Genomic DNA, 72,089 nt, shown 5'->3' with positions numbered 1-72,089 from the left:
GTATACATATACTACATTTTATTAATCCACTTATGTATTGATGGGCACTTCAGTTGTTTCCACATCTTTGCAATTGTGAATTGTGCTGCTATAAACATTCAAGTGTGGATGTCTTTTTTATAGAATGTCTTTTGTTCCTTTGGGTAGATGCCTAGTAGTGCAATTGCTGGATCAAATGGTATTTCTATTTTTAGCCCTTTGAGGTATCTCCAAATTATTTTCCATGGGGGTTGTACTAATTTGCAGTCCCACCAGCAGTGTAAGAGTGTTCCTATCTCTCCACATCCTCACCAGCATTTGTTGTTTTGGGACTTTTTGATAAAGGCCATTCTCGTTGGAGTTAGGTGATATTTCCTTGTGGTTTTGATTTGCATTTCGCTAATGATTAGAGAAGGTTCTATGTATTATTATAAATAATATGTATTTTAATATTATGTAGCATATCTATATATCTTTATATATCTATAGATATACCTCTATGTAGAGACATAGCTCTATGAATCCATATATCTACAACTCCAAGTTTGTTAACCATGTTGTTTAAATCTTCTCTATACTTGCTGATTTTTTGTTTGCTTATTTCATTAGTTTCTGAGAGAACTTTGCTAAGTAGACCTCTATGATTGTAACTTTGTCTACTTCTCCTCTTAGTTCTGCAAGTTTTTGCTTCATATATTTTAAACTCATATTAGAGGTGTATATAATTTTAGAATTATTATATCTTCCTGGTGGGTTGACCATTTGCCATTTCAAAATATCCCTTTTAAACTCTAGTGTTCTGGAGTTTAAAATAACTGCTAATCTAGAATACTGTGCCTAGTAATCACCACCACCCCCTGCCCCCAAGAATGAATATTAAATAAAGACATTTGGATTTTTCCAAACTCCCACTTCTAAGTCTTATATTGTTTATGGCCAGGACATATGCATAAAAATAAGTACGAAAATAAATTCTTTGGGATTTATCAAATATCAATACAGCTTCAGGTGCTTTCTTGGTTAGTGTTTACAAGGCATATCATTTTTCATCCTTTTACTTTCAACCTGTGTTTTTATTTAAGATATGCCTCTTGTAAAGGACATATGATCACTTTTTAAATTGTGATAATTTTCATTTTTAATTGAAGTATTAATCTGTGTAGATTTAGTAAATCTGTGGTAAAAATCTTTCATCTTAATATGCATTTTTTATTCTAAGTACTTGTTCCATGCTTTTTTTATTGTCCTTCCCCACTTTTTTGTTAAATAAGAATTTTTTATTTCCAATTTTCCCTTCTTAATGTTGCTAGTTAAACATCTTTTAATATTTTTTTTGATGTTTACCATAGAGATTACAATATATACCTGTGACTAATACAAATTAGTAGCTTTACTACTTCCCTAAAAATTCAAAGATCTTAGAATACTTTGTCACTTTAGGATGCTTTATCTTTAACCTTTCCCTCTTTTGTGCTATCAAGGCTGATTTCAGTTATACATATATTTTAAATTCTACATGGCATAATATGTATTGTTTGATATTGTCAGTAATCACCAACATATTTTCCTTTTGTATTCCTCTTCATTCCTTTCAGCATTTTCATACTTGTATCTGGGAGCATATCTCAATCCAAAGAACTGATTTTAGTACTTATTTCTATGTATATGTCCTTGCCATAAATAATATAAATAATATGATAATATGAATGGGGGTAGGAGAAGAATGCAAATGTCTTATTTCATCTTCATTTGGGGGGGTATATTTACTGGGCAAAGTATTGTAGATTAACAGTTATTTTCTTTCAGTGTTCCAAATATGGCATCTATTGTTTCTGTTGAAAAGTCAGCTGTCACTTTTATTGTTACTTCTTAAGAAGTAATATGCTTCTATTCTCTGGTTGCTTTAAGATTTTCTCTTAGTTTCTGGTTTTCAGTAGTTTTAATATGATATAGCCACCTCTGTGTGTGTGTGTGTGTGTGTCTATGCTGCAGCAGTTCTTGAAAGTGTGCTTTCAGCCCTGCCACCTTGTCATTTTCAGTCAACCCTCCACTCTGTGAGCAGATAATCTATCTAACATGCAAATCTAACCATGTTATTATCTTTCAAATCTCTCAAATGTATATAAGAAGAAGCCCAAGCTCCTTATCCCAGTCTGTAAGGCTCCCATGACCTAACTCCACCTAACATTTTCATCCCCATTTCCTGTCCTTTCCTGAATCTAGTCTTCTTCTTGACCAACAATGAGGTGCATATATTAATCGCCACCCCCAATTTTTCATACTTCTATGTTTTTGCTTTTGCTACGCTTTATGTTTGGACTATTCCTTCCTTATCTCTACCCACACACATGTCTTCATCCAGATAACCCCTGAGCTCCTTCAAAATTTATCTTAGACATCACTTCTTCCAGGAAACTTCTCTGTGAACCCAGACTGGATTGTACCTACAGCACTTGCACAGAACTCCTTTGTAATTCTTCCTGCTCTGTACTGCAGTTGCTTTAATGGTCTCCTCACTGTCTGCACTAAACACCAAGCTACTCAGAAGCAGGAATCAGAGATTACTCATATTTTAATGCCTGGTGCTTAATCCATTGCCTGTCACATTACAAACAAATATTTGTAAACAAGTTTGATAAAATCAAAATAAATAGGCCCAAATGAATATCTATTTCTTTCCCTCAACATTTACTGAGTCCTTCCTGGGCACCAGGCACTAAGCTAACTAGCTTGACAGTTGTTATGTCCTTTTACCTTCCACAACAACCCTGTGAGATAGGTACTATAAAATCACCATTTTACAGATAAGGAAATAGATTCAGAGAGGTTATGCAATTTACTTAAAACTACACAACTAGAAAATGGCAAATCTAAGTTTCAAACCCAAGCCTGTGTAACTCTAGGACACAAAGCTTACCCACAAAAATGTGGACTGACTGACACCCTTAATTGCTGTTTTCTTTTTTCACTTGCAAATTGAATCCGAGGACATCAGTTGCTGTCTTCTGACAGTAGCACCCTCCTTCCAGCCCTCACTAGCCCCACCAACCATTTCCTAGATTTGAACACTGAATACTGTGTTGTTACCAATACAAGGCTGTTTCTGGAATGTGGTAGCCCTCAGTAAAGGCTGATCAAATAATTAAAAGGATAAATGAGAAAATGAAATTCTTACTATGCCAGGACTTAGCAGGCTTATTTCTGAATCATTTAATACCCCTGGGGCATTCTGAGATTGGAATGGGTTAGAACACTTAAAGAAATGTAATTCAAATTCTCCTCAAGATCTAGGTGTGAATTAGACTCTTGGAGACAGAACCTGGACTATTTTAGGCCATTTGTGTAGGATGTTTTCTGTGAATTCTTTCAGACTGCTGATTGAACAAAATTACCCATATACTATAGGTACAAGAAAGAGCCTAGTGTGCTAAGCATGGTGGTCTCACTTTTCGGAAAGTATAATACGGATAAAAGCCTCTATGTACAAGTCCACTTTGGCCCGCAGAAGTTAAAGAATATTCCAGAGGATCCTAGTTTGCAACGGAGTGCCAAGTAGCCCCAAGAGGCTGCTGAATCCCAGGGCAGCATTTCCTTCCTCCCACCGTGGTATTTTGTATTCCAGGCCATCGTCTCTCAGGCCTTCTCTGTGCTGAGAGGGAGCTCTCATCACTGGAGAATATACATGGTATGCGTGATGCACATCTGTGGTACAGCAGAGACATTAACACTCTGTTCTTGGGCATCTCTTAGGAGGCAGCTTCATCCTGCAGCCTGGGAACACGTTGCTTGGCTTCAGCTACAAAGAGGGGGAAGGGGAAGAAAGTGGGAGGGGCTGCTGGGTGACAGCCTTGTCTTCATAGGGTGATTTTTCCATATTCAGTTTCTTTCATTTCCAGCTCCAGCCTCCCTGGAGTATTATACTCCTCAACCAAAAAGGCAGGAGCTGGGTGGCACAGGTGGGAGTTGTGTGAAGGTGAAAGTGCTTTATACACAGGAGCTGTTATGCAAATATAAAGCATCATATTATCTATTAGACTCTGCCTTTAGGGGCAAATGTTGAGTTACAGAGAAATCACCCATGGCTGCAAACTACTTATAATAATGCCTGTGACAAAGTTAACTATGCAAATTAGCACTGGTAATTTAACAGGAGTTAAGAGAATTTAGGAATTTAGACTAGACCTAAAAGACATACAAAGTTTGGTTGATTAGGAATAATTCATTCTGGTTTTTATTTGTTGGAGAGAGTTAACTCACAGTGATACCTGCACTTTGCACAATAGGCTATATTTTTCAAAGCACTTTAATATATCTCTCATTTGATTGAATCCTCAGAGTAATTATATGAAGAGGATAGCAATAGAGCTCTTTTGTCCAAATGAGGAAACAGAGATCTAGCATTTGTCCATTGTCTATTACCTATTGTGCATTGGAAGACAGGTTGGAGATAGGACCAAAGACTTGCTCTTCTGGTTCCCAGTCCTTAATTTTCATACTATAGTGCAGAATCATGATTTAAAATCCCCCAGTGTAATTAGAATATACTTCTATTATTAAATCAGCTTTCTTTCTACTATTCTACACCTTAGACAAAAGCACAGGGATGGCAGGAAAGTTTTTGTGTAGGTTTGAGGGGCTTTTTGCAATTGGCTTGGAGGTCTCAGGCAGAGAGAGACATGTGGAGTTATCCCTGGAACTGTATTTAATCAAGAAATAGCGACTGTGGGTACCTTGCAATGCTCTGAAATGCAGACTTTCCACAGTGGCAAATGCTATACCATAATTCAGCTGTTACCCTTCTTCTCCTACAGTGGTGGCATAGGTTTTGTCAACAAGTGCGCTTTGGGCATTGTGCTGGGCACCAAAGGGAATAGAGTCATAGTTTATTGCAAGATCCTTGCTCCCAGGAGCCTGAAATCTAGACTAAATAAATGCACACACACAAAGATCTGTGGTGCCAGCTCTCTTTGAAATAGCATTTAAGAGAAAGGAGAAACCAGTGAGAGCAAGAGTAGCTGCAGGAAGCTGCAGGAAGGAGGTGTCCTTTACAGCAAGCCAGACACAGAAAAGGAACTGAATGCACTGAAGGGGGAAGTATGTGTTTCCAAGTGGAGGGACAGCATGAGGCAAAGCTTAGCAGAGGAACAGCCAGACTGTGTGTGAGGCAGTGAGGAAGCCACCTTGACCGGGGCAAGAGGGAAAATCTCAAGCTCCCATTGGGAGGAGGGACACTGAAGGCCAGGCCAAACCAGAGGCAGGAGCAATGAGAAGAGGGTTAGCTTTGAAGATGGTGGCAGGGACTCCACCCTGTCCCGGCTGTACCTGTTCTGTTGACCAGAATGATGCTCAGAGGTTTAGGCTTCCCACACTCGGTGCAAATGTGATTTCTTTTTTCAGAGGGAGGAAATGTAGGGAGGTAGGAGAAAGGAGAAGAAGTGCTTTGGGGTGGGGGAGGTTGTAGGCTTCTACCTGAGCACATTGCCCCACAGGAAATGGCTTCCCACAAGCTACATCTCCATCCTTGTCTCTGCCGGCTGATTGCTGCCAATGATCTTCCTTTGGAAGATTTCCCATTTTATCTTCCCATTCCTGCTTGGTACATACTTTTTCTTCTTATGGCAAATTTTGTATTTTTAGCCCAGGCAGTTGCTGTGGCAACCACTAGAGCTGAACATTTTGTTTCCCAAGAACAAATGCATGCTTAAATATTCAAGCAATTTTCTGTTGTTCAAAGGAACTGAGATTTCTAGCATATTACTCAGACTACATGAGAGAAATTGAATTTTCTCCACATTACTTTTAAGGGTTCCCACAGTACTCACACTTTTCCAGGGTTGGGGGAAGGTCAGGATTAATGTTTACATCAAACATGGTAATCCTTTGCAGAAAGGAGAATAAGGAATACTTTTATGATGTTTTCCTTCCCTCTCCAACTTTTTTTTAAAGATCTTAACAATGAGTACTTCATACAAAGAGGATGGGTGCTCATTTCTTCCCTCCTTAGAAAGGGAAGATGCATTAAGAGGTACTCTTCTCCACTTTTCAATAAAGACATGCCATCTCTTTCATTCCTTACTGATCTCAGACAATGCTGGTATTGAAAAGTGGATTTTCATTCAATATTTCAACCTTTCCACACCTTAGAGAAATTGTAGAAATCACATTTACTGTGTCTGAGTATTCTTTTTTCCCCAAGAATATTGCATGCACACATTACAGACTGTGGATTGCAAACATGTCCCTATTTTGGTGACTGAGGTTCTGAATCCTGGCTCAGCCCACAGTTTCCTTTCAAGCACATTAGAGGGTGAGAATGGATCTCCCACACATCCGGAGAAGCAGTTCTTAACCTTGGGTCCATGAACGTGGATGGAAAAAAATTATACTATTTTCACTAACTTCTAATTGAGATTTATCATATCCTTTACTTAGGAATGTAGGCAACAAATCAAAAGTCTAATAGTGATTGTCACCACCAGAAACAAATTTATCATATTACAATTATGGAAGAGTTATATCAAAATTTTGTGCTTGCTGATTACAACTTTTAAATTATGGTAGTCATTAGATATGTAGTGCAGTCCAATCTGGTTGCTTTTTTTGAGTTAATAAAGAGGAAAATATATATACATCTATACTAATAAAAATTGATTTATGGTATTTTGAGAAATCTATTTAAATATAATTGCCTTCCTTTGTAATAAATTATATTTTATTTTATGCATTTGAAAACATTATTCTGAGAAAGGGGTCTATAGGTTTTCCAGACAGCCAAAGGGGACGATGGCACACAAACACGTAACAACTCCCGATCTACATGTTTGCACTCTAGTGTCACCATCTCCGCGTCTATGACAAGCTGTGTCTTAAGGAAACAATTTGACATATCTCCTTAGCTTTACTTTTAAAGATCACTGAAACATTGAGCTATGTCTCTCAGTAGCATGATTTGTACCTTGTCAAAGAAACCCTGGATCTTTTTAAGAGCAGGTAGTCTTTTTCAAAAGAGCTATTGGAGATGATTCTCCATCACTTGGGACATGTTCATTGCCTTTGAAAGCCACACGTGTAGAAACAATCTTGTGGAAAGAAGCAGTATCAGTGTATCAGATAGGGCTGTGGTCCCCAACCCTGGGCCATGGACCGGTACTGGTCCGAGGCCTGTAAGTACAGCAGGAGGTGAGTGGTGGGCCAGTGAAGCTCCATCTGCATTTACAGCCGCATTCCATTGCTCACGTCACTGCCTGAGCTCCACCTACACCCCTCCACACCCCCATCCTGTGGAAAAATTGTATTCCGTGAAACTGGTCCCTGGTGCCAAAAAGGTTGGAGACCACTGAGTTACGGTAGAGTCAGGACTCAGAAACCATTATGCGTATTTTAAGCAGGAAGCAGTCTGATACAGGGAATTATAGGTTGGGGCTGAGGGAGCAAAGGTCAGGAGAAGTTACCACTACTGTTCAAGAAATAGGAAAGTTTAAAAACTGCAGGAAAAATCACTGATATTCACTGCAAAGGGTGTGATTCAGGTGCAGCAGGACACCTAGAAGCTGCTAAACGGTGTCACATCTACTATCTTCTGAATTCCACACAACTCACCCAACTGCCAGCTGCTGCTGCAGGGACCTTAATAGGGTCTATTTTTCCTCTGCTTTCCAGATCTTGCAGTTGCCTTTCACTGTTGAAACCCAACTCAGAACCTCACTGGTTGGGATTCTGAGAAATGAAGATTTCAGGCTTCCAGCCTCTGCAAAACAGAGGCAGCTCAGAGGTGTGAGTAGGGAGCCAACAACAGACTGTGGGCACGCACCCTGGGGGGATGGTGGTATAGAGGGGAAAACGCAGGGATGGATACTGGGCTAGCTGGGCTCTACTAACCTCGGCTGTGCGCTTTTGGGTAACTCACGCTTGCATCCTCTGAGACTCAACTTTTACATTTACAAAGGTTTAATTTTTAAACTAGACTCCATGATGATAAGATCCCTTTCAGTTCTGAATCCCAGTGATTCTGGGAATTTTATTCCTTGGAATCCAATCCCTTGAAATAAAGATTGACTTCCCTGTTCATGAGCACTGATGAACAAGTAGGTCTGAAAAGTGAAGCTTGTAAGTCAATGGGCTGAGGAACTGGAAAGGAATCCTTTAGGTTTGCTTGTGCTCTGCAGAGGGGAGGCCTGTCCTTCCCAGTATCACACACCTATGGGCTGACATCTTTCCCTACACTGCTGTCTAGGTAACCTACCAGGTGGAAAGCAGTGAGACTAATTCCACAAGCACAACTGGGAGCTTCATTGCTTTATCTGGGAGTCTCATCACTTACATGCATCCACATGGAAGTGTCCTGGAGATAATTTCTTACTAACCTACATGCATCTCTGCGTGATATGATCAATCATTTTGAAGAATCTCCTGCTAATCTTGCTCACACTCACCTTCAACACTTCCCTCGCTCACACCACTTCCTCATCATCTTGCCAAGTGAGGTAAAAACCAGACCAAGAATACAAATATTTCAAACACCCCAACTAGGTCAAAGAAAGTATAAGTTGGACAAGAGGCATTTTGTTACTGCTCCATCACGTCCTATCGGCTTTCCAGGGGGCTCTGGCTCAAGCCTTCCGGGAAAGTCCTCCTCTCCTACAGACAAGTGCACCCTGGAGGCCGGGGCTACCGTGCCCAGAAGGCAGAGCTCATCAACAAGAGAGACCTGGGGTGCCATGCTGTCACCCGTCAGGTGAAAGCTTGAGGGAGGAGGTTTTGAATGGTCAACATTAACTCTCTGAGCTTATTCTCTCCAGTGTGAAAGGCTTATTACGTGCAGCTGAGAGATCTAGTTTAGCAGGAATTTCCAATAAGGAAGAGACTTAATATTTGATTTCATGCTTTACAATGGGCAGGTCTTGGTTTCCACAACCTGTCAGCAATTCTATTCCTGTCCTGAGAGCAGGGAGGCCTCCGGGCAAAGGTGGGGAAAAGTCAGAAGGCCAGGCTTCCTGGCATTCTTGGCTCTGTTGAGAGGAGATAAGCTGGTTGGATAGCTGAGTGGGAAGGCAATTTTGAGGATTTCTGCTTTACCTGGCCTACTTTCAGCCCTAGAGTGACTAAGAGAAAATCAATTGAATTCACTTTTAAAAAGCAACTATCGATCACCCATATGTACAGATCAATGCTGGAGCTATTGGAAATTCAGAGGTGAAAAATACATGGTTTCTGATTCCAAGATTTCATAGGCTGATTGGAATGAATGACACATCTAAATAACTTTGATACAACTCTATAACGACTGCTAGAATATGGTTACAAGCCATATTTTAAGAGAGAAGAATTTTCTCTCTGTGTGAATCTGAGAAGGCATCTGAGAGGACATGAGATTTGAGTGGAACTTGAAGGAAGTGGAGGAGTTTAATAAGTGGTGGGGATGATTAGTACGGGAGGAGGAAACATTTTATGCAAAAGCCAAAACTTGAATTGAGGCCCAAAGTAGAAGGGTGAACGACATTATTGAAGAAATACAGAGTGGCAGTGGGTTCAATGTTAACGAATCAACAATATATATTAAATAAAGTGTCTTTAAAGAGAAATACACATAAAACAAGGTTATCTTTTGATTGGTTGACAAAAATGTTAAGACCAGAGGCTCACAAGGACCTAACCCTATATTTCATCTAGGAGCAATGGGTCTGTATTTGCTAAATCATTGCTTGCAGTGACTTTATAGAATGCAACTACCATGAATGATGAGAACCAATTGTATTTGTCATCCTGGGTTGGGTTAGACAATAATACAAATAATGGCTGCATTTAATTGCTATGTGCTATATAGTAGGCATCGTAGTGGGTATAAGACATACAGTGATGAAAGAGACAGAGTCCCTTCTGTCAAGTTTATAGACTGTGGGAAATATAGATCTAATCTACTCACTACTAAAGTGATGGGTGAGATGAAAGGGAATTGTGGCGTGCTGTGGGAGGATGTAGCAGAGGACCTGATCTGCAGTCAGGTATTGATACTAGTACTCTTCCATGCACGGGGGATGTGGAGGTGCAGAATGGCTAATTTGCCCCAGGTTCCCTCGACCCACTTTGCACAACTACCTCTGGGGGTGGAAAATGTAGGGAGGTTGGAAGGCAGAAGTGATGAGTAATCTCACTATAAAAGGAATCTTGACTTTATTGGGATTCACTTTAAATACTACAGTAGAGAAATGCAGTGTCAGGAAGTTCTGCAAATGAAGACTGAAACGGTGAACTGCAGTGCCTCAATTTCGACAGCAGTCAGTGAGATACGAGTCAGTTTTCTAAGCATTTCATTCTTCACAACTTTTCAAGGATAAATCTGCTACATAAAGCAACGTAATTGTAGGCAAATCCACTGTAGTCTCTAAAATAGGAAATTTCATGGAGAGATGTCTTCCTTCTTTCTTCCTCTCCCCAGCCCTTCTCAATGCTCTGTTGCTTTTCTCTCGGTACCACAGTTTCTCAACTGAGCTGTATTCAATGTTATGATTAAGTTTATTGATATTTTTTCGTTACTGAGAGTAAGACAATAAAAGGAAGAAAAGCAAATAGTAAATTGTTTTTTCCTATTTCACTCTCACTTTCTAGAGATTTAATTTGTTCCTGGTAATGGGTAACAAATCCTCTGGGACCTTGACAACACAGACACTGGAAATGGAAAAATCTTTAGAGAAACACCTGTTTTCTTTGTTTATGTGAATCCAACAGCACCCCTCTGGCCTTGGGCTTAAAGGACAAGCCCTTCCCAGGGACAAGGTACAGGCACAAGGTACAAGAGAAGGGAGGAATGAAGAGTTCCCCTTAGGGGAAAAGGCCTGGGGACTAATGGGAGGCACTTGCTGTGTGGGGACCTTAATGAGCAGCCTAACAAAGCAGCCCCATTTCCAGACCAATAAGGGCCACTTCAGGGTCCTTTAAGAGGGTACAGATTCTATTCACCTCTTCTAGTGGCACATGTCCCAGTTCTGCTTTTTGTGTTTTGGAAACCTTTGTTGTTTCAGTTGTGGTCCTGGAGAACCATCTATTGTATGTACAATGGAATTCTACTTCCCTGTGTTCCTTCATGGTGCAGCTGCTCCTGGAGTGGGTGGGGATGATTACCCAGAGGTTTTCTGATGGAAACAGACCCTTGAGAGAGAAAATGATTTGTCCAGGGCTCTCCAGCCAGTGAGTAACATAGCTGTAATTTAAAGTGACCATTAGAGGCAGCAGAGCAGACAGAAAACACAAACAAGGGCAAGAAAAAAATGTTCTTCTCTGGAAGACTAACTTCCTAGCTTAACATGTGCTGAAAGCTCAAACACCTTCCTTTTAAAATCAGTCGACTTAAACAATGTCTGAAAATCTTATATTTCACCAATGTAACTGCAAACATGGCTGGTTAGGTCCAAAGGAAGGACAGATCAAACAAAAATAATATTTGGACTTCAATTGCCTGATCAAGCCATTTGGTTATAAAAAGTCCTTTATGCCTTGAAGAGAGATTCCATACAAAAACATAGCTGAGCTTAGTTTTCTTGTTTAAAATAGAGCACTGGCAAAATCAGAACACGGGTGGGGAAGATCTTCCACAAATTGCCATTATTGTTCACACTGGAAGCGGTGGTTATAGTATAGGGTTAGCAGACAAAATGCAGGATGCCCAGTTACATTTGAATTTCAGATAAACAATGAATATTTTTTTAGTGTAAAGATGTACAAAATATTGCATGGGCTATGGTTATTCATTGTTTATCTGAAATTTAAATTTAACTCAGTGTCTTGTATTTTTATTTGCTAAATCTGACCACTCTAATCATGTGTCTTAAAATCAACATCTGGTTCTGGATATCAGAAGTATAAATAGTACCATAAATACAATGCCTTTCCAAAGCACATGTTCCATAAATAATTATACAAGCTGAATAAATTAGAATATCTTCCCATGTAGTAAATATATCCACTTTACAACAGCTCTACAAAGTAGGTATTTTTTTTCCTTATTTACCATCTGAGAAAATTGAGGCTCAAGGACTTACCTGAATTTTTCAGGGTCACACAGTAGGTGACATTGGATGATGTAATTACCAAGGTCTTTCTGAAATAAAAACTCATGTTCTTGCTACATAATAATCCAGAAATTTTGAGATATCGCATAATCTTAATGGAAAGAGGTTTTAAGATATAACAATTTTGCAACAGGAACTAGCAAAGAAAACCTCACTGGACCAACTGGAAGTTCACACTGGAAACTTAGGATAAACAATTTGAGTAGCTGAGGCATGCCTTCCAGATTATCTCAGATTTTTTTTTTTTTTTTGGCATGTCCTTGAAACCTATAGGCAATGCACTAAGGTAGAGTGTTGCCCAAACTCTAGTCTGAAGACTATAGAAATCCCATTGAAGGAAATTTCTTATGCTCCAAACAGAAAATTTGGAAAACCTATACTAACAAAAGTTACATATATTACTAAACCCCAAAAAAGGAAAAATTCAGAGTAGCAGAAATAGAATCTCAAAGTCAAAACAGGAGTGATATAGCCTAAAGCCAAAGTGGCTCATGGGACAGTTGGTTCTGGATATAAGTTGTAAGGGATGGATATTGGGTTTTTCATGCCCACGGAGGACACGCTATGAGATCTAATGCCATTGGAGATGAGCAGCTATAATGATGTCTTCCAATTATTGCTAAGATTCTTGAAAGCAGGTTCTATCCATGGCAAAGGGATTAGAAAAACTCCACCCACTAATAATCTAAGGAACTAGCTACCCACTGGGGCCCTAGATAGAAGAAGTGTCAACAATAAGAATTCAGAATCTCGAAATGACATAAAGAATGTGTGTAGAGTCTAAATTTACCCCACCCATGAGGTGTAGCAACCCCGAACTTAGAAAGTAGCACAAAACTAGTCCAGCTGTGCCGAAACCCTGAGGCCCTGGTAGAGGCAAATATGCAAATGCTTTGTAGGTGCAGGTCCACGGGTCAGCACGACAGAAGTCCCACTGAGACCCACCTCCAGTAAGGATGAACTTATTAAAATTAAAAATAAGCAAATCTCCTGAGGAAGACTAACAACAGCATGAAAAACAAAATCATTCTTGAGTAAAAGAGAATGAGAAAATAAACGTATTTAAAATGTTCATTTTAGAACATTAAAAGAAGGGGTAGAAATCAGAAGACAAGAACAAAATAGTATAAGAAAAGGAAAAGCATAAAGAAAGGAATTTCTAGAAATGAAAAATATGGTCAGATTAAAATGGCAAAATATGGGTTAAACAGTAAAGTATATGCAGCTAAAGACAAAATTTATTAATGGAAGATAGACCAAAATAAAGCATCCATAATGCAAGAAAGAGTGATAGAGATGCAGTGCACCATAAAGAGGTGAAAAGATGTGAAAGTTAGAATGAGAAAATTTAATGTAATCTTTTAGAAGAAATAAAGATGAGAAAATATGCAAAAAGATACTGGATTGGAATTTTTCAGAACTAAAGGAAAACATAAGTCCTCATATTAAAATTGCACAAGCAATCCCAGGGAGGATGAATTTCATGGTGAAACTGCAGAATAACAAAACAAGGAAAAATAAATTTTAAAGGCACCAGGGGGAAAAGATTACACACAAAAATATCCTACTAAGACTCATAGCATACTTCAGCAACAACAGAAGCCAGAATAAAATGGAGTATCTGAAAAATGTTCAGCTAAGCTGTTACTGAAAGGTATGGTAAAATAAAATTATTTTTATACCAAGGAAGACCAAGGTTATTAATCACAGACATTCACTGCAAATACTACTAAAAGCTGAACTTCAGAAAAATAAAAATTAGTCCAGAAAGAAAGTTAGAGGTGCAAAAATAAAGGACAGTAGATAAATTTGTAAGCATGCTGATAAATCCAATAGCTGTTTATACTGATTGTACAGACAACAAAAAAGAGGTTATTTTGAGAAGTTTAAAAACAAGATGGAAATAATGTAGAATAACATGAAAATGGAAGGAGATTGGATTTAAAACATTCTAAGTTTCTTCTACTGGTCAATAAGAGATTTGATTAAAATTGGACTTTATTAGGTATACATGTTAAAGAATAGAAATAAAACTATATATGTTCAAAAGAGTAGATGAAGAGAGGGAAAGAAAGAAAATAAATCCTTTATTCATATACCAAAAAAGTAAGAGCAGAGAAAATTTTGGAGTAAAAATATTTTAAAAAGATATACTAGGAAAAAACAAAGCTGATATTGCAATACTAATATATCAGACAAATCTAGATTTTAAGGCACAGCTATTAATAGTTGTAAAAAGGTTTTTTTAATTATTAAAATAACAATTCATCAGGAAAATATAATAATCATTACACATTACAAACACAAACTCACAAATGCAAAATCATGATAGCTTTTTTTCTATCTCTTATCAGAAACTGACAGATCAAGCAAATAGAACTGGTGAAGATATAAGTATTTGAATATTAGTATTAATAAGCCTGATTTGATAGGCATGTTTAGAACACTTTACCCATCAAATACAGAATTTAACACATACCCTTCATCTTATAAGAACTTTTCCATAGAAAAGGAAGCAAGGGAAAAACTCCCCAAGTCAATTCCTAAAGCTATCCTAACTTCAATAGCAAAACAAGACAAGAACAGTCCAAGAAAAGGTATTTGAAGACAACCTCTCATTTATAAACAGAAATGCAAATTCATAAAATATAAAGAAGCTGAACCTGTCCCATTTATTATTGTTTTTGAAAGTCCATCATGATCAAGGAGGGTTTATTCTAGGAATGCAGGGATATATTAACATTAGGAAATCTATAAAGTAACTCACCACATGAACAGATTGAAGAAGAAAAACCAGATAACTCAATAGATATGGAGAAGGCATTTGATAAAAAATCAACGCTCTTAGTGGTTCAAAACGATGCTTAGAAAACTAAGGGATGAGCAAACATGTGCATAGAGAGAAGTAAAACTCAATGGAAATCAGTCGGGAGGAGGGGATGGGCAAAAACCAACCTAAAAGGTACAATGTACACTGTCTGGGTGATGGGCACACGTATAACCCTGACTCAAGCATTACAAAAGCAATTCATGAAACCGAAAACATTTGTACCCCAGTTTCAAATAAAAAAAAAAGAAAGAAGTTTCTTTCTCTTTGATGAAGAGACTCTAACAAACTTATACAGCGAACACCACACTTACTTTAGAGTCAGAAATATCGCAGAGATGCCCATTATTGTTTCTAACCATCATGTACTGAAGGTTCTCTGGCAATCAATGATGCAAGAAAATGAAATAGGAAGAATAAGGATCCGATGAGGAGAAACAGAATCTTCTATCCATAAGAGGCAAGCTATTAGAACAAATATTGAAAAATTTTGCAAGTTATAAGATCAGTAATAGGAAATCTACTTGAGGGTGGGGAGAAGGGAGCAGTGTTCAGGGCGGGGGTTTCGCTGTGCAGGAATGTGATGGTCCCCATTCTCCACCTGCAACTCCAGCCATTCCTGCTTCAGCCCTGGGCTCAGTTTGGTTCCTCTCTGCCGCCTGTCATTTTTCTGGATAGGTTCTTTGGTCAGATTCTCTACATTGGCCATTAGACTGTATCTTTCCATAAAACATTTATTCTTCTACTTACAGATCTATAGTGTAATTGGGGCAGCACCATCAAATACGGGGCAGGATTCCATATTTCAGCTAATCTGCACTTTCAATCAACACACTGATGAAGAATTTTAGGTCCCTATATTCTTTGGTATAAAGAAATTTTACCAACTTAATAGGAAGCTGAATATTTACGTGCTTCCCTTTCATTGACTAAGGACAGAGGCATTTACAACACTTTTCATCCTACTGTGGGAACTTCAGGCAAAGCACCCAGAAAGTGAAATTTATTTGCTCTGATAACTGCACTGATTGAATGGCTGTCACAGCTGGGGGGGTATGCCGGGAGGAAGACAACACAGTCCCAGGAGGGGAAAGTAAATAGATACTAAAGAACACTGGGGCTCAATTGCTGCAGATTGAGGGGGCTTGTTTATGTAGTGGGAATATTTCTTTCCTCCTCTTGAGAGTGATTTTATTCTTTTCCACCTTATCTTCCTGGTGTCTGTGGGGACATGGGCCTCTGCAAAGTAGCCTGCAAAAGCTTGTAAGCAAATAAGATACCTGACATTTACAAAAGATCTTACAGTTTACAACGCAAATGCACATACATCATCTCATTAGATTCTCACACACCCCTTGCCAGCATTCCCACTTGGTAAGGCGGAGTGCTGGCTTCCACAAAGGTTAAGGGACTGTTCAAAGTCCTGCAGCTCATTTAGTGGCAGAGACCAGTTTCAAGCCAGTAGGTTGTCTATGTTCTTTCAGCCACGTATGGGAACTCAGTAATGAGTGGCAGTAAATAAGATATCAGAAGCCATCTGTCTGTAGGTAACAGCTTTTCTGGGAGCCCAGGTCTTTGCCAAGGACAGAGGGTACAAAAACTGTCTTTGGGGACTGTTCCGTATATCCTTAAAGCTCCAAAGATTTCACTCACTGCAAAGGGCTATAGTCAGGTCTCTTGAATTCTAGTCTTGACTTGTCCACTGAGTTTGGAATCAAAACCAGAAAGGTATTCTCCTTGTCAGTAATAATGCAATAAATAGCACAGCAAGTCTTTAGTTTCAGTTAATATTTGATGTATGTTCACACTCCCACCCCCAGATGAATACTGAAGTAGCTGCCTGGAATTGTGTGCACTCATTTTTCTAATTTGAAAAAAAATAGCCATATAAAAATTACTCATATTTTTAATATTGAAAATGGAGATAAAGAATTTGAAATCTCTTGCCCTATCTCCCCTTTACCTTCCTTGTTACCTCTCAGTCCCGACCCCAGAGTTAATCAGTTCTGACAGCTGCTTGTTTCCCTTGCTTTAGTTCCTTGACTTTTATAAAATGTGCCGCCCTCAGAAATAATATTGCTATGCAAATAAGACCACACCCTACAATCACTCAGAGCTTCCTAGTTCAGGAAACACTTGCTTGAATACTGTCTCCTTTGAGCCTCCTAAGAGCCCTGGGGAAGTGCTTATTGTGGCCTTTGTTTTGTAGTTGGCTTGGGCTAATACCATGATCACTACAGAGAATCAAGGCCATGAGTCCTGCAGGAATCACAGTTTAGAGAGGGAGAATAAATACATATATAGATACATACATACATATACACTCATATATATTTTAAATTTTCATTTAAAATACATTTTAAATTATACATGCAATATAAAATACATTTTATATTATAATGTATATATGTACTTATATATTTTTGAAGTATATAAATACATATTTGTAAATATATATGTTAAAAAACTGATACAATATATGTATGTGTGTATTGCTAATTCTGCCTGGGCCTGGTAGAAAAGAGAACTGGGGAATATTTTATATAGGAGATTACAGGAAAGCACGACTTTGAATGATATAAAAATCTAGGAAAGCAGTGATTACTCAAGGTCAGACCACTAGAAAGGACTCAGACTCATCTACTGTAGTTCCAAGTTTCTTTCTCCCATACTCGCTGTACAGTTTATGATTTGCCCATTCAAAGCAGGCAAGTTTTATGTAATATTTAACCAGAGTCAAAGGAATTTCCCCGCTTCAGAGACATTTAGTACAGCTGACAGCCATGTGATTGCCTGGATAGATTCTAAAGATCATAGAATTACCAATTACCGTGGGAATAACCTTGATATATCAGGATGTGTAAGGCACAAAATAGAAGTAAGGAAAGTTTGCTTTTGTAACATTTTCCCTGAAACCATTCAGAATTCCTGGCCCTCTTGCTGTCTCTGGCTTCTCAGAGGGCCCATTGTGATAACACAACCAGGGCTGTGTGGTCCTTAACCTGGGCTTATCCCTAAATGATCCGTAAACAATGGTCAGCCAGTGTGTCATAATGATACTTGTCAGGTTGCCGTGGAATCTGGTGTGAGTATGTTACCATGATGTGATCGATAACTAATCATTGTTCGAGCTGGTTTATGTAGCTAATGTTTAATCCATTTAAGCATGGGGTTTGCAGAAACTGCAGTTCCTGAACTCAAAGAGGTGGCTTTCTAAAGGTATGATTTCTGACCTTTTGTTGCCTGAGGGGGGACATATGATTTATGTTTGGCAGTGGGGGACTAGAAACCACCAACTCCGTTTGTATGTGACGCTGGATCTTGCAGCAGCAGAAGTAGCTGTGACTGTGCTCAGCTTGTTTATTTGTTTTCCATGCTGGTGGTGAGTGGCTATTTTGGTGGGGAAGGGGGAGTGATGGTTTTTCTAAGACAAAGGACAACACATGGGGTGTTGGGCCCAGAGGGGCTCGCTCCCTTTGGCCTTGTGACTTATCCCCCCCGTGGCAGGAAGGAAGGTGCCTGCTGGGGTTGACTGCTCTGGCAGGGCCGCCTCCGGTTTCCTGTTCTTGCGCTGCCATGGTGGCCGGCAGGGGGCAGGTGGCTGGGGGAGCCCTGGCTGCCAGAGGAAGGGTAGCTTAGAGAAGTCAATAAGGTTCTGGGAATTAGGAGAGAAAAAGCTAGCCCTAAACATGCCCTGTTTGTTTCAACCAAGAAGCGCTATTATTTGGAGGACAGCTCACAGGCCCTTCCAACGTGAGCACTCGCTCAATGACTTCATGACTATGAAAGGAAGAGGGGAAGGGAGGGGTGGAGGGAAGTTTCTGCCAAGACAGCCAAAAGATGTGTCAGCCGTTGCCAGTTCCCATGACGCCCCTTTTATTGCCAGTCCTTCACATTTCCATGGTAACCCACACGGGGAGTCACTGTGCCTGTCCTGTCTCCTGCTTTATCACAGCACTTAGCACGGCGCCTGACGCATAATAGAAAATCAATAAATATTGTCAAGTGACCTTTATGACCACTATTTAAGGTGAAATCCCATTAAACTATTGCCTTCTCTATGGTCTAAAGATCATTCAGACTTAATACTTAGGTTAACAAATAAACAAAACTTGTGTGTAGGGAAAAAGACCAGAAGAAAATTATCAAAATATTAATAATGCTTTGGGAATGTGAGTACGTTTATTTTTCCGTGTTCCATTTTTGTTTAACTTTCAGCTTTTTCTACCTTTTTATAATAAAAAAGTGTGTTAACTTTTATAAAGAAAAAAATCCTTAGCACACTCATTTAAAAATATAAAATCCTTTTTTTTTTTTTGAAATCTATTTTCTGAAGCAATAACAACTATCTACTGACTTCTCAAAATATTTGGGTGGGGTGTAGCTGTTGGTGGGTTTATATGCCCATATGTACAGATATACATAAGTGCCGGTGTTAGCTCATTCTTTAGAAGTTCGCTATAAACAAATAAGAAAGACAAGGAATGCACTTGCTAAGTTCTTCCAGAACAATAGCATTTGCAGCAGTGATTCCCCAGCCAATTAATTCTAAACACCTATTTATCGTTCAGAGTGCAGCTCACTGAAGTGTCACCACACACTACAGGAAGCCCTTTCTGACTCCCTTCCCAACCCGCACCTTTCACCTTTATGGACAACTGATCCCCCATCCTCGGGGCCCTACTTGCACCTTGTGAGTGTCCCCATCATAGGCCTATGACCCTGGACCATGCTATCTGTACATGATCGTTTCTCCACTACCCTTTGGCTCCTGGAGGGTGTGCAGCAGGTGTGAGTGCTAGCACCTAGCACAGTTCTTGGCACCCAGAAGACTCTCAAGAGGTATTTAATGAATGAAGGAACACAATTGACCTCAGCTTGCCAGTCCCAGTGACAAGCTAATGGCCCGTGCTGACACAGTGGGAAGAGAGGTGCATGGGGGAATATGTGTTTAAGAGTATAATGGAAGTCAGAGAAAATGAGAATTTACTGCAGCCAACTTTTTAGAGATGTAAACTGACTTGCCACTTGTTTTGAATCTCCCAAAGCGTTACTTAGCTGTTTTTGTCTAGAAATGTCATCTGAAATTATGCTGTTTATATCTTGTCTATCACAAGTTCTATGGTTTGATGGTAGGAACACAGAAACTGGTTTCTATGCTGCTATGGTAATCATTGCCTGTAAAAAACAAAACAAACAACTTTTCTCCTTGAGCCCATAAAAGAAAAAAACAGCTTTGAGATACTGCCTAATTTAGGTGTAAACATTCATCCAAGACAACTATGATAATTATAATAGCACATTCATTATGTTCACAAACATTTGCAAGGCACCTACCATGTACTAGACACTGTTAGTAAATGCTGGCATGGCTCTTACCCTGGGGTTTGGGGACAATGGGTCTTAAACACTATGGTGTTGCTGGAGTGGAGCTGCCTCCTCTCATGATCTGTGGGGCACCATGCTCTGACCTCAGCCTGAGAAGGGGAAGACATTTAACCCCTACCTGAGCAGGTGGAGGAGGGAAGCCTCTTCCCTCTTACCATGTCTCTCTGACTGATGAAAAATGCGCTAACCACGGGGCTGCAGAGAAGGAGGGAGACCAGAAACTGTGAGAGATGCAAAGGTAAGGAGAGAGAGAAAAGAGGCTTTTGCATGCTGCAGATGGAGTGGAGGGAAAGTATTACTAAGACAAAACACATGAGAAATGGGAATTGCAGGGAGGAGGGATCAAATCAAGAAATGTGTAAAGGGAGTGAACTAGAAGAAGATGGGAGTGAAAATGTCTCTTCTGGGGGAGACAGGGGGCTGGTGAGAGACCTAGAACTAGAGAAAGTGCGGTGCGTGATGAGGCGGTGTTGCTGCATTGTGTCTGGGTTGTGTGTTCTTCTTGGGGAACCTGGGGCCTCCCACTGTTTAGACACTTAAGCCCAGTGAAGGACCTGGTCCAGCAGCCCAGCTCATTTACTTATTTATTTATTTGCCAAACGCAATCAACCTATTAATATCAAACTTAGCCTCTAAAGAAGATTCTTCCCTTGGCATTCTAGGGCCAATCGGGCCATAAGGCATGATCTGCTTCCTAGACTTGCTCTCCAATCCCATTGTCTGCTACTCATCCTCTTACTCATTCCATGCTGGGTTTCTTGCTGTTTTCCGAAGCACCAAACATTCTTCTCCTGTATTTGGCCTTAACACTAGTTGTTCTTTAATCCAAGAATGCTCTTTGAGCAAGTATTTACATGAATGACTCTGCTCCTCAATTCATTCAGATCTCTGCTTGACTCTTACCTTCCCCTAAAAGCCTTCTGTGACAAACCTGTTGAAAATAGCTTTCCTTTCAATCTTTACACCTATATTCTGATTTTTTTCATATCAACAGTTACTATCTAATTGCATGCATTCATCTGTGACTCATTCATTCATTCATACATTTGTCTTTGCCACTTAGGACATAAGATCCATATGTTGGGAGACATTTCTCCATGAGTCTCTCACATTCCTGCATTTGCTGTGAGCAAAGACTTTGTTGCAGACTATCTTTTCCAGAGCATTTGTATAGTAAACACCCTGGAAGATAGAGACAGTGTCTCCCTTTGGAGCAAAGAGCAGGAAAGCCAACTGACCATTAGAAAAGATTCGGGTTCCCTAAACTCTGGGTTCCTCTCCTGTAATACAGCCCACTGCATGTGCAACTGTCACCTGGTTCCCCAAATCCCAATTCCCACAGGGAAATGCCAGTGCATGAAAATGCCAATACTCTGCCTCCATGAAGATGTGGCAGGATAACTTTTAGCTTGCAGGTAGGGTAAAATGCTTTCCTCTGGTCAACTTTCCAAGAGGCGACACTCAGTTATTTGTTTTTATCTTGGTAAAGGCCCTTCTCACGCTTCCCACACCACTACCTATGCTCAGATCTCCTGTCCTACTGTCAGCCACTGCTGGTGCCTACGGCACAAGGGACGAGAACTTCTCTCAGTGACTCATCCCAAGACCTAATTGGACTCATATGTCATAGCTAAGGGAAATTCCCAACCAGTAGGGCCAATCTAAAATCTCCCACCTCCCTAAGATTTGCACCCAGAAAGTCAGCTTTTCAGAGTTTGCATTTTATTAATATTTGTGGGGGTTACTTATAGAGAGGTTTTTTTTGCATGTGCGTGCACAAGCATGGCTGAGAATTTACAAGGTTGTTTTGGTTATTTCCCTGATCCTCAGCTGTCTTGAGAACATTCGATTCAAAGGGCAGTTCTGTAGCTAATGCTAGTGGATCCGTTTGTGAGCCTGGATTGCTGTTTTGCCTGACTTAGCCTAAGTATGTTTTTAAAGAGATATAATTATTTCTTCACATTAGTAATAGAGGCACATGCAACAAACATTATCCCCAAAGGTCTTATGTAATTGAATTTTTATAGATCAATTTGTGTTCTCTCGTTCAATTACACTATAATTTTAATTATAATTTTAGAAATAATAATATTTACTTTCATTGCTTAATGGTTTACAAAAGAAAGTGAAAACTACTTCTACTGTCCTTCTCCAAATGTTTGTTGATCATCTATAATGTCCAAAGGATTGTATCAGGCTTGTAATAAAGCAGGCAAACAAGTGCCCCCTAATCAAGTTAGACCATGGTACACCCCTTAAGTTTAAACAAAATGTTAAGTGTCAGTATAAGCAACATGCCATGATGGTTTCAGGAAATGGAGTGATTGGGCGTGAGTTCGGTTCTTACAGCATCAAGCACAGGGTGTGATTTAGACTAAGCCTTCAACAAGTGCTTGTTTAACCGAATGCAGGAAAGAGAGTATATTTTGTTGGCAAGATCAATGATTTTATGTAATAAATTTTATTTCATATAGATCTTGCAAAATAGGTAGACTAATGGAAAATCTCTGGGAAAGAGTCCAACATTTTAGTAAATGTATATGAAAGTGAGGAGATAGAATTCTCTGCCTTTAGAATTACTAAATACTAACTTTTCATGACTTTGTTCTCTCCTTCTCTGCTTCTGATACTAAATACTATTAGCAATTATATTGGTGATTATTACTAGTAGTAATAATTACTAATTAGTGAAGTTTCTTTATCATAGCATGTTTTTTTTTTTTTTTTTTTTTTTTGAGACAGAGTCTCACTCTGTTGCCCAGGCTAGAGTGAGTGCCGTGGCGTCAGCCTAGCTCACAGCAACCTCAAACTCCTGAGCTCAAGCGATCCTCCTGTCTCAGCCTCCCGAGTAGCTGGGACTACAGGCATGCGCCACCATGCCCGGCTAATTTTTTATATATATATTTTTAGCTGTCCATATAATTTCTTTCTATTTTTAGTAGAGGTGGGGTCTCGCTCTTGCTCAGGCTGGTCTCGAACTCCTGAGCTCAAACAATCCGCCCACCTTGGCCTCCCAGAGTGCTAGGATTACAGGCGTGAGTATCATAGCATGTTAATCATTGTTGTCTTTTCTATTTCAAAGAAAAAATTTTCATGGTGACTAATGCATTTTTTTTTATATTTTCAAAATAAGTTTAGAATCAGGGCCACTCTAGACAAAACTGTGAAGCAAAGGGAATTTGCCATTAGCTTTCCTTCCCCAGGCAACACGTATTCTGCAACATGATACTTACATTAATATAGACCATTCTTGGTTCCCAATTCTTAAAAGCCTTGTCTGCCACTCCATAGCTAATTTGCTTAATAAAAAAATGACCAAAAAATCATATAGTAATGAGCCGCTGTCCTCTGGTGTTATATATGTGAAGACGGCAGCATGGAGCCAATCTAAAACTCATGGTCTCAAAACAGGGAATCAAAGAGTGGGGATTTTGTTCACCATGACAAGCTGGTGGTTGAAATATATTACACTACATGCTGCTACCTTTACACTCTCTTCTTTGGAATCACAGAATCTTAAAGCTGTAAAGAGCCTTGGAAATCACCTTTCAAAATAAGGAAGTAGAGCCCTAAAGAGACAAAAAACAAACAAGTAAGCAAACAAATAAGCAAACACAACTTATCCAAACTCATGAATCAAGTTAGCAGCACCGAACTAAATAAGATAAAAAGTTTAGGTCTTTTAATGTGTAAGCCAGAGTTCTTAGGAATTTTAGAGTCATTACTTATCTATTGCTCTGAAATAATTTAGTTTCTAATTAAGAACTGGTGTCAAACTGATTGTTAATCGTTCTCATTATGTGAAGAAACAAATTATGAATATTAATTATGAATCAATTATATGTTATAATTTTTTTCAGGTCACATCAAAGACAAAGTAATTTCCATGATAAACAATAGAAAAACTAATAACTTCCAGGTGACTGCTCTAAGGTTGTACAAAGTATTCATGGTTCAGCTGGGATCAAGACTGAGATTATTGGCTTTCTCTTTGAAATTGTTGTCCTAAGTCTCAGAACTTCAGTGGATGTTTATTTTTCACAATATTCCCACCTGTATGTAAGTTTTAAGCAAGCAAATTAATCTATACTCCAGTATTTATGAATGTACCAAGGCAATTGCTATCTGAGATACAAAGAAGGTCTCTCCCATCCAAGAGTTTCCACCTGGTTGTGCAGTCTCAGGGATATGTTCCTTCCAGGAACAGGGGGTGGATGACCATGTGCCTTGTAAGTTTTCACAGATGGTTCTGCACCTTGGAGCAAATAATAATCATGGTAAAATAAACAAACCAGAGCGAAGCTTTTGACTAAATGTCCTAGAAGTTCATAGATCTTGTCTGGCATTTTCAATCCCTTCAAGCCACTTATTAATGATGCTGACCTTTTCAGTAATTTGATTCTGACAATGACACAGCAGCAACAGTGCTGAAAGGCTGACAGCCTGATGTGGGCAAGCCGGGAAGTAATGACTGCTTTAAATCAAGGAACTGTTTATGCCTCTACAGCGGGAAAATTCCCCATGAAGCAGGAACTCTGCCATCCTCCAGACCATACTGCACCTGCCATCTTCCTGTGGGTTTCCTTCCCAGAGCTCCGAAACACTGGCTGCCCATTCGTGCCTCCAGACATAATAAGCACACTGGTGGCCATTTAATTTTGTCACTGAGTCTTAGGCTTGGAAGAGCCCTTACCAATAATCCCTCTAACTTATTACATTAAGTAGTGTCAACCCTGCAGAATGACCTCCAGGCCTGCTGGTATGCTTCAGTGATGGGGACACAGGCCCTGGATCAGTCAAAGAAGGATCCTATGCTTGACATTTGTGTTCCCAAGCAGGGCATTTAGGATAAACTTGAGTGAGTAGGTCATAGAATTATAGCCTAAGCCTCCTTCTCTTCAGTTCTTCCTTATTTCCTCCTAATTCTCTTCATATTCTTCCTCTAAATTAAAATGTTTTTTAAGTATCCATTGAACGTCCAATAGGTAGATACACAATGAAATGAAGGACTCCGTGAAAATGTGTTTTGGTCACATAACCAGTAGGCTGTACTTTTGGACAAGAAGGAAAAGGGCAAGTTAAAGAATATTTTTAGCTTAAAAAGTGGAAGCAAACTCAGTTTGCAAAAGGCTAATTGGATTTTCTGCCTAGCCATTCCTTATTTCCCCATGGCATTGCACTTTTCCTGGAAGAATTAGATCAGGGTTGGCAATTTAGCTTTTGGTTTGTAACCAGATTCACTTCCTATCCTTCATGTATTTTGTCAGTTAGCTTTTAAACTAAGGGAGAAAAGAAAGCCACTTTCTCACACTAAGAGCCAAGATTTCAAACTATTTTGAAACATCGACTTGTCTAATGATCAAGTTCACTTCTTAAACTCTGCACTGGACCATTCTAAACTGTCTAATTTCTTGCATCTATGGATGATATATCCAAAGGGCAGAGACTGAATGTAGACTTATTGCCCCTACCTACTGAATTTCTTCATTCATAAGAAATATCTGATACTCATTAACCTACACAGCACCTTTGTGCAACTTGGCAAAATATCCCATCTTTAGGTAGATGCAACCCATACCTATACAACTTGGCTGGCAGAAGGCAATTTTTGAGAGAAGGAAAAATGCACCCTACCTCCGAATAAATGTTGTGTTAATCCAGGGCTTTGGCTTTGCATCATAACTACAGCAGTGGTAGTTAGGGAAACTAATACTAGCTGCTGCAACAAACAAGCTCAAAGTGACCAGTGGCCTATAACAATAAAAGTTTGCCTCTAGTTCACAACAGTTACTCATCAACCTCCAAGAGGCAGATGGGAGAAGGCAGAGCATGGACCTGCTTCTTAGTCTCTTCAGCCTGGAAACAACACACTCACTCCTGCTCATATTCCACTGGCAAGCCCCAGTCATGTGCAGCCACCTTGGCGACAGAGGACCCGGGGGTTGGGGAGTATAGTTCATATGTGGGCAGTCACTTTTCAGATACAAGAGGATTTCTCTGCCCCATGATTTAATAAAATGCACTTAGAGTAGGTCACGTATTCTCTGAAGCCTCCGTACTTGTCAGGACACCACAGAGCTGCCTTGGGTCAGTTTGGGAGGCTCAGCTCCAGTTGCTCTTCAGACACCAGCTGCTTCGGACTGTAAGTGCACGTGGGCATGGACTTGCCAGTCAGTCAGGACTGGATTAAAACCTTCAAATTTCTTGGCCACTTGTGGTCTCTCTTTTCTCACCTATAAAATATAAAATAGAAGTGATAAAGAATCCCAGTTTGACATAATGAGTTGAATGACTTGTTTGTCTGTCTTCCTTTCTGAAGTCCCAGTAAAATAAGTACTAAGTGTGAAGATATTATAATCTTCAAACCCATATGGACGGTGACAGCAGATAGAAATGTCAGTACCTTTCAGATGATGGATGGGGACTCATGAATGATAACTTATTTGATGGAAAGAAGCAAATAAAACTTTACAAAGTAGTGAGGGGATGAAGAAAACCAGCAACAAGCAAACTGATTTTATGCTACAGAACCCTATAAAGGCTCAAGGATTAGAAGCACCAGGTTCCCTTGAAGAGAGGAGTGCAGGCTGGGACTGAAAACAGATTGACTGGGAGCAGGAGGGAGCTGCGATGCCACAGGAAACACGGGGCTTGCACAAAACTCTGCCAACAGAATGGGAAGGCCTCTTGCCTCCTTCCCGTGCTTGATTCCAAGATTTCGAGAAGCCAGAATTATATTTGCTTCCCTCTCTGGAGAAACTTCCAGGCAAAAGGAAAGATCTATGCACACTGTCTTTGGAGGGCGGTTTAGTTTCCTACTGCTCCTGTAACAAATCATCACAAACATAGCAGCTTCAAACAACAAAAATTATCTTACAGTGTTGGAGGTCATATGCCCAAAATGGGTCTCACTGGGCTAAACTCAAGATGTTGGCCTTCTGGGGGCTTCAGGGGAGAATCTGTGTCCTTGTCTTTTCTGGCTTCTACAGGTTTCCCACATTCCTTGGCTTGTGACCTCCTTCTTCCATCTTCAAAGCCAGCAACATCACACTGCTATCTGTGTGATTCTCTCTTCTAATTCCCTCTTCCACTTTTCAGTACCTTTGTGATTACACTGGGCCCACCCAGATAATACAGGATGATCTCCCTATAGTAAGGTCAATGATTAGCAACCTTAATTCCATCTGCAACCTTAATTCCTCATTGCCATGCAACCTAATATAGCAATAGGCTCTGGGGATTAGGACATGGCTATCTTTGGGGGACATCTGGTCTCACAAAGAAATATTTGTGTTCTGGTATGATCAGCTTGTGAATGAGGTCCATTGTGCCTATGCAGAGAGAGCTCCCAATTGGCTATTTATTTATTCATATTTTTAAGACAGGGTCTCCCTCTGTCACACAGACTATCATAGTTCACTGCAGCCTAGAACTCCTGGGCTCAAGGGATCCTCCTACTTCAGCCTCCCAAGTTGCTGGGACTATAGGTGCATGCTACCATGTCCTGATGATTTTCCTTACTTTTTTGTAGAGATGGGGTCTTGCTATGTTGCCTAGGCTGGTCTTGAACTTCTGCATCAAGTGATCGTCCTGCCCTGGCCTCCCAAAGCACTGAGATTACAGGTGTGAGCCACTGTGCCTGGCCCCAGTTGGCTTTTTAGAGCCTCTCACTTATGTATGAACTCACAGTCAAGGACCACCAGACATTAGGAGACCATTCAGAAGTGAGAGAAAGACATACAAACACACACACAGACACACATCCACATACCACACCACATGACCCCACACCCACCCAACACCTACACTCACAGACCTCTCACCCCCACACATGACCTGACTGCAGATAGAGCAGTGGTCTTTGTTTGGCACATTGAGCCATTCTAGAAGGAACAGGGCTTGTTGCATATTCTCCCTCTTTTCCCCTAGTGAGAATAAAAGGAAGGCCAGAGCCACTTATTTGTCAAGGAGCAGATGAAGCTGGGGCCCACTGGCCTGGGCGTCTGGGTCCTGTGGTCCCAGGCCAGGCAGAAGAAAGGTCTTTAGAAGACTGTGAAAGAAATTTTCTGACCCTGTGTAAGAGATCAGGATTTGAGGTAGAGTTGGACTACCCTGGTCCAGTGGACTGCAGGTAAGTGGACCAGGTCGGGAGCACTTGTTGGGCTGTCAGGTAACAAGAGAGACGCTAGGGACATGGCCACATATGGTTTCACCCTGTATCTCTCCTATTCTTCCCTTTCCCATTTTCTTCCTGTTATTTCTTTCTTCCCCCACTATAACCCTTCTCCCCACCCTTCCTTTACTCCCCTTTCAGTCTCTCTGCATGTCTTTCTGTCTCTCTACCTATTTGTAACTTAAAGTCCCCACGTTATGACAACATCTTATTTTATAGATAACTATATACCAGAGTCAATGTGTCTTTCTCCTAGTGTTACTAAAAATTAGTTTGATAGGACATGGCCATTTCTGGCTTATGATTTCCCCTGCCTTCCCAAGATTCCTAGGAATATAGGAAACATAAGAAAGACTTTTAGCAAATATAAGAAATTGCTTTCCTTTCATAATAATAGCCTTTCATCAGGTGTACTCTGAGAAAGTGTTCTAATGGAAGAGGTGGAAGTTTCATTATCTCTAGTCAATAAACTTAATCAAAATATTCCAAGCACTCCTCAGTTTTGCCCTGGGCTAGTGGAATATCCTGATTACAGTCATTTTGGTAGTGATGACGGCATCAATGAATGCTAAATGCTGGTGGAGAGATTGGGGTTAGGTCAGAACATTCTGCTCCTGTGCTGGTGATCTGTATCCTAATGCCTGCCAAGACGGGAGCTTTGATGTTCTAGTTTCCCAAGACAAGCATTCTCTAGGGCCATCAAAAACATCCCAATAGGCAAGGGAAAAGGATCATGATTTATGATTTGTCTTAAAAATGAAAGGAAGAAAATTAGATGTTTCTCAAATATGTAATTAGATTTAAATTTCTACATGATCATGTCCAAATTGAAATAAAAAAAAAACTTACATCAAAACTTCTTAAAATTCTTTAATAGTAAGTTCTCATGTACTTAACTTGCTTTGCAATTTTTAATTAATGTTAAAATTTGTACTGAAATAATACAGATTTGTAGTCTGAAAGCTCAAACAGTCCTAAAAGGTTTATCATGAAAACAGCAGCTCCACATTTTCTCACTTCTGATTTCTAGTTTTAACATGTAACCGTTTAATTCTTTTAGCTGTTTCTTCCATTATTTATTTCCATCTTTCTAAATACTGACATTGCTATTTCTTGATTTTTCCATTTTAGACACTTGATTTCCTACAATAGAAAACGGGGATTTAGCTACCTTATTCTCTGTCCCCACTGCACACTTACAAGTTTATTCCAATATATTTATATCACAGATTTTGGTTATATAAATATTCAGGACTTGCATTGTTATGGTCATATTAATAGACTTCACAGCTGGGCCACGTGGTGTCATGGCAGCACATTTCTCATCCAGCCTTTCTATTTCCATGGGATGAATCATCACTTTTATGGTGATTTGCTTAGTTTTTGGTGTCCTTTCTCTAATTCACTGCCACATTCTCTACCAGATACATAAGATCCTTCTCATTATAGTCAAGTATATCACAAGAGCTATGCATTATTTTTCTTTATTCTTGAAGACATTCATTCTGGAGTCTTCCATTCTCTTGTTATCTCCAATGGTTGTTCACAGCTGTTTTCTTGGACTGTTTTCCTCTTCAACATTATTCTAAAAATGTCCTTTGCCTTTTTCTTGTTTAAATCTTGCTTCTTGGATTCTAAATCCCTGACCCTTTTTATTTTTTGTTTATTTCCCCTTTTGTTGGAAATACACTTAGCAACCTTCTAAGAAAGGGTATAAGAGGGATAAATGTTTTGAGACTTTGCATATAAATGAAAATATCCTTATTCTACTCCCGTTAGTGATAGTTTATATGGGTACTAAAGTGTGAGTTGGAATTTTAATTTTCCTTGGTATTTAAAAGGCATGTCACCATTATCTTCTAGAGTCTAGTTTTGTTGCTGATAAATTCAATATCATTCTGATTTCAAGTCATTTATATGTGATGAGTTTTTTTGTTTTGTTTTGTTTTGGTTTGGTTTTTTTCCCCTTCTCAAGAAGCATTGAGAATGTCTTTACAGTGTAATGAAATTCCCTAATGATGTGATTTGATGTGAGCCTTTTTTTTTCATTCATAATAAAAGGCCCTTAGGAGATCTTTCAGTTTCAGGCTTATGTCTTCAGTTTTGAAAGTTTTCTTACAATATTTCTTTGAGAATCTTTATGCTTCCACCATGCCCTCCACTTTCCATGTCTTTAATTCCTGGATCTTCTGATGATCCTTTAATCTAAACATTTTTGAGAGTAGATTAGCATCTGATCTTAGATGATTCTCTGATCTTCCTATTTTTTATCTCCTATTTTCTACCTCATTACTTTTTTTTGTTTTATTTTCTAAGAGATTTCCCTTAACTTTATCTTCTGACCCATGTATTGACTGGTTTTGTGAATATCTGGTATGTTTAACTCTCCAAGCTATATCTTGTTCTCTCATTGTTCCTTTATTATGGCACACTATTTTTGTTTCCTGACTATAAACTCTTAGCTAGTTAAATAAATTAATCTTAGGTTGTCAAAGTTGACATTTTCTGCCAGCCAGCACTGTCTCTATTTCTGTTACTTATCTCTCTTTCTTTCTTTCTATTGTAGTAAGAATATTTAACATGAGATTTACACTCTTAACACATTTTTTAGATTTCAGAAAACAATGGTGATCTAGCGCCTCTTGTATTACCTTGGATGGAGCTGGAGCCCATTCTGCTAAGTGAAGTATCTCAAGAATGGAAAAACAAGCACCACATACACTTACCATCAAATTGGTATTAACTATCAACACTTATATGCACGTATAGTAGTAACATTCATCAGACGTTGGGCAGGTGGGCTGAGGAGGAGGAGATGGGTATATTTATACCTAATGGGTGGGGTATGCACTGTCTGAGGGATGGACATGCTTGTAGCTCTTACTCGGGCGGGGCAAAGGCAATATATGTAACTTAAACATTTGTACTCCCATAATATTCTGAAATTAAAAATTAAAAATATGTATTAAATTTAAGGGATATAATTAAATTCAACTTAGGTTGAGTGGGAGTGCAAGCTTGAGTATCCAATCTCTGAGTTTCAGGTTTGGGAACGTTGCAGCAGGTTGTACTGTTCAACCTATAAGCTTTTACTTAATTCTTTAATGATTCAGTATAGAGGACTCCCCCTGCCCTCAGGAAGACCTGTTGCCCCCAAATCCAGAGTTACTCTAGTTTAACCTTCCTTGAGGGGAAACCTCTTTGTTTTCTAGAGTGGGAGAAGGGCTGCCACCTGCCTATGGAGGATGAGTAGAGAATCTGTAAGTCTAAGCTCCTTATACAAACTTGTAATTGCTCTTTCTTTCAGCCTTCCAGACTTACATCCCCCTAAAAAATCTGTAATTTCTAAGCCTTTCTGAGGATCAGTGGCTTGAATTGGCTTGCCGTTTTCTTGGCTTTCTTCTACATGTTTCAGTCTAAGATTTCTCAGTTCTATTTTGTCAGTTGCTCCTGTGCTTTTGTTTTCCATCTTCCAAAATTTTGTTGGCATTTTTTTGTTGACTGTTGTCTTCTTTTACCTTTTCTTTTTCCTTATACTTATATAAAATCTTTTGCTATAACTTTAATATGGCTTCAGGAGGAGGTCTTCAGTCCATCACACCTAACTGTAGCTCCACAGTCATCATATTTACAGTCATGATGTAATAGAAATGAACTGAACTTGTGGTGAGAAGACCGGGGCATGAGATTGGATTCTATTGTGTCCTAGCTTGCATGACTACAGTCAAGCAAATTACTCTATTGGGGCCTCCCATTGTCTTATCCATAAATGGGGAAGCTCCTTTATATCTGTGAAGTGCAGAGGGTTTCCGTAAATCTTTGTGAGGATAGGTATTGGCTTAGTCCTATGTAACAGTGTGCCCAGTGTTGGGCACAGTGCCTACCGCATACTAGGTATCCATCATTGTTATTGAGTGTGAAATCACTTTGTGAAGTGTAAAATTCTGAACTGTATAAGGCATTACCAGTGAGTATCATGGGATAGCAATAGTAAAAAGACTTAAACAAGAGTTTACAATATGCTAGCCATTGTTTTAAACATGTTATAACATGCCTGCTCTCATTTATTTCTTATAAAACATGCCAAAATAAGTATTATTCACATTTTATATGTGAAAAAAAATGAGGCACTAGTGGCTAAGCAACTTGCCAAAGGCCATGCAAAGAGTCATACTAGGCTATGATGCCTGGTAGTCTGGCTTTAGGGGTCAGGTTTGTAATTACTACATTACAGTCTCCATGACAGGAAACCAAAATATTAGGGTGAAAATTCCAGAGGTTTACTTTATAGCTATATAAGACCAAAAATATAACTAGAAGATAATCAGCAGGCAGTATATTAAAAAATGCAAAGTGTATCAATTATTTAAATCATTGTTGAGGGAAAAAACTAGAGGAAATAGAGAGACATAGTTAATCCAAAAAGGCTTCCTGAGACCAGTAAATTTTTAAGCTAAAAAATGCTTTTGGAAACTCTAATATTCAACTGTAGTAATTTAGAGACAGTCAAAATGTTTGCACAATTTATTCTTACCCTACCCTATACCCACTTTCCATATCTCAGTCTAAATAAGTCATGGGTGATAATAATGCAAGAGTCTCCAAAAAGGTTCAGAACTCAGCCAGGCAATCTTTCCTTCCATCCATCCATCCATCTATCCATCCAATGATTTACTATTTTCCTAGGCTCTAGGGCTCTCCACAGAAACTTCGTAGTCAAATGGGAGAGACAGATACCTAACTTATACCATAAGTGCAATGGTAAGGGATAGACATCGGGATTTACAGGAGAAGCAAGAGGGGTTCTCAAGAATCAGGAAAGGCTCCATTGAAGGAATTGATATCCAAATTAAGTCTTAAAGGATGAACTGAGGTTAGAAAGCAGAAAAGAGGGAAAGAGAAGCAGGTAGCAAAGGATTACAGGTCAGCGTTGCTGATGCAAAAAGTGTAATCCCTGAGGACTGAGGCTGGAGAAGTCATCCAGCAGCCATTAAGGAAGGCCATTTATGCCAGGTTGAGGGGCTCAAATGTCAGCCAGTGGTGGAGGGAGCCACTGAAGGCTTTTCAGCAATGAAGGACACTCCAAAGCTTTGTATGGCCAGCTCTAGTCCTAGCATCTCACCCTTCCTTGTATGATAGCATCAGGGAGTTGAATACCCCTTCTCTTATGGCATTTTTCATTCAAATAGCTTGTTCACTGGCCTTCAACCTGCCCACGATGACACGGGCAGCTGACATCCTAAACCTTCCCCTTTAACACTGCTTTGTGGACCTTTTGCTTAAGCTGAATACATCAACAGACAATGAAGCACATCTCCCAAGCTCACTGCAATACATAATCAATGCTGTCGTTCTTCTTTGCTCATGAAAATAGCAGAACAATCCAGCACATCTTATATCCCCTGTTAACCCTCATGATTTTTTATTTATTCTTGAAAATTTTAACAGTTGACTGATTAATGAAGATAATAAACTAATTTGTTCTAAAAAATGATGATTGATAATGTCTTACAATACTAACTCCACCAAAAAAAAAATGTGTTTTGCATATTTGCTTGAATCTTCAATTCTGAGACCAAAGAAATCCTTAAGGTGGGAATATCAACCACTTGTCAGGCCAGTAAATAAGGTATCTGTGGTTGGACTTTCCATTACATGGTCCTCCAATCTTACCATCTAGACAGCTCCATACTCTTCCCATCATCAGAGTCAGAGTGGCTGAGTCTATTCCGTCAGGGTACCCAGACCAGTTCTGTGGAGGTTCAGAGCAGGGATCTGCCATGGAGAAGACACTGACCTTCTCAAGAGGGCTGCATCCAACCTAGATCCTGGCTCCACTAAATTGATCATATCCATAGAAGTGTTTCCATGGCTAAGAATTGCTTTGTAGGCATAGACTGCCAGTAGACACATACCCATGATATGAGAAAGTTACAATCATTCCTAGGTTCACACTCTGGTCTTCTGATATGAACCTTCACTGCTCAATGTGACCATGAATGATTTCAGAGGAGGCATGCTTGTTCCTGCTGGAAGTGGGCCAGAGTTCAGATAGAAAGATGGTGTGTTAAGTAAATCTGTAGAGGAGGAAAAATGAAAGGTATTCAAGCCTCTTAGGATTAGAGAATTAGGTTTTGGAAAGTAACAGTACTTCCTAGTTTACTGGTCCATATACTGAAACCAATTTAATTTTCATCAATCTGTTAAACATTTCCATCTGAAGCTTCTTAATTTTTAAATCTAAAATTTGTTTTGGCAGCCAAAGTGAATATATCCTGTCAGTGTGATGCATGTGATTTTAATTTCACTTTAGTTCTAAAAGAAGTAATTAAAAATAGATTTAAATAGCCTAAAATTACCTTGACGCATTTTCTCTCTATATGTATGTATGATATGCCTATGGAAATTTTAATGGTTTGAGCAGATATTTTCTCGGCCTATGATATACTTTGAATTAGGATAAGTAATCTAGATCATTGGCTCTCAACCTTGGCAGCATATTGGAATCTTCCAGATATTCTTATTTAGCAGACTTGGGGTGCAGCCTCAAAACTTAAAAAAACTTTCTTGAAACTTCCTGATAATTCTCAAATGCAGCCAAAGTTGAAAACCTCTGACCCAGATCATCTTTCCACCCCCATATTAACACTATGAGCAACTGTGTACTGCACACCAGTATGTGGTATTGTTATTATTAATACAATGTTTTCAATTATAGAATTCATAATCCTTACTGCAAATATGTAAGGCATGTATTTTCATCTCCATTTAACAGCTAGGTAAAGCAAGGCTCTGAGAAGTTAAGTAACGCGTTAAGCGACGTCCCGTGGCATGTACGTGGCAGAGCTGGGGGTCCAGGTGGGCTGGGAGGGTTAGTTGAAACTGGAGCTGCTTGACTCCATGGCCCATGCTCTAATAAACTCCTCATGCTGGGATGTCTTCTCTTCCGCAAGCCTCTAAGGTGCAAATTTTAAATTTTAAAGGCTATGTGAGAAGACGATTCCACAATACAAAAATGCCTTTTTCTTCTTTTGTAATTCACATCCTTCCCTCATCCTGCCACATGGCTGCTCAGACCCACTGGCCCGGGGCTCACTTCGTCTTGTGCTTACAAGGCCATCTTAACCTGTGGATATCTTTCTGCAAAGATCTGCTTTGCTTGGTGATCTCTCTTTATAAGATTAAGACAAGGAAATATATCAGTGTTCTTGATCCCAGCCCTCCTTCACCATCCTGTACCTGTATACAACTCTTTTGGCACAAGTTGAGCCGGCTGACTTTTCTCAGGCTTCTTGAAGCTCTGTGCTCTTGTATTTGGGGTGTGGGTAGGAGGGATGATAGCTAACCACTCCGTAAAAATTATGGAGGGAAATTTAAGGAAAACATCCCAAAATGTTTCTTAGCAGGTGTCATAGGTTGAATCCTAAGCTCTAGGGCCTCAGAATGTGACCTTATTTAGAGAGAGGGTCTTTACAGAGGTAATCAAATGGAAATAAGGTCACTATGGTGAGCCTTAATCCAACATGACTAGTGTCCTTATGAAAAGGAGAAATTTGGAAGCAGAGACAGACACACATAGAAGAAAGACAGTATGAAGACAGGGCCATCTAGATGACTGTGCCATCTACAAGTCAAGGAGAGAGGCCTGGAGCAGATCCTTCCCCTGTGGCTCTCAGGAGGAAGCAACCCTGCTAAAGCTTTGATCTGGGCGGTCTACGTTTCTGTTGTTCATGCCGCCCGGTTTGTGGTGCTTCCTTCCAACGGTCCTTGCAGCAGACGCAGAGCGCCAGTGTAAGGGAAGTCAAGCTGCGGGACAGGCGCCAGACGGAGCTCCATTTAGGAAACATGGGGCAGGACTGGGACTCCAGGGAGCCCCCCACGGAGCTCTGTGTGCTCTGGAACTCTGTCCTGGGGTCGCTGAAGGACAGGTTTCTTGTCCGAGTTGCCAGCAACTTGTTCTGCGCCCTGGCTGAGGGTGGGTGTCTGCTGTTGTGCTAAGGGAGGTCGGAGGATTCAGGCGCACTCTTTCTCTTCTGCCGAAAATCGCCATGTTTTAGGCTCTGGATCCAGAGTCCAGCACTTAAAATGAGCAGGTTTGCCTCCTCAGAACTTCCATTCTAAAGTGGGTGAGTCGTAACAGTCTCCTTTTTGCTGATTTCAAGGTGATAGTCTATATTTGTATTGGTAGAAACACCTGTATATAGTATCTTGAAATATTCGCCACAGTGTATTGGGGCAAATTCAGTTACCAATGTGCTTTGTTTCTCCGTTGTGCACAGAAAGGTGATACCCTCTCAGGCTCTAAGCCAGTGCATGCTCTTCTTTCATTATCCAGCATCACACTTACACGGGCACGCTCACGTGGGCACACATACGTGCACACACACACTACTCTCTTTGATCCTGCCCTGCCATTTCCACCCTCCCTCATCACCTGCTACACTGTCACAAGTACTCCTGTGGGAGCTCAGGTGTCAGACTCCAGACTGCCTATTTCATCATCAGTGGTTTCATCAGTGATGAAATCATCACTTATTCACCTCTAGCTGCCTGAACAAAGGAAACAGAGAAAACATACGCTTTGTCCTTGTGTCCACAAAGCACAGAAACAATCATAGATGTAGGGCATCTTCACAGGGGTCATGGTTGAGGCTTTCCAGGGTGCTCCTTAGCAGCCAGGTACCTCGCTTCAAGAGGTGAAGTATTATTTACGATCTGAGGATTGCCAAATACTTTATACATACTCACATGTCCCCATTTTACTCTTGATTTTATATTTATAGCACATATAGATAAAATAAAGCCCCTTAAAATAACCCAGGAAATACTGCATCTTGCAATACCTAATCATTCTTCATTTTCCCTACAAACTCCTAATGTCACTCAAATCGATTAAGAACCTCAGATAAATTTTACCTTCCTCTGTAATAATTTTTTTAATTAAATCTTTTTTTTGAAGAACTAGCTCCTAGAAAAATGGCAACAGATTACAGAATACAGAGTAGACAGAGGTAGTATGATGATTAATAGCAATGAGAAAGAAACAGAACTCTGGAATCTGACGAACTCTTTCAGAGGCAAAGAAAGACCCTCTTCAAGAAACGCATACATTAACCTGAGCAACAGCATCGGTGACCTGTATACCTATTTGATTATGCATCCCTATTAATAAAAATGTTTTAGATTGTTCCCCCAGTAAATGTATATATTTGCTTATACATTACACATTGGTACATGTAAAATTGTATTAATATATTGTGTATTTCATAAAATATACACAAAATGGAAATGAAATGCAAATGAATGTAAATAGCATCCCAATAATTTCATCCTGCACCTCAATGGCTCATCATTTTTAACCCCTGAGGTGCACGTACTCCACTTGAGAGACCACTGAACATAGCAGTCGAGTGCTGTAGGGAACTTTGCAGCTAAGGCAGACTCTCTGTCTCAATCTCTATTGTTTTCAGCTCTGGACTGCTGCCTGTCACACCAAACCAAAACCACTGCAGTCAGCTCTCGTCACAGTGGCCTGAAAGCAACCACCCCAAGTGGTCAGTCTGAGATTGGAGACAGGAAGGCGTCATGTCAGTTTAAAGGATTGGAAGGGGATAAATGTCACAATCCCAACTAGCTCCTGCCAAGTTCAGACTATGTCAAGCCTTTTGTAGGGCCCTGAATGATTTGCATTAGTATCCATCCCTGCCAACAGCAATAGAAAAATTGCCTCTCTTAGAAGCAGTGCTTTGATATCTGCACAAGGCATGCTCTCTCCTAGACAGGCATTTCCCCTTCATCTTCCGCTGATCACTGGCAGTCTCATTACTGCCCATGTATGCATTCAGGTCCATGTTACTTGGTTATTTCCCATCAGTGGGTTCCTTATATAGCACTTGCTCTCTTTTCTCACTGAGAGAGAAAGAGAGAGAGAGAGTGTGTGTTTCATTCCATGTGCCCACATACATTCATGCTGTTCAAGGAAAACTGCTTTAAAAGCTGGATGGACACTCCAAGAAGCAAATAAATGATTATGTCTTTATTTTAAACAGATAGACAGCCTAGATACTTGGTGATGGAGTTATTGATTTCCCAATTTTAAGAGAAATATACACACCAAGTCATGACAAGACATTGCATCCTTGGTCATAAGACAGTGTCTTAGTCTTTTATTTCATCCATTGTAATGATTTGGGTGGTCAGATGGTGGATCTGACCAGCTGAACAGAAAATCACCCAACAGCATGTCCAAAGACCATAAAAGTGAACTGTTGTAGATGTTTTGGCTCACAGGTAAAGCAATTAGAGCCCCTCTATGAATGCCCTTAAAGAGAAAGAACAATCCAGGTCATGAATCAGGGTCTTCTTTACACTTGAATGTGAAGGATAATCAATTATTTGTTGGTTTAAGCAAGTCCCTGCATTATTACCAGGTTTCAGCAAAGCAAAGTACATCCTATCTCTTATTACCCGCTATGAAATTTGTAATTGCAAAGATTAGATACGCTTCTGAAACACATTGTCACTTTAGCCATGAAACACTTGTTTTTACCCCCACAGAATTTTTCAAGAATGTTAACAATTTAAATGTTAACAATTTAATGTTAACAGAATTTTCATTAATTTTTGAACTTTTTCTTATAAAAATTGGCTAAGATTTTTTCCAAATTATAAATGCAATCAGAGCATCATTTAAGAAAGAGTAAAGGAAGAATTCAAAAAGATTTCTTAAAGTTAAAACATTAAACTCTACTCACTATGTTGCCACATAAGGGTACTCTGGATAGTTTAATATGCTGGCACACACAAAAATGCATTGCATACTGTTTAGTAGGGGCACTGTATGTATGTTTACATCTACAATGTTAATGTTGCAGATCTGCGAGGTTTCATTATCATACATAATCACGCTGCTTGTCCTACTCACAAACACTGAGATGAGATATATAAAGGTACTTATGTATCTGCTGCCAATTCCCTATGAAGACTAGGAAAGTATTAAAAGTAATAGAAATTACTTCATAGAACTTTTGTGTTTAAACGGAACTTAAGCACCACCTGTCCCAATCCATTTATTCTATGATTGAGGAAGGTGAGGTTTGTTCCAATGACTCACAGCTAGTCAATGGAAAAACAAGACTAGAAGAGAGAAGGTCTAGCTTTTTTCAATTTCATGTAGCTTTTAACCAGAAATAGGTCTAGTCACATCTCCCTTCAAGTAAATAACAAAGGAGGAAACTTTAAAGTTTAATGAAAGTTTAAAAAAGTTAAGATTTCCTTGGTATCGTTGATTCATTATTTAGTGCATAGTCAAGTGCGCTACAGAAAGCTGTACAATAGTTTATTACACTGACAATACGGATACTTATGGTGTTGAAGTTTATAGTTATAATGATATAGGTGTCATAACTAATTGTATATTTCTAATCATGCACCCCCCATTGCCACCAGACTATCTAAACTATATGAAATATATAAAATATAAATCTGAGCACTTATTCTCCTGATTAAAAGTCTTCAGGGAAATCCATTTGTCTACACGGTTCAAAGACTAAACTCCTGCACTTAATCCTGTGCTCACCTTCAGCCTCATCTTTTGCACCGTCATTCTCCATCCTTATGCTCCAGCAACACTGAGCTGCTGGTGGCTTCCATATGTCTCATACTGATCATCACCTCTGTGCATTCGTTCCTGCTCTCCCCTCTGAAACGTCCTCTTCACTGTGTCACAGCCCCACTCTGCTCTACTGGCTCACTCTTGAGACTCAGCACTCAGGTGACACCTTTAGTAGGCTCTCCCTGACACCTCTCCTGTTCCCTCCCTCCCAGACTAGGTACTCTTCCTCTACGATTCTGTACTTCTCTCTGTGTAATTAATCACTGCTTTTAAACAGATAATCATGAAACACTGTATTATATGTCTACCTCACCTAGTTTACTGTGGGTTCCTTGAGAGAAAGGCTATTTTACAGCAAGCACAGGGTCTGATATCATAAGAGCTTGATGTGAGCTCAACAAGTGTTATACGAATGATTAAATGATTAACGATTATATGAGTTAATGTATGTAATGTGCATGAAACAGCAGTTGGCATATAGAACATGAAGAATGCCAAGGAATAAATGAATAAACTTTAAAATCTTCTCCAATCCTGTGTTCTTCTGATTGATGAGCATCATGCCTCGGTAGGAGTCAGATGGCAAGTGGATGATCACTGGAATTTGCCAGAGGAATTGGGAAAAAAATCTGATTTGGGAAACTCTTGTAAAGAATCTTGAAGTGTGGGCATATCTTATATTGGCCTTGGGGAGTGTTCTAAGAGTGAAATGCAGAAAAATCAGTCTCACAAAATAGTTTCATAAAAGCTCTGTCAGTATACAAAGTAAGTGACATACTGTTGCTGCTTCAAGGCAGATCTCCTTCCTCTCCTCGGCATTCATCAAATCTCTCTTTAGTCTGTGATACTTTTATGCCTGATATATCCACTAGGGGTCAAACTTTCAAATACAGTGTTTCTCACTGCAATAGTATTGTGGGCCTAGGGAAACAATTTTGTTTCTTTCTTGGCTGTAGTCAAAATTGCTGTTCTCTGTTTGGACTGCATAGTCAACCAACTTCCTATTATGATTTTAAGAGTAGGAATAAATTAAACTTTTTGAAGATAATGCTTTTCTCCTATGCTGTGTCATGCCTCTATTCTTACCAGAAATGGGTGACTATAGCATTGGCAATTCAAAGACTAGATCCACTTGTGGAATGGCTAAGATAGGTTGTCACCTGCAATCAGTAGCTGGACCCGATCCTTTATATTACTTATTTTTTTTTATTTTATTTTAGTCATAAAGGCATACCTTGAAGATATTGTGAGTTCAGTTCCAGACTACCTCAATAAAGCAAATATCACAGTAAAGCAAGTCATTCAAATTTGTGGTTTCCCAGTGCATATAAAAGTTGTATTCACGCTATACTGTAGTCTATTAAGTGTGAAATAGCATTATGTCTAAAAAAAGTACATATATTAATTAAAAATACTTTATTGCTAAAAAATGCTACCTGAGCCTTCAGCGAGTTGTAATCCTTTTGCTGGTGGAGAGTCTTGCCTTGATGTTGATGGCTGCTGACCGACCCATCAACAGTCTTGGCTGTTTGCACCACATCTACAGTTGCTTGCTCCACTGAAGCCCTGAAGCCCCCAAAGTCATCCATAGGGTTGGAATCCACCTCTTCCAAACTCCTGTTAATGTTGCTATTTTGATCTCCTTCCATGAATCACCAATGTTCTTAGTGGCATCTAGAATGGTGAATTCTTTCCAGAAGGCTTTCAATTTACTTGGCCCAGATCTAACAAAGGAATCACTAACTATGGCAGCTATAGTCTTATGAAATATATTTCTTAAATAGTAAGGTTTGAAAATCAAAATTACTTTTTGATACACGGACTACAGAATGGCTGTTGTGTTAGAAGACAGGAAAACAACATGAATAACCTTGCACATCTCCATCAGAACTGTTGGGTGACTAGGTGCATTGTCAGTGAGCAGTAATATTTTGAAAGGAATCTTTTTTTCTGAGTAGTAGATCTCAACAGTGAGCTTAAAATATTTAGTAAACCATGTTGTAAACAGATGTTCTGTCATCCAGGCTTTGTTGTTCCAGTTACAGAACATAGGAAGAGTATATTTGTCGTCATTCTGAAAGGCCCTAGGATTTTTGGAATGGTAAATGAGCATTTCAGCTTAAAGTCACAAAAGGCATTAGCTCCTAACAAGAGAGTCAGACTGTCCTTTGAAGCTTTGAAGCCAGACATTGACTTCTCTCTAGCTATGAAAGTCCTAGATAGCATTTTCTTCCAATATAAGACAGTTTTGTTCATGAAAAAAATCTGTTATTTAGTACAGCAGCCTTTATCAGTTATTTTAACTAGATCTTCCAGATGACCTACTGCAGCTTCCACACCAGCACTTGCTACTTCACCTTGAACTTTTGTGTTATGGAGATGGCTTTTTTCCTTAAACTTCATCAACCAACCTGTGACAGCTTCAAACTTTTCTTCTGCAGTTTCTTCACCTCTTTCAGCCTTCAAAGAATTGAATAGAGTTAGGGTTTTGCTCTGGATTGGGCTTTGGCTTAAGAGAATGTTGTTGCTAGTTTGATCTTCTATCCAGGCCCATAATACTTTCTCCATATCTGCAATGAGGCTGTTTCACACTGAAATAGCACTTTTAATTTCCTTCAAGAACTTTTCCTTTGCATTCACAAAGGAAAGCTTGGCTAACTCTTGGAACAAGAGGCCTAGCTTTTGGCCTATTTAAGCTTTTGATGTGCCTTTCTCATTAATCTTAATCATTTCTAGCTTTTGATTTAAAGTGAGAAACGTGACTCTTTCTTTCATTTGAACACTTAGAGGTCATTGTAGGGTTAATAATTGATCCAATGTTATTATTGTTGTGTCTTAGGGAATAGGAAGGCCCAAGGAGAGGAAGAAAAATAAGAGAATGGCTGGCTGGTGGAGCAGTCAGAACACACATAACATTTATCGATTAATTTTGCCATCTTCTATGGACATGGTTTGTGGTGTTCTTAAACAATTACAACAATAGTAACATCAAAGATTACTGTAAAACATCAAAGATTACTGATTACAGATCACCATAAAAGATATAATAATAATGAAAAATTTTGAAATATTGCAAGAATTATCAAAATGTGACACATAAACACAAAGTGAACACGTTCTGTTGGAGAAATGGTGCCGGTAGACTTAGTTGAAGCGGGGTTGCCATAAGCCTTCAATTTGTGAAAAATGCAATATCTGCAAAATGCAATAAAGCAAAGTGCAATAAAACAAGATATACCTGTATATCTGTTGCATCTTATAAACTGAAACATTTTGACTTCCCTCTCTTCCTCACCAGCTGCCATTCTAGGATTTTCACAAATCTGAAGTCTATTCTATGTTTTCATTTCCACTTGAAGCACACTGTTGACAAACATTTTTCCCCACAGCGTTCATCAGTGCTTTCATAACCCTCCACTTTCCCTTTAACCTACACTAAGTCAATTTATTTAGGAAAAATGAAAATTAATATTTTCATAGTCCTTTATAGTTGACAAAGTATTTTCACCAGTATTGTGTTACCTAGCCCTTGCAAAATTCTGATAAGTTGGATAGAAACAGTAATTACTTCCCTAACAGTGATGAATTTTATTACATTCATTTTACAGTTGGAGAAACTGAAGATCCAATCGTTAAGTGACTTACTCAAGGTCACACAGTTAGAATGTAGTAAAGCTGGAGTGAAAATCTTTTTTTTTTTTTTTTTTTTTGAGACAGAGTCTCACTCTGTTGCCCAGGCTAGAGTGAGTGCCGTAGCGTCAGCCTAGCTCACAGCAACCTCAAACTCCTGGGCTCAAGTGATCCTCCTGCCTCAGCCTCCTGAGTGGCCGGGACTACAAGCATGTGCCACCATGCCCGGCTAATATTTTCTATATATATTTTTAGTTGGCCAGATAATTTCTTTCTATTTTTAGTAGAGAGGGTGTCTTGCTCTTGCTCAGGCTGGTCTCGAACTTCTGACCTTGAACGATCCTCCCGCCTCGGCCTCCCAGAGTGCTAGGATTACAGGCGTGAGCCACTGTGCCCAGCCTGGAATGAAAATCTTGTCCTTGGGGTATAACACCTGTACTTTGACTCTCTTAAAATTAACTAACAATTTCAGCCATTAAGGCACCTTAAGAAATATTTTTTCTTATATTATATGCATATATAATATAAGAAATATTATATATATATTTATCTTAATAAATTGATAGATTCTCAGAGAGAAGAGTTCAAGGGACAAACTGGTGTAATCCACAGCCTGTGTGGAGGGGGATATTTGCAAACCAGTAAAAGTGAAATTTCTTCTTGAAAGTTTTGAGCACCAAGATCTTAATTAATGTATCATTATCATAGTGATTATTAAAAAGTCATTCTCTATGTAAAATGAAAATTCATCCTGATTTATTACCATTTTCTCATTTTGAACTTCTGATATAACAGTAAACTGAAACATCATCTTTTCTATGTTCTCAGGAAGGGGAAAAATTCTTCTTCATTTTCCTTTTTCAATTTTCCATTTCCTTCCTATTCTTATGCTAGCTCTTATTCCAAATAATTTCTGGAAGCATTTGTCATCTCATTTCTACTTGATTACCATCACCTTCCCTGTGTCACATGTGGAATTCACCATGTACAGCCTCTTTTCAGGTCTCCCTCATGGCAAATTTCACCTCTGCACATCCTAGTCAAATTGCTTCAGAGCAATGATATAGAGAAAAATGTAGAAGCTTCTATAGGGGAAAGGGGAACATATTATAAGCAGAGGAACAAAGATAAGTAGAAGCAGACTTCTCTTTAGATACAATGCAAGAGAGAAGATAGTAGAACAAATCTTTACAGTACAATATAAAAATAGCACAAAGATTTGGAGGGAAAAATGGAAGTACATTTGTCCCTCAGTATATGCAGGGGATTGGTTGCAGGACCCCCAGCATATACCAAAATCCATGTATACTCAAATCCTGCAGTCAGCCCTATGCAACCTGTGTATATGAAAAGTCAGCCCTCCATATATGCAGTATGTTCACATCCCATGAATACTGTATTTTTGATCGACATTTGGTTGCAGATGCAGAACCCATGGATATGGAGGACTGACTGTATTTATTAAAAACAATCCATGCATAAATGGGCCCATGCTGTTCAAACCCATGTTGTTCAAGGGTAAACTGCACATTGTTGTAAGGATCTTGCACTACATGAAAAAGTGTAATATTACTTTAATATATACTTTGATAAATACGTATACTATCAATCCTAGAGGAACCAACTTAAAAAAAAAACACACTTATAGCTAATAAGATAACAAAGGAGATAAAATGGAATAATAATAATTAATCCAAATGAAAACAGGAAAAGGGAGAAAAGGGAAAAAAACAATACATGAGACAAAAAGAAATCAAATAACATTATGTTAGAATTAAAAACAACTATGCCAATAATTATATTAAAAGTAAATGATCTAGACACCCTGATTAAGAAGCAAAGGTTTCCAGATTGAATTGAAAAGCAAGATTCAACTGTATATTCCCAAAGTGAAATCCACTTTAAATATGAAGACTTGAATAGGTTAAAAGTAAAGGATGTATAAATATGTACCTTATGAACTGTGCTCAAAAGTAAACTAGAGTGGCTATATTAATATAAGACAAACTGGATTTCAGAGCAAAGAATATTACTTGGGATGAAAAGTTCCATTTCATAATAAAGGACTCAATTTATCAAGAAAACATAAAAATAATAAACATCTATGCACCTAATAACAGACATTCAAAATAAGTGAAGAGCTTCAAAAACTGATAGAACTGCAAATAAAAATAGACAAATCCAAAAGTATAGTCAGAGATTTCCATAATGATACAACAAGTAGGTAGAAAATCAGTAAGGATATAAAAGACTCGAATGACAACTATCAACCAACTTGGTCTGATTAGCGTTTATGGAACACTCCACTCAGTGACAGCAGATACACATTCCTTACAGTGCACATGGCATATTTACCAAGATATGCCATGTACCACATTCTGGACCATAAAACAAATTGCAGTAAATTTGAAAGGGTTCAAATCATACAAAGTATATATTCTAACTGCAAATGGATTAGATCAAAACCCATAACAGAGTTATGTGAAAAATCCCAAATCTTTGGAAACTAAATAAAACACTTCTAAATAACTTGTAGGTCACATAAGAAATTTAAAAAATTTAGAAAGCATTTTGAAATTAACAGAAATGAAAAAAGTAACATTTCAAAATTTTCTGAAAGGAGATAAACTAGTACTTAGAGGAATAAAATTTAGAGCACTAAAAGCCTATTTAGAAAAGAAGAGAAAAATAAATGCCCTCAGATTCCAACTTAAGAAACTAGAAAAAAAAAGATATCAAAGGAAAAATAAGCAGAAGAAAAGAAATAAATAAGACCAGAGCAGAAATCATTGAAATAAAAACAGAAAAGCAATAGACAAAAAGCAAGAAAACCAAGAGCTGTTTCTTTTGGAAGATCAGTAAAATTACTTTTAGTCATACTGATCAGGAGAAAAAGAGAGACACCAATTCCTAACATCAGAAATGAGAAAGGGGACATCACTATAGATTCTATAGACATAAAAAGGGTCACAAGGGAATTTTATGAATAGCTTTAAGCTAATAAATTTGACAACTTAGATGACATTAAACCAGTGCCTGAGAAGATGCAAACTACCACAGCTCACTCAAGAAGAAATATATATCCTGAATTGTTCTATACCTATTAAAGAAATTAAACTGTGGTTATAAACCTCCTCACAAAAAAAACTTTAGACACATGACTTCACTAGTGAATTCTAACAATCATTTGGTGAAGTAATAGTACCAATACTATACAAATTCCTTCAAAAAATTAAAGAGAAGGAAATACTTCTCAACTCATTTATGAGTCCATCGTGATTCTGAACCCAAACCAAGATAAAGACATTATCAGGAAAACCCTAAAATGAATAAAATGCTTAATAGTAAAACACTGAAGCCTTTAACACTAGGAAGAGCAGAGAGGCATGGATGCCTACTATCAACCACTTGTGTTCTATGTTGTATTAGAAGTTCTAGCCAGTGCAATAAGTAAAGAAAAAAAATAAAATAAAAGACATTCAGGTTGTGGAGAAAGAAGTAAAGCTGTTCTTATTTGCAGATAACATGACAGCCTACATATAAATCTAATAGAATCTATAAAAAATATCCTGGAACTAATAATTGAGTTTAACAAATTTGCAGGATACCAAAGTAACATCCAAAAATCAATTGTATTTCTATGTACTAGCAATGAGCAACTGAAAATTGTAATTAAAAATGACATTTAAAATAGCAACAAAAATGTGAAATACTTTGGAATAATGTTAACAAAGATATGTAATACCTGCACACTGAAAGCTACAAAACATTCCTGAGAGAAAGTAAAGAAAACTTACTAAGATATACTGTATTGATGGATCAGAAGATTTAATATTGTTAAAATGTCAGTTCTCCAATATACCTATTGGAATAACTAAAATGAAAAAATAGTGATAATACCCAATGCTGACAAGGATGTGTAGAAACAGGACCTCTCATACATCACTCATAAGAATATAAAATGTCACAGTCTCTCTGGAAAAGAATTTAGTAGAAATTTCCTTTAAAACTAAACATACACTTACCATACAACTCAAAAATTATAGTCATGGGCATTTATTTCAGAAAAGTAATAATTTACATATGCATAAAAACCTATATGTACACAATTGTTCATAGCAATTTTCTTTGTAATATCCACAAACTGTAAAGAACCAAAATAATCTTTCAACAGGTGAACAGTTAACCAAATGGTGATATATCCATACCCTGAAATGCTACTCAGCAATAAAAAAGAATGAAAGATTGGTACGTGCAACAACTTGGGTAAATCTCAAAGGCAGCATGCTGAGTGTAAAAAGCCAGTCTCAAAAGGCCACACATCATATTAATCCATTTATATAACATATTAAAACAAAAACCTTATAGAGAGGGAAAACAGATCCTACAAAGTATATATTCTGACTACAAATGAATTAAAACAAAACCCAATGACAAAGCGCTGGTGAAGTATAAAATGGTACAACCACATTGGAAAAAAAATTGGCAGTTTCATAAAAAGTTAAACATATAGCTACCATATGTTCTAATCATTTTGCTCTCAGGTACTTACTTATCCAAGAGAAATAAAAACTTATATCTAGACAAAAACTTGTACATAAATATGTCCATAGCAGTTTTATTTAACAATAGCCCAAACTGTAAAATGACCCAAATGTCTTTCAACAGGTGAACGGACACAAATTGTGGCTCATCTATTATATATAACAGAATACTATTCAACAACACAAAAAAATGAATGGTTGATGCATGCAACAACGTGGATGAATCTCAACATAATGCTAAGTGAAAGAAGCCAGACAAAAAATAGTACATGTGGTGTGATCTGACCTATCTAAAAGTCTAGCAAATGCAAGAGCATCTATAGCAACAGAGAGCAGATCAGTGTTTGCCTGGGTGGGGTGGGACTGGGGAGGAACTGGAGGGAGACATTACAAAGGGACACGAGAAAACTCAAGTGGTTGATGGATACATTCATTCTTCTAATGGTGGTGAGGGTTTTGGGGTATATGTATAAGTCAAGTTCATCAAACTGTACATTCTAAATGTGTACAGTTTATTGTATGTCAACTATGCTTCAATAAAGCTGTAAAGAAAAAAGTGTGTTTTGGTAAATAGACTAAAAAGGCCATAACAATAACAAACCTTGCTAAAGGCAGGCACTGGAAGTGCCACAAAGGTACCTGCCTGTCTTGTGCGGTCTCCTGGTGGGGGAAGGATCCCTCCCTCCCTCCCCTGTCCTCTGGGTCCCACCCCTTTGACCTTCTTCAGAACCTTGCTCGTTATGTACTCTCCTTTGGTCATTCCCAGCAGAACACAAATGTGCTCTTGTTATTGTTCATTTTAAAAACAAAATAAAACCCTTCTTTAACTAAATACACACCTCTAGGCACTGCTACACACACACACACACAAGTATGCACACACGCATACACATATACACACAGTCATATATACACACATACATGCACATACAGTTTCCCAAATCTGATTGTATTAATAACACTCTTTGCAATTTCCCCAAATGTGAATTTGGGCATAGCACTCCTGCCACACTATTTTTAAAGCTAATTAACTGTGACAAATGTTAATATAAAATGGTTACTCTGTTAATACACAGTTGATGTGTATTAACAAATAGATCAAATAGACCTTTTGAATTATGGTTCTGTTACTTTGAGTACATTATTCAACTCCTTTTAAGAGTGTTTGCTACTTATAAATGTATCTATGATGCCTGTTTGGTCTATTTCAAAACTTGATGGAGGGATTAAGTGAAATCACATTCTTCTATGTGCCAGCATCCTGCCAGGAATACATTAAACTCGGTGGCTATCCAATTGCTGCACTTCTGTCTGCCTTCCCTCCAGAGGCGATCTTCCTCCACTTTCTCTCTTTCCCTTTCTTCCAATGGGCTAGTTTGTTTCCAGGTGGGATGAGTCAGCACAGATCAGCGCCTCATGCAGAGAGCTCACCTCGTTTTCCTTAAATCCTTCAATCCCTCTTCAAGCCCAGTAAGCATTGCTAGGCAGCCCCATTCACCCACACTCACCCTGAGGGCACTCACTGGGCACGGAACATGTGAGCCCTGACTCACTTGGAGCTTGTCAACATTGCCTCATTCTCAGGCCCAACTCCATGCCTAGTGTTTCTTTGAAACATTGATTTCTTTAGAGCAATTTAATCTCTCCACACTTAAAAAACAAAAACAAACAAACAAACAAACAAACAAAAACCTGCCTTCCCTGCAGTCAATCAATATATCAATAAAACAAAATATAAATAACTAAAAATAAAGCTCTACTCCTATAGCACTTATTTGTACTGTCACAGTAGGGCTACTCTTTAGATATTCTCTTGTTTTAGTCTCATTTATTTTGTGTTTATGTTTTTCCTCAAGCAAAGTAGTCCTTGAAGACAAATGCAGATTTTTTCTTAATCATGTAAAGTTATTATAGTGCTCAATTTATAATTGTTTTATTAATTTTGATAGTATCAACTGGAATGTCATAAATACCCAAACTAATTAGTATTCTCCCACCTCCACATCTGTAAGGTTTCTTTACTCTTTTTTTTTTTTATTCTTATTTTAGCATATTGTGGGGGTACAAAAGTTTAGGTTACGTATATTGCCGTTGGCACCCCCTCCCCGAGTCAGAGCTTCAAACGTGTCCATCCCCTAGACAGTGCGCATTGCACTCATTATGTATGTATATACTCATCCTCTCCTCCACCCACATCTACCCAACACCCGATCAATGTTATTCCTAAATATGCTCTTAGGTGATGATTAGTGAAACCAATTTGATGGTGAGTACATGTGGTGCTTATTTTTCCATTCTTGGGATACTTCACTTAATAGAATGAGTTCCAACTCTTTCCAGGAAAATACAAGAGGCACTATATCACCATTGTTTCTTATAGCTGAGTAGTACTCCATGATATACATATACCACATTTTATTAATCCACTCATGTATTGATGGGCACTTGGGTTGTTTCCACATCTTCGCAATTCTGAATTGCGCTGCTATAAACATTCAGGTGCAGATTTGTATTTCTTCTCTCTCTGGAATTCCTTTCCTTTTCACTTGTATTCCAGAAGGAAGAAGCCCAGCCTAGACCACATCTCCTCCACAAGACTTTCTCTTAATCCTTCCACTGAAGTTACTCTTTCTCTCCTATGTCCTTACATGGTACTAGACTAGAATTCAAAATATCTGTATGCTGGCTGACTGCTAGCTATGGGAACAAGGGCAAGATATTTAAATTCTTGGAGCCTTGGTTACCTATAACTCTAAAATGAAGATAATTACACCTATCTCACATGGCCATTGTAAGGATCAAATGAGGTAATGTATATGGAAGTTTTTGTAAACTAAACAGGGATAAATAAATGAAAGGGATAATTATCTCTATTATAGCTCTTATCATGGTCTGCCTTGCATTATAGTTACTTGTAAGAAATCCTGGGAGAGTAAGACTGTTTTACTCTATAACTCCCACCATGCCTTGCACATAGACGCATGTTAGAATGTGTTGAGTTGAGCTGACATTGTCTTCACACAACTATTACAGGGGACTTCAGAGCCTTCTCTCTCCTATGCACAATGGCAACTCTTAAGGAAAAATTCATTGCACCAGTTGCAGAAAAAGAGGCAGCGGTCCCAAACAATAAAATCACTGTAGTGGGTGTTGGACATGTTGGTATGGCGTGTGCTATCAGCATTCTGGGAAAGTCTCTGGCTGATGAATTTGCTCTTGTGGATGTTTTGGAAGATAAGCTTAAAGGAGAAATGATGGATCTGCAGCATGGGAGCTTATTTCTTCAGACATCTAAAATTGTGGCAGATAAAGATTACTCTGTGACCGCCAAGTCTAAGATTGTGGTGGTAACTGCAGGCGTCCGTCAGCAAGAGGGGGAGAGTCGTCTCAATCTGGTACAGAGAAATGTTAATGTCTTCAAGTTCATTATTCCCCAGATCATCAAGTACAGTCCTGATTGCATCATAATTGTGGTTTCCAACCCAGGGGACATTCTAACATATGTTACCTGGAAACTAAGCAGATTACCCAAGCACCGTGTGATTGGAAGTGGGTGTAATCTGGATTCTGCTCTATTTTGCTATCTCATGGCTGAAAAATTTGGCATTCATCCCAGCAGCTGCCATGGATGGATTCTGGGAGAACATGGCAACTCAAGTGTGGCTGTGTGGAGTGGAGTGAATGTGGCAGGTGTTTCTCTCCAGGAATTGAATCCAGAAATGGGAACAGACAACGATAGTGAAAATTGGAAAGAAGTCCATGAGATGGTGGTTGAGAGTGCCTATGAAGTTATCAAGCTAAAAGGTTATACCAGTTGGGCCACTGGATTAAGTATAGCTGATCTTATTGAATCCATGCTAAAAAATCTATCCAGGATTCATCTGGTATCAACAATGGTAAAGGGGATGTATGGCATTGAGAATGAAGTCTTCCTGAGCCTCCCATGTATCCTCAACGCAAGGGTATTAACCAGTGTTATGAACCAGAAGCTAGAGGATGATGAGGTTGCTCAGCTCAAGAAAAGTGCAGATACCCTGTGGGACATCCAGAAGGACCTGAAAGATCTGTGACTGCTGAGCTCTAGGCTGTAGAAATTCAAAAACTACAATGTGATTAACCCTGAGCCTTTAGTTTTCATCCATGTACATGGACCATAGTTTGCTTTTATCTTCCTAAATAAATGAATTTGGGCTCAAAGAATCAAAGCCCATGCTTGATTTAATGCTAGCAATATGAGCCCTTGAACAAATAAAATTAACACTATCATAAAAAAAACTAATGTGTTGAGTTGAATGTACTGCTGAATGCATATCAGAGCCAGGCCCTTCCTTCTCCAGAGAAGCAAATGTCCATCACAGCATTGGTAATTCTATAGACAGCCAAACAAACAAACAAACAAAAAAAACCCACAAAAAAACAAGCACATTTGATTTTTTAAAAAAATGCACCAGAAGATGATTTTCGAAAGGGAAAGGGGGAGTCGTTTCCTCTCGATATGTGCCACATGTTCAAAGCCTGCAGAGCAAGTAACTAACACAATTCATCAAGTGAGATTATAGGAATTCAGGAAACAGCAAGTCCTAATTAAACCAAAACAACAATCCACACCAGATGCACACTCTATTTTCAAGCTATGATCTTGTATTTTATCATCCCACAGAGTCTTAGAGTCAGGACTTGTAGCAGAGGGGCTGAGCTGGAAGCCAAAACAGGATGGCAGTCCAGTTCTTGTGGAGGAGTCTAAACTGGAATGTCAGATGTTTACATTCAAAGTGAGGGGCATTTTCCAACCAAGAACGGGATGGTTCTCCTAAATGTCCAGTTGACTTCCTGGATCCAAAGGGGGAGGAATGATGTTGAGAATTCTGTTATAAATACTCCTTTTTATATAAGACCTCTTTAGGAGGTCTTATGTGACCCTCCTGGTAGAGTTGGGTCCTTTCTGTGTTCCCTTCATTCTGTGCGCATCTCTGCCTAGCACATAACACACTGGGAATAAGAATGGTCACTTTGATACCAGTGCGGACCACGGCCAGTGATGGCAGAGAAGGTTCTTGACTTCCACACAGGAAGGAATTTAAGTGCAGGGTCACAGTGAGGGAAAAGAACTCAAACACGAGGTAAAAGCAGAAGCAGATAGATTTACTGAAAGCAAAGTATACTCTTTTAGAAAGAGGCAAAAGAGCGGACTGAGCCAAAAAGAAACAGTGTCACAGGTTTAGGGTCTGTTCTTTTATATTAAATATTAATGATATGCTAAAACTGGAGGCAGAATATTCATGGATTTTCTGGGAAAGGGTGGAGAGTTCCTACAACCAGGAACCCTCCCCTTTCTTGACGTTATAGGGTAACTTCTGGGAGTTGCCATGGCACTTGTAAACTGTGATGCAGCTGGTGAGTGTGATTTTTACTACATTAGTGAGGGTAGTTCATTTAGGGACATTGTTGCCTCAACTGTGCGCATGCCCCAATTAAAGGAATTCCCCCTTTTACCTTAGATAAAGATGTTATGGCTAAAGTGAAATAACTTAAGTGTCTGTATTGGTTACATTTATCTTAGCTAAGCATATTCACATTCTTGTGACTTTCTTATCCTATTGGCCTTCTTCTTCCAACCCCCACCCTCACTGCCGGCAGGGTATCTGACTCCTGTTTCAATTCCATCCATGTCAGGACAGTCAGATTTTCTCTCTTAAAAGGCTTTGAACAAAAAGATTAAATTAGTCAGATGGTGTTAAGCTTCAAATCTCTATAATCACTCCAGTAGGAAATGTTGACTGGACCATTGGATGTGACTTTAGAGATCTGAAAGGAACCGTGGGCTGAAAATACATTTGTAAGTCATCACCATATATATGGCTAGCCATGTGGATGAAATCTTCCAGCATAAGACATTACCAGGAAAAGAGAAGAGAGAAGACAGAAGAGAAGAGAGGAGAGGAGAGCTCAAGTCTCAGATTTACCATTTATTTATTTGATGATAGACTTCAGGAAAGGCCTTTGATCATGCTGAGTGACAATTTTGTTTTCTGTAAAAAAAATCATTCGTTAATTCATTTATTCATTAATTTAGTTGACAATTTTTAGAAATGCTGATTGCAAGCCAGATGCTGTGTGAGACGTCGGTGATACAGTGGTAAACATAACAGAGACTTTGTCTTTATATATATGAGGGCTGTCTGGAAAGCATCCAGTCATATAATATGAAAAATTTATTAAAAATGGGTGGATACTTTCTGGACAGCCCTCGTATATATAAATATAGAGAGTGAGATAGAGATAAAAGGATGCTATGACAGGTGTGGCCAGGATGATTTGGGTGCCCTTTTGAGAGGCAACCACTCCAGTTCTAGGGGATCAGGAGAAGTTTCTGGAAGAATTACACTTAAGAAAAGAACTGAGGAATAAATTGGAAGTTATCCAGGTGAAGGTTGGGAAGTGAGGGGACATGAACGGAACAGAAGAAACAACAATCCAAGAGCCCACCAGGGAGAGAGCACATAGCAAAACTGAAGGAACAATAAGGGTTTCAGTATGATTTAGGGGGAGGAGGTATGCAATGAGGAAAGATGAGAGAGTCAGGCTGGACACAGATTATGAAGCATCTTGTAGGTGGTTGTAGGGGGCCAGCTTTCATCTCAAAGAAAGTAAAAAGCCATGGAGGGGTTTTAGCCAGGGAAATTCCATTAATAGAATGGTGTTTTAGAAATAGAATTCTTGTTACAGTGTGGAAACTGAATTGGAAATAAAAAGGTCAGTTAGAAAACTGTTGAAATAACCTGGATGAAAAAATGAAGATGTCCTGAGTCAGACCAGCAGTTGTGAGATGAAGAAAAAGGTATAGATTCCAGAGGCAACAAGAAGGGAGGACATAGCAGTAACTAGGGTTGCTGGAGTGAGTAGAAGTCAAGAAAACTGGACTTCAGTAGTGAGATGGCATGTGATGTCAGTTTAGCAATGAAGAGAAAATTAGCTTGACCACCATGATGACCACTGACCTCTACATAGTTTTATCTGTCTCTGAGTAAGTGTGTGTATGTGCATGAATCCACTTTAAGAAACCACAAAGAACACCCTCAATTTTCAACCAGGAAGTCTACAAACTTATCTACATCAGCATCTACTCTTGCTCCTTTAGTTCTGCATAAAGAGATGCTCCCCATCCTGTCTAACATTGGTCCCTCTCTCCATGCTTTGGACCTGTCTGCTTTATCTGCTTATGAACAATTTCCCCTTCTCTCTCTTGTAGCTTCATACTCTCCCTCTCAACTGGATCCTTTCCATTGGCATTGAATATGCTTGAGTCTTTCCCAATAAAAAGCACATAACTCAACCTTGCTGTCCCCAACCCTGGGCCGTGGGCCAGTATTGGTCCATGGCCTGTTAGGAACCAGGCCACACAGCAGGAGGTGAGCAGCAGGCCAGCAAGCGAAGTTTCATCTGTATTTACAGCCACTCCCCATTGCTCACATCACTGCATAAGCTCCGCCTCCTGTCAGATCAGCGGCATTAGATTCTCATAGGAGCACCAACCCTACTATAAACTGCACATGTGAGGGATCTAGGTTTTGCGCTCCTTATGAGAATCTAATGCCTGATGATCTGAGGTGGAGCTGAGGTGGTGATGCTAGCATTGGGGAGCAGCTACAAACACAGATTATCATTAGCAGAGAGGTTTGACTGCACAGAGACTATAAATCAATTCCTTGCAGACTCATATCAAAACCCTATCAATGGGTGGCAAGTGACAATGTAGTAATAGTAGAAATAAAGTGCCCAATAAATGTAATATGCTTGAATTATGAATCAACTCAAAACTATCCCCCTGCCCCATCCGTGGAAAAATTGTCTTCCATGAAACTGGTCCCTCGTGCCAAAACAGTTGGGACCACTGACTCAACCTGCATCCCTCTTCCAGCCTTTCTCCTCCACTTTTCAGCCAAATGTCTTAAGAGAATGGTCCAACCTCACAGTCCACCTTGCCTGCCCTCCACTTAACTCCTTCAGTTTCTCCAAAGACCTCCATATTCCTAAATTCTTTGAACATGTTTCAGTCGTCACCTTACAGGAATGTCTCAAAATCTCTTTTATTTGTTTTTACAAACTGTTTTTAATTGAAAAATACAAAAGAGAACCAAGAATAACATGACAAGTACCCATGTAATCAACAACCAAAATTTAAAAAATGTTAACATTTTTCACATTTGCTTCAGAACTATTTTTTTAAATTTTAACGTTACTTTGTTAACAACACAAATCCCTTTCCTTTCCTTCTCTCTCCACAGGGCAGGTGTTTATCAGGAATTTAATATTTAGCCTCCCTGTTTGTGTCCCCAGGGCTTAGCACCATTGTACCATAGCAGGTGCTCAACAAATATTGCCAAATATATGAATTAATGAAAAAGTAGCTTATATTTAAGTGCTTTGGGGAAATAGGAACTGTTATTATTTTTCTGAGAATAAGCTAGGGGAAGAGAAACCTGAGGAGAATGCCTTGCTGAGAAAAGGACTTGGGGAGTAGGGTGCCAGTGTGCTGGCGTTTGAGGACATGGTTATAAAATGTTACACAGTGTAAGCTTTATGTTACACACTTTCAGTAACAGGTAATTCACTGCCTCATAAAGTAACTCGTTTCATTTCCATACTCTTTGCTTGGAGAAAAGATTATTTTTCATTTTTGTATCTCTTTTTAGGTATTTTCTTTGAGTATTTCCATAGTAACCACTATACATGGTACATGCTTAACTGAAACAGAGAATTTTCTCCTTTTACCTAATGGTGACATGTCTCAAGAGGGTGGGACTTGAAAATATTATTTCCATAGTAGAGCAGATGCATAGGCAGGAGGGAGGGAGAAAAGAAGAGAAGGAAAGAGAGAAATAGAGATAATGTGAGTGAGAGGTACAAAGAGTCTTCTCAATGAAAAAGAATAAAGAAAAGGACAAGTAAAATTGGATTAGTCACAGAGCCTCCCAGATTATATTCTTGTGCACATACCACTTACACACACACACACACACACACACACACACAGGTGTATGTAACTAAGGAAAATGTACAATTGGTGGAGGGAATCAGATTTGGAGCACTATACCTGCTCCCAAACCCCATGTTTCAGCAAAGTGTTCTTCATGCCCACTGGTTGCTATGGAAATACGCTAAGGAACTTGCCACATGCCTTGTATCTAGTTCCACAAGGGGAACACTCAGTAATGCAAATACCATACAGGCTTAAGGAGAGGTTAGAAAAGCAGGATGGCCGAGAATGATTTCATTCCTTAGACCCAAAAATTTCTTAATGCTATATATCCAGGGATTCCCAAGAACCACGGAGAGGAATAGATTTTTCACTGGTTTGTAACTAAAAGGCTGCCTGGCTAGAAAATAACATCACTCTCTGTATGTGTGTGGGAAGAGAAGTTTATGAGAAAAGAACAGATGAGGAGACAGGAGATGGGAAACCCATCTTCTAATAGATCTGTAACTATGTACTGTTTGACCTTGGACTAGTAAGTTCCCTTCCATGGGCCTCATTTTCTTATTTGTAAAATGAGAGGAAATCACTGGAAGATTTCAACAGTCTATATCACTGAGGAGGCTTTGGTTTGCACATGACCAAAAAAAAAAAAAAAATTCAATTTTCAAAGTGGCTTAAAACTAAAGGAAATGTACTGAATCATGAAATGGAAAATTCCAGAAGAGGGCCTGGCTTCAGATAAAGTTTAATTTAGTACCTCAACAATGTAGTTCAAGGACCCAGTTTTGATGTCAAATTCCTCCTGAGTCTGGTTCCAAGATGGCTGCCACAAGTCTCAGGGCTACAAGGAACTGCCTGTGGCAGGAAAAAGAGTGTGTTTGCACTGAGTCCCCCACATTCGTTCTGAAAGTTAGTCTGATTGGACCAGCTTGGGTCACAGACTCACCCCTTGACAATCACCGTGGCTAGAGGATGAAAGCTATTTATTGGTTAAACCTGGTCATCAACACTAAAATTGAGACAGAGAAGACACGGGGGAAGAGTTAACTTCTGAACCAGAATTTGAAAGATGACCAGAAATTTGTTAGTAGGAGAAAGGGTTGGAGGACATTCTGGGCAGAGGAAGCTGCATGTATAAAACTTTGGCAAGAAAAAAGAACATGGCAAGTTTATCAAAAAACAACTATTTCAATGCTGAGGAAGCCTGGCAGGAGATGTGACTGGAAAGAGAGAGCTTACATGTTGAAGACCTTTTTATGCCACCCTAAGACATTTGTACTTTACTCTGTTGACTATGAAGAACTACTAAAATGTTTAGTCAGGGAAGAAATATGATCAGACTTTTGGTTTAGTAAGATATTTCTCATGAGGGATAAAATAAGGATTTTGGGTGATTTTTTTCTGTTAGTGGACAAGATAGTGGTGCTATTAACAAAAAGTACAAGGAGAAGGAAGAACAGGCATGGAGGGCCAACAGTGAGCTAGCTCAGGACACATGGAGGTACAGGTGCTCTGCAACATCCAGGGGGGATCTTTCTCTATCGTTGGACCCAAGCAGAGGAGTACAACCCTCAAACGTGGCTTATATAATTGTCCATTTTCCCTAAGCTCCTCCAATGATACCAATTATTTTCATTTGGAATAATTAAATTATTATTTAATAAATCATACTCATTAAATGCTTTATAATTAATTTAATATATAAATCATTTAGAGTTTAATTTTTTTTTGAAACAGGGTCTTGCTCTGTCACCCAGCCTAGAGTGCAGTGGGGCCATCATAGCTTATTTTAGCCTGGAACTTCTGGGCTCAAGTGATCCTCCCACCTCAGTCAGCCAAGCAGCTGGGACTACAGGCATGTGCCACCATGCCCAGCTTAGAATTTAAAATTTAAAACTATTAAAGTGCTTTTTTGGGCAAGTTTAATTATAATATACCCTTTGGTTATTTTTTTTTTCTGTCTTTGAATTTATCATCCAAAAAAAGTTCAAGTAAATTAGCTAGCCAAGGTTTTCCCTGGCAGAAAACAGACTACTTTTTTCTCATGAGGTTTTGCTTGCTTAAGTATTCAAAGTCTTCCTCATTTATCAGATATTCCACATCCTTGCTTAATATGAATGTGAGACAACTCTTCAGTCTGTTGTTGGAAAATGTCCTATAGAGTTATGTTGACTATCTTCTGCCCTGGTAGCCATTGGTAATAAGTTTTGAAGAATAAGCCATAGGTTTGCAGTGTCACCCTTGAATTCTTTCAAAATTCTCAAGTGAATGCCATCCAGATTTAGTGATTTATTTATATGTAGTTTGAGAACTCAAACTAGAAAATCTTATCTATTTATTCTCAATTCTTTCTAACTAAAAACTAAATGGTACATAAATTATCTTTAATTTTGACTTGAAATAAACATGATTTTGTAGATGGACTGCAGCAGCAGGGATCCCATTAACCTGTGCTCATAGACCATGGCAGCATGAATCCAGTGTTTGAACCTTGACTCTAGTGCTCTAAGTCCTCATATTAACTGCTGGCTGATACATTGCCCAGAAATGGAGAGAATCATCAAATAGCCATCAGATAAGGTGACCAAAGCAATTAGACTGGAAAATGGATAGCTCATCTATTTTTGACCATCTAAATGACTAAATTGAATCTAATAGTACTCAATCACTTCTCAGTTAAAAGCTTACAGGATGCCTGAAACTTGCTTACTTAAAGGTTTTTATTCATCATATTTGATGTGTAACTAATTTAGTTTTAAATTTTAGATAAACTTTATAAAGATCAACATGTGAGGTCATATATGTATGACTTCATTCATTCATTCATTTTATTTATGCAGTTAAACTTTATTCTATTATGTGCCACATACCATGTCCATGGTAGGCATGGAGACTATAAAGACAAACAAACATGACCCTGTCTCTCAATAAACCTAAAATAAGTTGAAGTTTGTAATACATCACATTGAGTGTCATGTTAAAGTTGCTAAAGACATGAATATTGAGAAAGAATATTGCTAAGAAACAACAGAGAAACAACATCAAAGTCACACTGAGGGATTAGGAAATGTTGCCTAGAGAATGTAATGACCATGCTGATTTTTAAAGGACGAGGAGGAGAGAGCTGCATTAAGATGGTGGTGGAGCAGGGTGAGAGGAAGTGACAGCACAGGGCACGTCATACACAAGGCCTGTGCGGTGCGTAGGCGAAGCACAGAGGTCTCTGTGAGACTTGAGTGGAGGGCGTAGGGATGTCATTAGTGGGCTGGGATGGATTGATGGAACTTAAAGCTACAAGGGAGATTGGGATCAAAATATTAAGAATTTTCTATTCCAAACTAAAGCATTTAAATTTCACCCAAAATGACACTTCTTTTGGAAGTCCTCCCTGGCTCCCATAATTAGGTCACACCTCTTTAGTAAGTGCTTATGGCACAGTGAACCTCTTTTTTGTGGAACTTATCACAGATACTATTTCAATTTACCTAAATGATTGATTATTTGATTCATGTCTTTACCCTTTACCAGGCTGTAAGTCCTCTGTGCTTCTGCTTGTTCACCTCACATGCAGTTATTTGAACAATGACCGAGAGAAACAACAGTGTGAAAAAGTCAGTTCTAACGCCCTCTCCTGGTCCTGGGAGAGGAAGGGATAGTGAAAAGGATTCCCTTGGCAGAGGTGAGGGAGAGATTCTGTCATCAGGAGAAAGTCTGATTTACTTTAACAGAATAGGGTTGACTTCCACTTCCAGCCATAAGAAATAAGGAAATGTAACCCACGATGGGCAGAAACATCAATTAGTCAAAAGAGATCCAGAAATGACAGAGGGGATGAAATTAATGAACGAGGAGACATTGCAACAGCTTCTATAAATATGTTCCATATGCTCAAGAATGTAAAGAAAATGCAAACATAGTAAGGAGCTAAATAGAAGCTATAAACAAGAACCAAATGGAACTTTTAGAGATGAAAAATGTAATATCCAAAATGAGAATTTAACTGGATGGGAATAACAGTGGACTGTTTAATAGACTTGAAGACAGAGCCACTATTCAAAATCAATCACAAGGAGGAAAAGGAAAAATTGAAAAAAGCAAGGATGAAAAGGATTCCAGAGATACTGAGATGGTATCCATTGGGAAGGCTTCTGGGACCATGAATCCCAAACAAACCTCAGCGTGACAGGACAGAGATGGGAGCCAAGGAGAAGAGAGTCTGAAGAACTTGGTCCCTAGGGAATGTGGTGGATTGTAGCCATTCATTTACTGATTTAAAAATTTTTATCAAAGCATACTACCATTTGTTAAGTGTTTTCTATGTGCCATATTTTGTTCTAGCCCCAGGAGATACAAATATGTACAAGACACAATTTGTAGTCTATACAGGGAGGCAGGCAAGGACAGGCAACTGCAGAAAGGATGCTAAGTACCATGATGGAAATATGGACATTTAGAGAGGTACTCACTTTCAAGGTCACGCAAGTGACCATGCGATTGCATTCAGCCTGTGCCTGAGAAGGAGCGCTCCTTAAATTTTGCACCCTAGATGCCTCTTTGGTCTCACCTTCATCTCTGTCCTGGATAGGACAAATTAATGGTGGTAGAAAGAAGTACTAGATTTAGGACTAAACTACGCTGGGTCTCTACTGTCATTAACATGTTATTGCCTGTATCACTGCGTCCGGGGAAGAGAAGAATCGCTCCTCTTTGAAGCTTCACCTCTAGAGAACTTCCTAACCAACACTGCCAACTAAAAAACAAAACAGAAACAAATAGAAAGTTAAATTTTGTTCACAGCTTCCTCCTTTTCATTTACTGTGCCCTTACCTATTTCTGTCTTCTCACCAACAACACTGTATTGTGCCGGTGTCTATATATCAGTCTTTCCTACTAGATTGTGGGCACTGTGAGGACCAGGATTGTCTTCTTCATTGTTTTTTTTTTTTTGGTAGAGTATTTTTCTTAGTGCAGTAAAATATATGTAACATAAGCTTTTCCATTTTCAAATATACAATTCAGTGGCATTAATTACATTAACAATATTGTGCAGTTATCACTATTATCTACTTCCAAATTGTCTTTTTCAATTTTTGCATCCTTATCACAGTGTATATGCATGCATATACACTGTATATGCATGCATATACACACAGTGTGTAACACAAGTGTGGTTTTAATCAATATTTACTGAATTAATTGTTGAATTGATACATGAATTAATCCAGCAGTCTAAGGACTGACTATAAATTCAAAGCAATTAAGATTCCATTTGGTACTATGCAAAAAAATGACAGAGAATAGAAGCTATGAAACTGAAACAAGTTGCAGATAGTAGGAGCAGCTACATCAAAGGAAATACCTTTAGAAAGAGAACCTGTGCCAATGAGCAATCATAGGCATGCTTTGATGAAGAAGCCACATGACAGAACTCGATGACCTCCATGACAAGTGCCAGATTCCCTTGCTAATAAATGATTTTCAGTGGAAGCAAGCTTGATGGCTTTCTGCAGGTGGTTTGACTCCTGAAGGTGTTCAGGAAGTACTCAAAAATAATTTTGACATTTAGTAAGTTTTTTCCTCTTCTCTAAAAGAAGGACATCCTGGTCCTATTACCGTCTTTGGGACTGAAAAATGAACTGGCAACCATAACCCCTCTCTCTGCTTTATCAATGTGCCAGCTTCAGGGCACCAGGTGTAGAATGAACGTCAATATTGACTTGATTTTACAGTGATGGGACAAAATTCTATAGGTTGAAATAGGGAGAAGAGGACAAAATAACAATCAGACATTCCAGGTCATGTGGAAAAATCAGCAAAGGTTTATTTTATCCTAATGATATTTTCCAAATATTTTAGGCTTGCTATCCAACTTGCAGATCCCCTTGCTTCACACTGCACTACAAGGCTCTGGCTACCCGACTGGGCGTCCACCAGGAGGGCCCAGCGTGGCCCAGCTCAGAGGCCGAGGAACTACGACCCGCAAACCATTCCTCACGCTGGAATTTAGTGGGAAGGGCCAGAAGATACAGACAGAAAGCCCTTCCCAGCCACGTACTGGCTCTATGACTTTTGGGGGTGTCGTGTGTTTATTAATATATTCACATATATTTATGTAACCGTTATAATAATTATTATAAAGCAAGCTCAATAAATTATTGTACAACTTTTTCTTCTTCTTGAAATAACTATTTGGTCCACTCCGAACCTAAACAAACAAATCTAAAAAGAGCTTAGGATATCCCTCTCAATTGATATGGGCATGGAGATTTTGTGTAGGAAGGAGATTCATGGTTAACTTTAACCCATGTGAAAGCTCTTCCCACTGTTATAAGAGAAAAACACATGTTCACCCAATGTTTTCTTAATTGCTAGGTTCTTTTCTTCATGGGAAAACTCGTGCAATTATGGTAGTTGCCATCAAGAGTATAATAGTAAGTAGGAGAAAAGAAACAGTCTTTCTGGGGTTTGTCTAGCAATCCATCTCTATTAAGTAACAGCAAATGACAAAGTTTATTCCCTCAAACTTGGGTCAGGAGACTTTTTTAGTAAAACTCAACCATCCACTGATTCTTTCTCTTTGTGTATTTCCCCCACCCCTGTTCCAAACTAAGCTGCACATTTGTATACTTAAGAGAATCTGGATCAGGGATGCAGAAAGAAAAAGCAATTACATATATAAAGTTACTGAAAAATATTTAATCTGAATATTATGTGTAAATTTAAAATTCAGCTTCTGTAGGCATTTGCAAATGTCATATATTCATACACAAAGTCAACTTATGATTTCTTTAGTACTAAATTCTTTTAACCCTAAAATGATCCTCACGATCATTTGTGTGTGGTGACACATCATTGATGTGTCAGGTGCGCATCGTGGGGGGGTATGACGCTTCCTCTGAAAGCCTACCTTTTCCTTCTCTCCTTTTAAAATGCAAATATTTTATATAAGAATGTTAACTAAGTAATTTGTTATTATTCACGAAAACCCTAATGCAGAGTTTTTTTGCTCAGAGAAAGAGAGAGGCAGAATCTGAGAAAGTGAAAGAAAAAAGAAAGTGGATAAAGGTTATGGCAGAACAGGTTTCTCTGGAAGGCAGAGGATGAGAAAGGGCTGGCCCAGGGGAGGGTGGTGGCAGTGGGAAGGAACTTGGGAGCACAGAAGAGCATAAGAAGCGGGAGAGCCTCAAATAAGTTTCACTGCAGGGTCTGGTGCAGACCAGCTCCTCCTGCCATCACCCTCTCTCCCCAGCATGCTCGCCCTCTCAAGCCCTTGGCCCCAGCCCCTCACACTAGTTCCTCTCTTGAGCTTTGTCTGCTCAGAGATGGGCCCTGGGTGATGTCCTCTTCCATGCATTCTGCCAGTAGTCCTCCCAGACCCTTTCCGTCTCTCTGCACACAGAAAGTGTGGGTCGGCAAAGCAAAGCAGAGCCCTGACCTTACCACCAGCTGGCTGAGCTGCCTTGGTTTGCATTTGCTATTCTAGATGTTTGTGGGATTTGCAAGCTGCATGCCCGGGGTGGGAAAGCTGGGCCTTACACTGCAGTCTCCCTTTGGCTCCTGAGTAAGTGCTTTCAGCAGCTAGGGAAGGTGGGTATAGTCAGGGAGCGGAAGAAATGGAGTTAAGAGTAGTAGTGTACTGTGACCTGAGGGACATTTAATAGCCCTCTCTCCCCACAGTCACCTAAAAAAAAAAAAATTCCCAATAGACATCATGGTGTTTAAAATGAAACTATTAGAAATACATTCATTTCAGTAAAGCATTGCCCTCTCTCCTTGATCTTTTTTTTTTTTCCTCTTTTTAATGTAAATATTGTTTAGAGGGATCATACCTGAGTCACTGGTACTTTAGCATACATAATCAGAAGACAGTCTTCAGTCCCGAACCACACTCCAAAGATCTCTTCTTCTCATATTTAGTGCCACATGTTCCAGGGCCATTATCAACCTCAGTGTGTGGGTGCACGTGTGTTTGTGTAGGAGGGATTCTGCATTCTACTCTTCTGGTACATAGTAAGTGTGTAGTATATAGTAAGAATGCTATTTCTAATATGATTTTAGCTGTGATCACCTGGAGGGGTGGTCAGAGAAAAAGAGTTCACCAGATATTTTTCCTCTTACTCCAGAAACTGTTAAAAACTACTAATTTTCCTCTCTAGTTACTGAACTGATACATTTTATTTCTTTCACAAAAGATTAAAACTGTATCCACAGAGGCAACCTCAGAACGGAGTTAATTGTTCCAGAAGCAGGCTGACACATTTCTTAAGATTGCAGGACAAAGTCAAGTATGAGGTTTCTAGTGGCCTATTCCACGATACAAAAATGTAAATCCATTTTGGAACAAGCCACTTGCTTGCAGCCCAAGGCAGAAAATAATCTTCCCAGGGGGAAGGAAGGCAGCGGGGAGGTGGGGAGAACTTGCATGGTGCTGTAGAAGCGGAAATCCTGTGCGTACGGGCAGAGGCTCTCGATGATCTCTAAAAGGAATTTGTACTTCTCTTGGCTTATTGCTTATTAGTTTTCCTTAAGACTCATTCTTGCTCTGACACTTTAGGAAATTCATAGATCAAGCTTTCTTTTTTAATTTGATGCTGCCTTAACAGTACCATATGCTCCCAGGAAGGGACAAACAGCTTCCTACATGATAACCTTGCAAAAGAGAAAGCTCCTTGGAGAGCCTGGTAGGACCCAGGTGACCCGGGCTGTCATTTAGGTTACAGTCACTCCCTTCTACTCCACATTCAGGTCATGTAGCTCTGGTACCCCTATGGGTGACTAGTTTTCTTAGAAATGAAAGCCTGTTCTCTGAGATTTCTTAATTCTGAAAACAGTGACATGGTTGTTTCCCTAAATCTCTTTGAGCCTGTAATCAGTCAGTGATACTTGTTTGCAGACCTAGACCTACATAATTTGAAGTAGCGTTGGGTCTTTCCTCCATAACTGTTATTGAAATGGAAATCCCACAAATTAGAATACACTCTAATTCATATCTCCTCAAGCAATAATTTAGATGAGGAGTTGGCACTTTTTCTGTAAAGGGCCACATAGCAAATATTTTAGGTTTTGCAGGCCAAATGGTCTCTGTTGCAAGTATTCAACTTTGCCCTTGTAGCTTGAAAGCATAGACAGCGTGTAAACAAATGGGTGTGCTGGCGTCCAAAAAAACCTTTATTTACAAAAGTGGGCAGCAGGCAGGATTTGCCCAGGTCGTGGTCTACTGAGCCCTGCTCCAGAGGCTCTTTAAAATACTCACTTTTTTTTTATTATCCTGTGCTACCTGTTATCACTATCTGAGAGTTATTGAAGTTCCTAAATTTACATAAACTCTCTAAACATTGGTGTGATTTTCTTAAAATTACAACCTAAAAGTGTGCTGTTTAATATTTTTATCATACTTTTATAGATAAGAAACACACAATAAATTCCACCTGGCTACATTCTAATTCTTTTCCTGAATGCATGAACTTATTTTTATGTAGTTGTAATTTGTATATATATTCTATTTTGTGATTTATACTTGATAGTCTTTTATAGAGCCATTGTTATGGATTGATATATTCTGCTTACTTCTTTTAAAAGACTGTGCACTATTCCATTATATTTATAAAGCCGGCTTGCTAAAAATTCTCCTATTGTTAAATATTTGGACTTTTTCCCATTTTTTTCTATGAGCTAAATAGGGCTACTATAAAAAATCTTTGTGCAAGTGACATACAAGAAAGTTAAAATCCAAATGTAAAAGCTATATTTACTTCTGCTAGCTCTACTAACTATTATATTTGAAATATGGTAACATTGCACACTCAAAAACACAGCCAGATAATTATTTTTTTTAAAAAAAATGCAACTATTAATAGATAATAAATTCACTGGATTGTTCTATCACAACATCAAATGATCTGTCAGAAGACTATCCTATACAACTCTTACTGAGATATGGGATTTGATCTTAAATTTTTTTCAGTCTATATTTCCCTATAGATATGTTGCTTCCCAGATTTGATGATGTATCTCAGCAGTTGTACTGATGGCTCAAATACTTCAATCCACGTTCAAATACTGTGCTTTACTACTCTAAATCAGATGCATTAGCATTGTCAACAACCTTATAATTAACCTCCAAATACTGTCATGCCCAAGCTCAATATTTTCTTTTCCCAACAGTGGAGAGTTGAATTTAAAGATTGGTAGACTCTTTCCCAGCTCAGAGCTCAGGTATTCCTTGGTATTTCCAAGGTCAACTGTAGATTCGTGCCTTTTAGACCTATGGGAAATTGAGGTGTAAAGTAGCAAAGAGGGCTGGATGGGGAATTTTGTTCCACCCTATTTGCATCTTCAGGCACTTAAGCTGGAAAGAGATATCTTTAGAGAGAAAGGACATGTAGTTTAGATTAATGCATCACAAATTATCACTAGTTAAAAAACCTTTTTTTTTAAATTTTCAAAATATTACCAACTGATAATTTCATAAAATACAATAAAAATAGTTATCATAAAAATAAATAAAAATAGACATTTAAGATACCAGCTTCCAATTTTGCATTTATTACTAGAGACCATCTTACATTTTTTATTATTTAAATTAACATAAATATATTCATTATATATTTCTGTTAGAGATATTAAATTAGTGTTAGATAAATATAATGAGAAAAAACATAGTATAGGTAAAAATGCAAAACTGTCACATTTTTCCATTGAAACTGTCACATTCTTCACTTTTCATTAAAAGTATGTGTATAAGTGAATAATGTAGACTTTACCTAGCTCATGGTGAGCAGGTCTGAGGCCCGCACTTTGAGTAGCACCAGTGTAGAGGGCCTGGCCTGGCTTTACAGTCAAAGATACCTGGTCTTGTTCCAGTCTCTTACTGTCTGTGTGACCTGAGACAACTCACATTCTCAGCCTCCTATTTTTGTTAAGTGGGGATAATAATAAAATCAAACTCGGTTACTGTGAAGACTAAGACAATGTATGTGAAGTGCTTAGGGTAGTATCTGGCATAGTAAGTGCTGGAAAATGATAGTCAGCATCGCTGTTAAGGTGTCAGCATGAGAAACGTTTAAAGAAAGTTAGTGATGAAACTGTAAAGAGCAGGTATGCCGCTGGCTTCAGTGTACCATCCCCTAAAAGGAGTCATAAGCATTGACACCCCACAGAATGATAAACTAGCAAAACTAATAAAAATATTCAGCAAGGCTGCCAGATACAAATTCAATTTACACTATCAATAACTAACAAGAATGGTAATAAAAACAATATTCATGATACTAAGAACCTCTAAAGTTTCTAGGAAGAGAAATAACAAAATGCATGAGGGAATGCACAAAATTTCAGGATAAATGTTTCAAAGCCTGTTCAAAGACATAGAAAAAGATATGATAATGAATGGAATTACTTGATATTAGAAATTTGTCAATTCTCCTCTGAACTCATCTATGTGTTTAATATGTTCCAGCATAAACTCTGGCAGGAATTTTTGAGAAACTTGACAAATGGATTCCACAATGTATGTGGAAGATTAACAAATAGTTAAGTCAATTTTACACACACACACATGCACACACAATTTGTGCACACACACAGCGAAGAAAGAAACTCCCTATCAAACAGAGAATAGTACATACCAGCACAGCAGCAGATAAATGAAACATGGAACAGATAAAAAAAATACCCAGGAATAAAACATGTGTATAAAGAAACTTGATATATGAAAAAGATAGGGAATAGATAAACTGTCTAATATATGGTTTGGGGAAAACAGCCTTACTATATTGAGAAATAAAAACTTAGATTTCTATTCCATGCCACATAGACATTGAATTTCTCATGGCTTAAAGACCTAAATGTAGAAGGGAAAACTTTAAAACTAGAAAGAGAAAATATGACCTTAGGGTAGAAAGAGATTTTTTAAACAAGACACTACAAGCACAAACTATAAAGCGGAAAATTGTTGGATCTGGCTACATAAACATTAAAGATTTTTATTCAACACAGGCACAATGGACAGATGTGCACTATACTAGGAGAAAATGTTTGCAAAGTTTAAAGTTAATAAGATTAATACTTAGATTATAAAAGAAATTCCTACTAACAATTGGGGGAAATAGGAAAATGGGTAAAGGATATTAATAGGAAAGGCACAAAAGGGGAAACCTGAATGATGAGAGTTAGGTAAAGACATTCTTAACCGCACCAGTAGTAAGAGACATAAAAATTAAAGCAACAATAATATACCATTTAATATTCACTCAACTGGCAAAAATTAAAAAGTTAGAAGACTCTAAGTTTTCAACAAGTTGGGGGAATCAGGAACCCACATGCATAGCTGGTAGGAGTGGGAATTGAGACTGTCTTCCTGAAAAGTAATCTGGCAGCTTTTAGTAATTAGTATCTGTGTGCCCTACAATATAGCAGTCTCTTTCCCGGGAATGTGCCTGAGAAATTCTCACACAGGCCCATAAGACATCACGTAGAAAAATGAACACAGCAGCATTATTTGTAGCAGCAAGTAGCTGTCCGTCGGCAGATGGAATAGTATTCAACTGACAGGTGCAACAAACTAGTGAGTATACATCAGAACATAGCGTCGAGTAAAGAGAGAAGAAATATAATCAGACACTATTACGTAAACTAAAAGCATGAGCACAGAATACTACTACATAGTTTTCAGGGATACACACATATCAAGAGACATATTAATAGCTAAATGGTAATGGGAAATGAGAGATGAAAGGAACAGCTAAAATAGAACAATAAAGGGACCTTCTGGGATCAAACATGAGAGTGTGCCATGAATTGAAATATGAGTATGAATTAATTGAATCTCTGCACCCAAAATCCAAAAAGCTTTTTTTTAAAAGCATACATAACGTGGAGCAGGCTCCCTTGGTCTCTACAGAAGTTTCCTGTAAGCACATGGAAACACATGAGCCCCACAGGATATAAGATGCAAATTAAGACCCTGTTCTTAAATTCATGAACTATGAATCTCTCTACACCGTTCTCCTTCAACTGCTTGAGACTCTTTTCAATTCTGCAATACCGGTGATAATTAGCCAAGGGAGGAGGGGAGGGCATGCTTTCTCTTTCCTGAGAGGCTGGTGACGAAGATTCCCCCGGCTGAGGTATCCTAGAAACGCTGATTGTGTTCTTGTATTTTCCACGTTTCTCTCGCAGTGCTGGCAGTAGCAAATGTCTTTATGATGGCTGTCGTCCAGAGAATTTAAAGCCAGAGCTTTGCTCTGGGCGGGCATCCAGAAGAGTGATTTGGATTCCGTGGCTGAAGAGCCCCAAACTTTAAGGAGGACCCAGAGGCTGTGCTGACTGCCTCTCTAAGCCTTCTCAGGTTGCATAGGGAAAAAGGCTGAAAGCCCTTGGTCCTTCTCAGGCTGTGTGCCGGCCTTACTTTGATTTTTGTTCTTGTAGCAGGATGTCCAGATGTTTCAGAGTGTTTCAAGGGCAAGAAGGCAAGCAGTACCCAGGGTAGAAAATCTGGATTAGAGTGGGAAGATTATATATTTGTGTTTTAGATCTTGCCCTACCTCCAAATTGCATCTGAAGATTAGTAGGATAGGCTTTTCCTCATGAGTGCTATGTTTATGGAAAGACTGAGATGGTGGGAGAAACACTATCCATTGACAAAGAAGCAGGTACCTATATAGAGTGATTAAAGGCAGCTGCAAGTCCTCTCAATGTCACATCAAATGTCCTGCAATACACTGACAGTCCCATTATTCTTTTTTTTTTTTTTACCAGTTTGTGCCTCTGAACCCATTATTCTCAAAAACTTCCATTTTAAGTATTTTTAGTGTTATCAGCTATTTATAAATAAAATCTCATTTTATATTAATAATTTTGACAAAACGGCTAAGTAGCCATTATAATTCCCATTTTACATGTAAAGAATGGTCTCAGAGAGGTTCCTTACTTTGCCCAGGGTGATGTAGCTGGGATACAGCAGACCTGTATGTAAGTGCAACTCAGGTCCACATGGGTCCATGTGTATAGCTTTAGACCCTATTGGTATTGATATTAAAAGCTTCTGTTAAGATAATACATGTATTTAATGCCAAAGATTGGAAACTAAGGCATCCTCAATACTTCAGTATTATTGATTAGTTCAAATTAGGCAGATGTGACCTCAAAAGTAGAACCTTAAAAGAATGAAGCAAAGAAAAATAAAAAATCTCCCAAGCTTTGAATCACTTTCTACCCAAGCAGAGCAAAGCAGTGCCCAGCAAATAGAAGAGGCCCCGTACCAATTCCCTTCCCGTCCTGCCCACAATAGACTGTTAGGGGGAGAAGACTAGATACGAGAGACCCCAGAATCTGGGGAAGGGGGCAACAAAAACCTAAAGGTGCTCCAAAAGGGTGACAAGAGACTCTCCAAGGCACATGTAACCTATTTTTCCAACCTCACCAAAGTCAGGCCTTTCACTCTGTTCCTACAGGGCTGTTTTCTGTGCCATTTTCTAGCTAAGACTGATGGTCCCTATGCATGGTATAGGTTTTGCTTCTTTCTCATCACCTCTTCTACATCTACTTGAAGATTCTGTTGAGAAGGAGATTAGGGTTTGTCATTGCTGTGTGTTAAGCATATTGACTTTCATTTGATAGTCAAAATGCTCTGTGATAACAGCTGGTAATAACTGTAGTTGCAGTGAGAGCAACCATTAAGTAAGTACTAAGTGTGTGTCAAGTGCTATGCAAAAGGCTTTCTACACACATGTCATTTCACATGATCCTCTCAACAACCCTCAAAAGTTGGTATTATCACTCCCAGTTTACATAATTAAAAACAGAATATAAAGCTCAAATAACTTTCCCACAACCATCCAGCTAATGTCTGGTGGAATTAGAGGCAATTTATTTCAGGCTCCAAATGCCATA

General features: G+C 38.8%; 1 protein-coding gene across 2 annotated transcripts; it reads left to right on the top strand.

Annotated features, from left to right (window-relative positions):
- The first annotated feature begins 51,285 nt into the window (after nucleotides 1–51,285).
- Nucleotides 51,286–52,298, top strand: LOC138389739 (L-lactate dehydrogenase B chain-like). Of its 2 annotated transcripts, XM_069478306.1 has the most exons (2): nucleotides 51,286–51,533; nucleotides 51,708–52,298. In XM_069478306.1, the coding sequence occupies exons 1-2, from the start codon at nucleotides 51,286–51,288 to the stop codon at nucleotides 52,288–52,290; spliced, it is 831 nt and encodes a 276-aa protein (XP_069334407.1). In that variant the 3' UTR covers nucleotides 52,291–52,298. The 2 variants fall into 2 exon arrangements, with proteins under 2 accessions (XP_069334407.1, XP_069334406.1); XM_069478305.1 differs by having other exon boundaries at nucleotides 51,286–52,298.
- The last annotated feature ends 19,791 nt before the right edge of the window (nucleotides 52,299–72,089 follow it).

Source organism: Eulemur rufifrons, chromosome 8 (genome assembly GCF_041146395.1).
Source record: "Eulemur rufifrons isolate Redbay chromosome 8, OSU_ERuf_1, whole genome shotgun sequence".
In the NCBI taxonomy this organism is placed as follows: domain Eukaryota; kingdom Metazoa; phylum Chordata; class Mammalia; order Primates; family Lemuridae; genus Eulemur; species Eulemur rufifrons.
This window is presented reverse-complemented; position numbering and strand designations above follow the sequence as displayed.

What these genes read in the sequence shown, in the direction of transcription:
- LOC138389739 (XM_069478305.1), top strand. Translation starts at nt 51,286, where the DNA reads ATGGCAACTCTTAAGGAAAAATTCATTGCACCAGTTGCAGAAAAAGAG.